Here is a 72089-nt window from a genome sequence, read left to right as displayed (position 1 = left end):
TTCTAAAAGGGAATACAGTTGTGAGGATACTACCTTTCTAGTATCTTTGACAGAAAAGGGAGATTAGAGATTGGTCTGTAATTTACTAAGTCTTTGGGATCAAGATGTGGTTTCTTAATGAGAGGTTTAACTACAGCCAGTTTAAAGGTTTTGGGAACATAACCTAATGACAATGATGAATTAATAATGTTCAAAATAGGATCTATGACTTCTGGAAGCAGATCTTTTAATAGTTTAGATGGAACAGGGTCTAACATACATGTTGCTGGTTTAGATGATTTAACAAGTTTGTACAAGTCTTCTTCTCCTATAATAGAGAAAGAGTGTAATTTTTCCTTAGGGGATCTAAAGCTCATTATCTGATGTGAAACTGTAGTTGACGGCTGCATATTTACAATTTTATCTCTGATGGTATCAATCTTAGAAGTAAAGAAATTCATAAACTCATTGCAGCTATACTCTTGGGGCATATTAGCACCTGTTGATGCTTTATTTTTTTTTGTTAATTTAGTCACTGTACTAAATAAATACCGGGGGTTGTGTTTGTTTTCTTCTAAAAGGGATGAAAAATAATCAGATCTTGCTATTTTTAATGCTTTTCTGTATGACAGCATACTCTCCCGCCAGGCAATACGAAATACTTCTAATTTGGTTTTTCTCCACCTGCGCTCCATTTTCCGGGCTGCTCTCTTTAGGGTGCGTGTGTTGTCATTATACCATGGAGTCAGATTGTTTTCTTTTATCTTTTTTAAGTGCAAAGGAGCAACTGTATCTAAAGTGCTAGAAAAAAGAGAGTGCATAGTTTCAGTTACATCATCAAGTTTTTGCATCGTATTGGATGAGCTAAGGAATTGAGATAAGTCAGGAAGGTTATTTAGAAATTACAGGAAGTCAAAGTATAGGAAGTCAAAGGGTTCTCTGGGGAAATTGTAGCCTGGCCAATATCCAAACCTCTGTCTGTAGAGGTAGCAGGTCAAAAGGTCATGCACCCTTTCCTATGCTCTGCCAGTGTGCCCTCTGCTCTGCTAGGACGAGACCTGTTAGTAAAATTGGGGGTGAAAATTCTGTGTAGCCCAGAGGGCATAATTTTAACTTTTCCAAATGGAAAAACACAAAACTGTTCCATTAAGGGTGGTCTAGTACCTGCAGCTGGTCAATGGGTATTAACTACAACAGGAAGAGTGGGAGTGGACATTTATTGGGTCAGAGTGCTGCATCCAGAACAAACCAACTTTAGGCAGCTGATAAACCAGAGACCAGACCTGTTGAGACACTTCCTGCCAGTTTCTGACCCATTACACTGTACTTTATACTATGACAAAAGTAATGATGAGGTTTATGCAACAGAGTTTAGCCAATATGTAGATCAAAGACATACCAACCTGAAAGGCTCAGTCATATACATTGGAAAGGAAGGGGTAGCTGTGGAAGTAAGGTTAAGTAAGGAACAATATGACTGGTTTGAAATGAAAACTGTCTCTGTACCACACATTTCGTTAATGATCAGTAAACACCATGGAGCCAAGGCCTTAGGCCCCATGGTAAAAAGACTAAAACAGGCAGCAGATTGGGAAGATGAGAGACAGGGTTGGGAAAGATCGCACATGACAGGAGGTCACAGACTACACATAGAGGAAATATGTGAGGGCAGGTACGAGAAGTTAAGGTCAAACAGAGAAAAGACTAATGCTGTAATGGATGGGCCAGGGGCAGAAGAGATGTTAGCCAAACTACCAGAAAAGTTATGGTCAACAGGAAGTGAGGATGTGGGTTATTGTGATATTCAGCCAGTGTCTTTTGAAATAGACAAAACAACAGTGGTAAAGGAGAGACAGTATAGACATAATTGTGAGGCCATGACTGGTATTGCCCCCACCATTCAGAGTCTATTGAACAAGGGAGTGCTGTGTGAGAGCACATCTGAATGGAACACCCCAATACTGCCTGTCATTAAACACTCCACAGGGAAATATAGAATGGTCCATGACCTGAGAAAAATAAATGAGAGGGTTCTGACAACACCACTGCCCACTCCAAATCCTTACACCATTTTAACCAGATTGACCCCAGAACACACCGACTTCTCCTGTATAGATCTGGCAAATGCATTTTTCTGTATACCTTTAGCAGAGAAGAGTAGGTACGTGTTTGCCTTGACATAGAACGGCCGGAAGTACACTTACACAAGATTACCACAAGGCTTCATTTTGAGCCCTGGCATTTTCAACCAAGAGCTACGAAAGCTGCTGGACAATCTGACAGTCGATACCAACACAATTGTGGTTCAATATGTAGATGATTTGCTAATTGCATGTACATCTGCTGCCACCTGTCTGACAGACACAGAGAGGGTGCTGTCACTTCTGGCTGAGGTAGGGTTGAAGGCAAGCAAACAAAAGTTGCAAGTCTGCAGGCCAGAGGTCACTTTTCTAGGACGATTAGTGGGTCGACAGGGAACCTCTATGACAAATGACACCAAACAAGCCATACTAAACCACCCAAAACCCAAAAATGTGAAAGATATGTTGTCTTTTTTGGGCCTTATAGGTTACAGCAGACAGTATATTGTGAATTACACTGAAAGAACAGCTTTTATGAGAACTTTAGTGATGGAAATTGGAATGAAAAACAGTAAGGGTGAATTGAATTGGACAACAGAGGCTGAACAGGCCTTCATTACCCTAAAAGGGGACATGGCAAAGGCTGCTGCTCTACAAACCCCAGACTATGGCCAACCTTTCCATTTAGATGTGACAACCACGGGCAAAACTGTGAGTGGAGTGCTGTACCAGAAACAGTTTCAACAAAGACGAGTGTTGAGTTATGTGAGTGCTCCATTGGACGTGGTTGAACAGAAACAAGCCCCTTGTGCTCAATTCGCTGCGGGCGTAGCTAAAATGATCGAAAAAACCAATCATGTGGTAATGGGACACCAATTGATAATTCTATCAAACCACTCACTGGTAGCATTCATTACCTCATCCTCGTTCACATTCTCTGCACAAAGGCAAAACAAATTGATAAAAATATTGACTGCACCAAACATTGTACATGAACACAAAGGCATAAATATGGCAGAATTAGTGGTGGATGGAGAGCCCCACATGTGTGAGGAAAGGGTAGAAAAAGACAGCAAGATCAGGGTGGGTATGAGTAGCAGGCCACTGTCATCACCAGACGTGACATTGTTTTGTGATGGATGTTGTTTCAGAAATGATAAGGGTACTCTTTCTGCTGGGTATGCAGTGGTGTCCAGTGTAGGCGAGGGAGATGACCTGACAGTAACAGTCCAACAGAAATTGTCAACTAAACCATCGGCTCAAAGAGCTGAATTATTAGCTTTAACATCAGCATTGCAAAGGGAAGTGGTAAAAGGGTGAACATATATTCAGATTCTGCCTATGCAGTAGGGGCAGCTACAGTTGAGCTGCAAGGGTGGGCCAAAGTGGGATTTGTGACATCAACAGGGAAACCAATCAAACATGCAGAAGAAGCCTCTCAACTGCTAGAAGCTATAGTACTACCAAAGGAGGTGGCCATAGTAAAGTGCTCAGCACACACTAATGGCAGAGATTTTGTATCTGTAGGAAATGCAGCCGCAGACAAAGCAGCAAAGCAGGCAGCTGGCTACGTGCCATTACAGATGATGGTCAGAGCACAAGATGAGGTGTTGAATTTAGACCCAGCCTTAACAGAACAGTTCATAATTAGAGAGCAAGCTGCATCCTCACCAGAAGAACAAACTACCTGGTTACAAAAAGGGGGAACAAAAACAGCCTCTGGACTGTGGAGAGGTCCAGAAGGAAGCCCTGTGTTGCCGGCAAGAGTAGCTGTCTCAGTGTTAGCAGAGGCCCACTCGCTAGCACATAGTAATTCAAAAGATATGACCAAAAGGTTAAAAGGGTGGTGGCATCTATTTCTACCACACATGATCAGTAACACTATTGCTGAATGTCAGACCTGCAATGAGTATAATGTCAAGCCCACCACACATCCGTTGCCTGGCCATTTTCCAACGGATAGAGGCCCTGGGTACATGACTGTGATTGACTTCACAGACATGATAAATCCTGTCCACAAAAAGAGATGCTTACTGGTCATGGTGGATAGTTTCACAGGATGGCCAGAAGCTTACCCATGTGTCAGGGAGGATGCAATGTCAGTGATAAAATGCCTCATCAATCACTACATACCTACACATGGATTCCCCAAAGTCATAAGGTCAGACAATGGTACACACTTTAAAAATGAGCATCTGAACCAAGTAGAATCAGCTCTAGGACTGAAGCACTCATTTGGAGCAGTCTACCATCCTCAAAGCCAAGGTAAAGTTGAACGACTGAACCTGACACTAAAAAACAAAATAGCCAAAATATGTGCAAGCACTTCTCTGAATTGGGTAGAAGCATTACCAATAGCTTTAATGTCTGTGAGATGTTCAATAAACAGAACCACTGGATTTACTCCTTTTGAATTAACCACTGGGCGCCAATTTCCTGGCCCCTGGGCCCCAATGCCTGGGGATGGGTACACTGATACACGAGAGGCCTACCAACAAAAAAAAGTAAGAGCTGTTATTAACACATTTTCCCCACAGAAGTTTTGGTCTGAAATAGAGCAACAGGAATTGGACACGAAAAGAGGACCTGACGAGCAGTGGGTGAGGCTGAAACAAATGAAACGAAAATGGTCTGCCCCCAGGTGGTCAGAGCCCATGAAAATAACTGCGCGAACCTCGCACTGCGTACAGTTGGCTGGAAAAGGTAACACATGGTTTCACTTGTCTGCTTGCTGTTTCTGTTCTGCCCCTAGCAGGTCTCTGACAACAGTTAGAGCTGACCTTCGGGAAGGTCAGAGAGAGGGAGAAGAGGGAGAAGAGACGGAAGACGGGGAAACAGCAACAGACCAACCCGAGGAGGGAGACAAACAAAAAGGAGATAATAATTCTGGTGCTAAATCATGAGGGATAATGTTAACAAGGTGGTCACATGTTGGGGGGTGGGAATTGTTGTAGTAATAATAATGTTGATACTGTGGAATGGAACAAGAGAGGGAGGGACTCAAGGCAGACACAAAAGAGATGTCATAAGGGGTGGGGGAGAAGCAAAACTAACTCTGGTAAGGGAAAAAGGAAAAGATGGCCAGTGGGAATTTGACTTATGCCAGGTGATTCACTGTGAGGGAGGAGGAATGGCCTGGAGAGGATATGATGTGTATGGATGTTTCTGGCCTAGCACTGAAAAAAGGCCAAATGGACCATGGTGCCACACATGGCATGATGTGTTCTGGATGACCAAACCAGGTTATACTAAAAATATGCTAGCAAAAAGCCCTATGGCCAAATCTGATTCACTATATAATCGACTGCGTATACATAGGGGACTGCAAACAGCATGGGGTAAAATGACAAATAAAATTATTATTACACTAAAAAATGGACCAGATAGGCCCGAGATATTCATAACTTTAGGAGTTGATGTGACAGGAAAAGACCCATTGGGACTCATACGAATAGTGGTGGAAAGCAAAAACACCACCTCAGCTCCACTGCCAGACAAAGATTTAACTAAGAAGGAAAAAATAATTAAAAGCATAGACTACGGTTCGTTAACCCCATTGGAATTAATGACATTAGAAACAGGATATCAAGATTCAAATCTGTGGTTAGAGTGGGTGTACAGTGCTGCCCAAGATGCAGGGTATGAAGGGTGTAGCATGTGCTGCTGGAAGACCAAAATTAATCACAGAACCAGCACCACTGCATTCAGAAGATGAGTGGGGTTACAAATGTATGTTAGCGCTGACCAAAGAAAAGAATCCAGTAAACTGCATAACCCTAAGTAAGTTGTACCCTGCTACTAATAATAACTCTAAAATAGGAGTCAATTTTCAACGTGCTGAGAATAACTATACCTGCTTTAACTTCACCACAACTGCCTCCCCAAAAATACTGACTGGAGCCTTTAAAACAGAATGGTGTGGAAAGATAGTGCAAAATTCCCACACTCAGATTGGCAACCTAGCAAGACAAGGCCTGTATTACGCATGTGGAAAAAGGTAATTATAGCTAGAATAGAACCCCAAATGGAAGGGTTGTGTGCCATGACAAGGTTAGCTGTACCAATGACCATAGTGGGGAATAGAGATCAAAATTGGACACCTGGAGCTAAAAAAGTGGCTGAGGCCGGGAGCAGAAGGAGAAGGGTAGTACCAACATCATTTGATTTGTCAAAAAACACCCCCACCTACACATATGCCATAGGAATACCCCGAGGGTGCCTAATGAACACAAATTAGTTAATCAGATAACAGCTGGATTTGAGAATTTACCAATATTTTCAGCAATATTTCCTATAACCCCAACAAAAATGTAGATAGAATCAATTTTGTGCATTATAATGTAATGAGACTCTCTAATTTAACAAGAGATGCAGTTGATGGTTTGAAGGAACAACTGGCTGCCACATCATTGATGACCATACAGAACAGACTGGCCCTGGACATGCTTCTGACAGAGAAGGGTGGAGTTTGTGCAATGATAGGGGAAACCTGTTGTACTGTAATACCCAACAACACAGCCCCTGATGGGTCAGTATCCAAAGCCCTTGATGGTTTAAAAGAACTATCTGATGAAATGGCTAGGAGCTCTGGTGTAGATAACAAGGTAACTAAATGGATGGATGATATGTTTGGAGCATGGAAAGGTGTGATAATTTCAATGTTGACCTCAATGGCAATATTTCTAGCAATATTAGTAACATGTGGCTGTTGTTGTATACCATGCATAAGAAGCCTGATGACTAGATTAATAACAACTGCAATTGAAAAGAAGGAGTCACCACCTCCTTACCAAATGCCATTATTAGCAGCAGTCGGTGACATGGAAGATGAGGAAGAAGTGGAGCAAAGGTTGTGATCTCTTTTAGAGAGATCAAGAGAGGGAATTGTGGGATTTATGTTTTAAAGGATTTATGTTTTACAGGTTTTACTCATTAGAAGCACTGTGCCCAGGCCTCATAAAGGCTCTGTGTTTTTCCATTTGATATTATGTGTTTTTCCATTTTGATATTATGTGTGTATGTGCTGTACAAAATGTCTTATCTACAGAAACAAGATATGGAGACTGCTGAGCTCAACTACTGGTCGAGAAGAAACAACTGCACCTGGTTCTGTGAAGGACACCCTGAATGGGAGGAAGACCCAAGCACAAGAATATAAATATTGTGTGAAATGTAGTGTGAGCATACAGGACTGCCCTGCATGCCTTGATGCTGTTGTTCTGTATCCTGAGCTCAGTCTCAATTATTCTGACTTTATTAAACTTAAGATTTTAAATTTAAGAGTAAGTCTCATCATTGACAGACCTGAACCTGGGAGAGAAACAACAAAGATTTTTCCCAACAACTGCCATCAATGAAGTGGGTGCTAACTGCTCTTACAGTCCTTCTACTGCGTCTCTTGTAAGATTGGCCAGTCTCATAACATTTTAATGCACATAGTTAATTCTATCAACATTCTTGTTTGGTGTAACTGGGAAAATAGCTGAAAATATAGGAAAGTTCTCAAATCCTGAGGCTATTTGATCAGACAATTTATACTCGTTTGGCACTCCTCTAGGGATTCCTATCGCATCAATATAAGTTGGGCTATTCCGTCTCAAATCAAAGTGTTCTTTTAAATCTCTTCTTCCTATAATATGTCTTCTTCTTTTTCTAGTTAATACTGCTCCTAGGTTTGCTTCTTTTCTCACTACAGTCTCCCCTATCATCATCAATAGTGCAGCTAATCTCACCATTGCACAAACCCCTTTTGCATTCTCACTCACTTTCACAAACAGTCTTCTGTCACCACAATACCAATACAAACCTGATCTTGCCCATGGGCCTATAACAGATATATCTGTAATCTGGGTCATGCTGGTACACCAAGTCACATCAATTTCACCTTTGTTGATAGTAGCTCCCTCTCTAGTAAAATTAAAACAGGTATAATTATTCTTTCTTACCTCCTCATGAAGGTCCTACTCTTGTCATGTTTGAAATAGGTGGAAAAATGGCTGCTATAATAGTACAGTTGGTAGGTGTGGCCATTCTAGTTAATCCTAACATACAATTATATCCCCATTTGTCCTCAGGAAATAGTGGGGCCGGTTCAATAAACAATCTGGGTCTTGCACTAGCACATCCAATACAGTTTTCCATTTTTGTTCTTCAGCTGTACTCACAATCCAATCTAACCATAGGTTGCTATCACCATAGCCTGTTGCCTTCTCTATTATGTCTTCAGGCCTCATTTTTGTATAGTCCATTTCAATAACTTCGTTGCCTGCCCATGTTTTCTTAGTATAATCCCTACTATCTCCCTCATCTGTCTTATTTAGTTTAGGTGTATCTATTATATTGATTTTCATCAGTTCTAGGGAATCTTTACCAGTCAGTTCTACTCCCACTACCAAGTAAAGTACTTTCTGATTACATCCATTACATCTACTACTGCCCCTTTTTGGGTATTCCCATAAATCTCCTATTGATACAGTGATTGGATTATCCCTGACTGAATAATCTCGCTGTATTTTTATTCTATGTTTCAAACTTGACTTCCAATAATCTTGGGGGTCCCAATCCCCAGTATATGCTACTACATCGTCCCAACCTCTGCACCACTTATGACCTAATTCTCCTTTATTATTACAACTATAATCAATTATAGTGTCGCTGCACAAATAAACGTTGTACCCTCTCCATGAACTATTTTTTCCCCCACACTTAATCACACTGCACAGGTCAAACGTGAATGATGTAGTACTGCCCTTTGTATAGTTCAGCTCTATTCCCCCATATCGCTTTAGGCATTTGTCCCTGGATGCGGTGCTTACACTCCTCCTGTGCCTGGTTCGGTTCTGGTCCTTATGGAATTCTATCCCATTGGTGATTCCCACTATTATTATACATATGGCAATGGCAGTACCTACGGCTAACACTTTCCAATTATCGTAAAGCTGCATTTCTCTTAAGTCACTTGAATTTCTTAACTTAAAATATTAATCTTAATGCAACAGTAAAATCTTAACACTTATATTTATCAGTAATATAGACTGGGAACACTTCTATTGTTGATTCAAGACAGTAATAATATAAAATATTTTCAACCTCTAAACAAAATGGAAAACATGAATAGAATATTAATTAACAATTGAACACTTCTATAATGGGGTGAAAATAAAACAAACATAAAAACACTTCTACTTGTAGAAATCAGTGAAAAACACATCTAGTAATGTAATAAAAATATGATAAATGTGATACGATAAGACTCAGATAGTATATATGGTAATAGTTATGTCCACGTCCGTGAACACTTCTTTCAGGATCTGTAAGACTCTCTCAAACTTCAGCTTGTCAAGTCCGCACCCCAGCCTGGGAACCGAAACACTGTTGTTATTAGTAATACACCAATCTCTCATGTAGGTTAAACTCTTCCTGAAATTGTCATATGTTGGTAATTCAGTAGCAACTTGTTTTGTGATTAGATGAAAAACAGTTCTATCTTCTTCTTTGGTCACTGCACACTCGCCAGGTTTTTTATTTTGGATTCTTACTTTGTATGTTCCATATCGTTCTTTGAACTGTTTTGCAATACCTGCTCCTTATGCACAGTCAGCACTCACACAATGGGCCAATGGTTCTCCTTCAGGAGCTGTGAATAAATCACCTGTTGTGTGGATAATCTGTAATGCTTGTACTGCTGTTGGTGTGTGCAATGTTTTTGTGTTACCAGTATCAATATCCCTCTCTTGGTCCTGACTTGTGCGAAGTTCTAGCAGTGACTTTCAGCGGAGTAGACCACCTAGGCTCCTTCCACTTTCTCCTAAATAGACGAAGTCTCACCCACTCTGTCGGCCTAGCCTGAGCAGTTCGCTCAGCACTGTCAGTGCGTGATGCTGCAACCTAAGTAGAAAAACAGTTAATCAATGCAGTTAGTTTGTCAAAATAAACTTTATGTGTCAAAGGTTCAATGGGCTCCAGACACAAAGCCGTTGCTGGTCCAGGAAATGATCGACCTGTCATCAGTTCAAAAGGTGTAAAACCCGTAACCCTGTTAACAGAAGATCGGACAGACATTAGTGCCAGTGGTAAAGCAGACAGCCAGTTAATCTTAAGTTGCGCGCATATTTTAGCAAGCTTGTGTTTCAGGGTTAGATTCATACGTTCGACTTTTCCTTGTGATTGGGGATGGAACACAGCACCAAATGAATGTGTCAAGCCTAAGGCTGTTTCTACAGTTCTTAAGTGCACATTTTTAAAATGACTTCCATTGTCAGACCTAATCCGTCTCGGAAAACCATAATGGGGTATATAATGATTTATCAAACATTTTATTACAGCGGTGCTGTCTTCCTTCCCCACAGGAAATGCTTCTGGCCATCCAGTGTAGGTGTCTACCATGACCAACAGGTACCTCTTACCATTTACTCTGTCTATCGTATCAGTAAAATCAATGACTACCTCATCACCTGGTCAACTAGCCAGTGGAAAATGACCAGCTGATAGGCGCATTGAAGGCTTAATGTTGTGTTCTTGACAAACTTCACATGAAACAATATGATGTGAAATCAAATGTGGCATGAAAGGGTGCCACCATGATTGTAATGCACGAGACATTTGTTTGTCTCCACAGTGAGATGGACTATGAATTTGTGTCAAAACAGAAACAGCTAATGATGAGGATAACACAGGACGACCATCTGGTGACGTCCACAAACCATCATGTGCCTTAATAGCTCCTTTGTGTAACCATTGAGTCTTTTCTGATGGGCTAGCTAGGTGTTGTTGTTCAATTATATAAGGTCTGGATAAATTAGGAAACAAATCAGACAGCTGACGCTGTGACATCATTAGGTATTGACTTGGCAGATATCCAGCTGCCTTTTTTGCCACTTCATCAGCCGCTGCATTTCCTAATGAAATGAATGTGTTAGAAGTTGCATGACCTTGACATTTCATGACAGCTACTGCAGCAGGCTTGGCCAATGCCTCTGACAGCTGTTCTGCTTCTTTAGCATGCGCGATGGGACGTCCCGTAGCAGTGATATAGTCAATTCTCTTCCACCTGGGAAGTTCAATGTGTACGGCAGTAACAACATATGCAGAGTCGCTGTAAATGTTAACCTTCTGTCCCTCTGCGAAGCGCAGGGCCTCTATCATTGCCAACAATTCAGCTCTCTGAGCAGACTGCTTTCCTGTCAACCTTCCTGCTTTCACTGTGCTAAACCTACCATTAACTTCTTTAACTACTGCAAATCCAGACTTCAGCTCTCCTACTTCATCCCTGAAGCAACAACCATCAGTAAACAATGTCATAACATCTTCATCTAATAGCGGCGTCGCAGACAGGTCAGGCCTAGCTTTTGAAGCTACATCAGTTAGCGGAGCACAGTCATGTGGTATACCATCAGTCACAAGGTCAGCCATATTAATTCCTTCATGTGTAAACGTCAGGTTAGGGGCGTCTAAAATTTTGGCCAGACGTCTTTGTCTCAGTGGTGAAAAGATAAATGAATTACTATTTACAAATGACATAACAGAGTGTGTGGTTAAAATAGTCAGTGGATGGGCCATAACAACATGTGATGTTTTGTCAATTATCTTTGCCAGACCAGCCACGAAGCGTGAGCAAGGAGGCTGACGTTGTTCTATCTGATCTAGTAATACGCTGGCATACATTAAAACCTTCCTCTGTCCTTTATCTTTCTGAAATAGCACGCCATGTGCACTTGTCTTCGTCTCTGAAACATCCAAGAAAAATGGTAAAGTGTAGTCAGGGCAGTTTAAATGGGAGGCATGTGACAGTTGCATTTTTAATTCAATGAATGCTTTTTCTGCCTCAGCTGTCCAGCTGAGGGTAGTAGTCAGATTTCTCATGCCAGCTTCCTTAACAAGCTGTCGTAATGGCATAGTTAAAGCCACATACATTGGAATGTATTGTCTGCTGAAACCTGTCAAACCTAGGAAAGAAAGCATGTCTTTCACAGTGATCGGTCTTGTATGGTTTAATATGTCTGTACGGTGTGAACCAGTCAGTCCAGATCCTTCTGCAGTCACTAATCTGCCCAGAAAACTAACTGTAGGACGACACAGTTGCAGTTTGTCTTTACTAACCTTGAATCCAGCTGTGTATAGTTTTATCAGTACTACTTTTGTGGCTGTCATACAATCTTGTGGTGTTGTAGCTGCAATCAGTAGATCGTCTACATATTGAATCAGTATTGTGTCCTCTGGCATTTCACACGGCTGCAGTATTTGTTTCAAAACCTGATTAAAAATGCCTGGTGATAAAATGAAGTCTTGTGGCAAACGGTTGTATGAATACTGTTGACCACGATAAGTGAAGGCTAAACAGTCTTTGCATTCCTCAGCAATAGGAATACAGAAAAAAGCATTTGCTAAATCTATACATGCAAACCATTTCTGTAGAGGTGTTAAGTTTGACAGGGCAGTGTAAGGATTAGGTACTGCTACTGTAGGTGTTGAAACTAGGGAATTTATCTTCCTTAGATCATGTACCATACGATATTTATCAGTACCTGGCTTAGGGACCGGAAAAATTGGTGTGTTCCATTCAGAGTCATGTTCTATCAGTACCCCAGATTTAAGTAATCCTTCTACAGTTGATGCTACCCCCTGTTCTGCCTCTCGCTTGTTTCTGTATTGTGGGACCCAAACAGCTTCATCAGTTTTCAGAGAGAAAGAGACTGGAGTAATATCACAAAATCCAACGTCCGTTGGACCTGCAGACCAAAGGTCTTTTGGCATTGATTCAATCAATTCACTTGCACCTTCACCATCTGTTTTCTCCCTTCCGTGACAGCGGTCGACCCATGTGTGTGTCATCGTGCCAGTGTCATTTGTGTAATGGCTGTATTTATATGCCTGTTGTGATGGTGAAAAATACATGCAATAAATATTGGTTGGTTCCCAATCAGTACTAGCTAATAGTCGTTTTGTCATACTTCCTAGTTCCCTAGCCTCATGATTAGGACTCAGTGCAAGAGAAATGTGTGGTGCTGCTGTATCAGACATCTTGTACCACTCCATTTGTTCAGTAGTCAAATTAACTGGTGAAACAACACCCTCTTTTCCAATCAAGAGGCCCATACCTCTTAAACACCATTTGGTGCCCTCATGTTGTTCAAAGAGTTCCTGATACAGCAGATCATCATTTCTGTCATAAAACAATGTGCAGTGTAATGGGTCTGGTGGTGGTAAGAAAATACCAAACTGTGTTATCCACTTCCGCCATTGGTTATATAGACACTGAACCCCATATTCTGATTCTGAGTCCGTGTCTAACTCTACCCAGTATATGTCAGCTGACTCATTCCTATCAGTTCCCCTAAGTAACCATTGATTGTGTGCTGTATGTCCATGTGTAGAGCAGTTATGTTCAGTGCCATTTGGTAGTGTGACAATTACCCCTTGCGAGGAACATAATATATTTGCCCCTAACTTAACCAGTAAATCTCTACCCATAAGAGGAATTGGTGCGTTGGAAGAGTAAAGAAATGAGTGTAAGAGCTGTTGACCAGCTACAGTCACAGTGAGAGGTTTAGTCAACGGCCAGCGTTCTAATTCTCCAGAGAAACCCATTACTCCAACAGTGTCTTTTGATAAATCAGTCTCTTCAATGGTGCCTTTAGTCACAGTGGAGTATGTTGCTCCTGTGTCCACAAGGAGCTGTAGTGGTGTTTTGTTAACCACTACAGTCATGAGAGGTTCGGCCCCTCCTCCCACTACAGGTCTCTGTGAGCCTCTTCATTCGTTTCCCCCTCCTGTTGCTCATGATGGCATCTGATGTTGTGCCATAGGGCTCAGGGTTTGACCTTGGCCTGCTGCGTAGCCACCTCCAGTCAGTTGTTGGCCTCTGCCTCGACCAAACGAATTGCCTCCACGGGGTCCCCAGCTAGATCCCCTTCGTAGTCTGTTTGGGCATTCATGTTGCCAGTGTCCATCCCCTCTGCCTCCAAACCTCTGTCTATTGTAATTTTGCCTGCCCCTATTGTTACCCACACCCCGTCTGTATGCAAAAGGTGGAGTAACATCTGGTGGTGATACATATGCTGGTGTTTGTGGTGTCCAGTCTGTCACGGCAGGTTCACGTTGTGGCATTTGTTTGGCCTTTTTCTGATTTAGGTTAGCTCTAGCTTCATCCAATTGTAATTTAAGAAGCTGATTCTTTAATTTATCAGTCTCTTCCGCATCTTTAGCTGATTTAGCTGTAGCCCTATCTACATGATGCACAAAATATCTTTCCCATACCTCATTTGTGCAACCTGGGATGGCAGGGTCGTCCTCCATCTTAGCTTTAACGCTTTCAGGTGCACCTTTTAGGACAGCTGCGTGAAATATATCTCTTGTAACTGGGTTGGCTGCATGGTTTTCATCTAACATTTGTTCCCATTCTCCCCCACATCTCATTATGTATGCTGCGCCAGACTCACCTGTTTTCATCTTAAAAGTAATGTTTTGATATGTCGTTGGTGGAATTGGATATTTCTGTCTCAGAGCCCTACTGAGTGGTGTCATGATACGTGTCAATGGTGTGTTGTGTGGTAGCCGGCTCAAGTCAGCATTCATTTCTATTTCTGCAATCTGTGCTGGAGTCATAAATTGACCAAACAGACATCTAATGTCACCCAATGAAAGTACTGTGCCGTGACATAAGGTAGTTAGTTTACTCAACCACCTGCTACCTCCTTGAGTAATAGGTGGCAGCTTACCTTCAATGGCTAGCATGTCACTGTGTGTCCATGGTTGGTACTGCACGTTACTACGCTGAGTCACTAATGGCATTTGGGGTACATATAACTGACTCTTATATGATTTGTCTGATTCATCTATGCTCTCATCATCACTGCTGTTTTCCCTGTGTGATTTGGCTGATGACCTAGTGCGACTAGCGATGGGCCTTTCTTTCTCCAGTTTCTTACCTTCTGTGATGTCCATAGTCCCTATAATGTTTACCTCATATATTTCCCTCAATAATCCCTTATCTTCCTTAACTACTACATCTAATCCTTTCTGCCCACAGTCCTCACTTCTCTCAATTTCAGATTGTCCCTCACAAAATGTAAGCTGCTGCCCTTCTCCTTCTCTATTCAGTTCGGCTAATCTTTCTTCTAGTTTTTCCATTATCTTTCCCACACTATTCATCATATCCGTGTAACCATCCTTTGCTTCTATAAAATCTTTACTTACTTGTTCAGCTATCTCAGTAAATGGCATGTCCATGTCTAACTGCCCTCCCTTCACTTCCATCAAAGGCATCTGTCTCTCTACATAAGTGGGAGGTGCTGTTGGTAAGGGCGGATACAGTGGGGCGGAAGCTAGTGATGCACTAGGCTGTGGGCTTCCTACTTTCACTTCCTTTCTCTGTTTAGCTGCTGCACTATCAACTTCCTTTTTCTTCTTTGGTACGCCCAATGCTGTTACAGTCACTGCCGTGCTGGTCCACTTTCTCAATTCATCATCTAACTTCTCTCCCTCTGTTTTATATGAACCCTTTTTGTACCACTGAACATCCTTCTTCTTATCTCTATGCTGCATAACTTTTACACGTGCCCTTCTTTCTAATTCTCTTATTTTCGGTCCTAAAGCGACCGTTTTCTGTCCAATATCTGGTCCAAATGCTACTACCATAGTTTCCCATTGTTCACCTAATTCCTTCTCTCTACCCTTTTTATCTTTTGGTGGTGTCTGTGCTATTTCCATATCTACTACATTCAGCCATTGCGTCAATACAGGGGGACATCCATACTCATCACATTCTTTCTCAAACTCTGCCATTTTACAATCTTCCTCTACACAATACTTCTTTGTTTATTTAAATATTCTACACAGTTCTACTATTTAGCAATTATCTCTTATACAGTTTTAAGCACAATAATGCAACATAAACACTTCCACTTATTTTTAGTAAAACAATGTATCAACAATAATGCAATAATTACTTAAAATATCCACATTAACAACCGGATTTAATGCACTGACATACACAAGCAAGGAATTATACTATATACATATAATTATATATATACAACGATCATATTATATTCGTTTCAATTGTTTAACCTTTCACTCGCACAAAAATTTACTAGTTCGACGACTAACGTGGTAATTTACCGGACTCTCACCGGAGGGACTCCAACCCAAACTTTCACCGGAGGGACTCACGGAGGGACCCAACCCAAACGTGTGGTAATTTACGGACTTTCACCTCCAACCCAAACTTTATGAACGTTCACTTACAAAAAACATACACGTATAATATGAATCTGTCTTTTAAAGTATTATTTTCAATGCATTTAATTTTACAAAACTGATATTTCACTAAAATTTACACATCCAGAAATTTTCCTCAGAATTAACACAGTTCTTTTAGAATATTCAATAGCAGAGCTTTAATTAAATAGGTGTCTGCTTACCTTTTGTTTTCAGAGGCGCCTCTCTGTGTTAATCTGAGTTCCTTTTCTGGATAATGAAACTTCCAATTCCTTCTAATCTCCTCAAACGATCACGTCGGACGTCACCAATTTGTTGCACTAATTATTTTTTGAATGCTTAAAAATCTCATCCAGGGTGGCGGGGGTTGTTGTACTAATTATTTTCTGCAATCCATGCGCATTCTTTTATCGAAGAGGAGACATAACTTTATATTCCAAATAATTTATTCGACAGATGCATATGATACAAACATCAGCTGCTGAGTTCATTCACACAAGCGAGTGTGTTCACACTCCAGCAGTTCTCAATATTTATCGTCGTCCCTCTTCAGTTCACACCCCCTCGCGTTATCTGACTCCATTGCCCATTCGGTGTTGTATCCTCTTTTCAAGAAAGCTGACCTCCTCATTCCATCTGTGACCTATAGAACCTGAAGAGAGACATACATGACCCCTGACCCTCTCAACTCCCAAGCATGCAATTTGCTTATCACTCCTCTGCACGCAGACATAGGCCAGGGACGTTAGCTGACAGTTCCCTGTTCAACTAACATTCTTTTGCACAATATATTGCTTGCACAAATACCATACTACTTAAAAGATATATTTGCTATTTTGTATTTAAATACCATAGCTGATTATAGTTGCTCAAAATAAACAGTGAATTAATACCAAACATTTGTATAAAAATATAAAAAATAAAACATCAGTAATATATATTCACAAAGGATAGAAAATATCCCACAGGGTCGAGTGAAAAAGTCGTCCTAAAAGTCGCACCTAAATCTGCCAATATCGGCTAGAAGAAGCGCCTGGATGTCTGAACTTAGGTTTTAAACGCTTTAAAATTTCCTCCAGGGTTACCATGGTCGAATGGGAAAGTGTCCGAGAAGAACCACTTAACTCGGCCGATATCATCTGGATGTGTGGGGTTAGGTTTTGAATGCTTAAAAATTGTTCCAGGTTTACCATGGTCGAGTGGGAAACCGTCCAAGAAGTCGAAATTAACCCGGCCAAGTTCGGCTGGATGAAGCGCCTGGATGTTTGGGGATTGGTTTTGAATGCTTAAAAATTTCATCCAGGGTGGCGGAAATCGAGTGAAAAATCATTCGAGAAGTCGCACCTAACTATGCCAATATTGGCTGGATAAAGCGTCTGGATGTCTGGACTAACATTTTAAACGCTTAAAAATTTCCTCCAGGGTTACCATGGTCGAGTGGGAAACCTTCAGAGAAGTCGCACTTAACCCTGCCAATATCGGCTAGAAGAAGCGCCTGTATGTCTGGACTTAGCTTTTGAATGCTTAAAAAATAGTTCCAGGTTTACCATGGTTGAGTGGTAAAACAACCAAGAAAGTCGCACTTAACCTGGCCAATATCGCCTGGATGAAGCGCATGGATGTCTGGACTTACATTTTAAACGCTTAAAAATTTCCTCCAGGGTTACCATGGTCGAGTGGGACAGTGTCCTAGAAGTCGCACTTAATCCGGCCATTATCGCCTGGATGAAGCGACTGGATGTGTGGACTCAAAAATTTCCTCCAGGGTTACAATGGTCGAAAGAAAAACCGTCCAAGAAGTCGCACCTAACTCGGCCAATATCGCCTGGATGCGTGGATTTAAAAATTTCCTCCAGGGTTACCATGGTCAAGTGGTAAAGCGTCCAACCTGGCCAATATCACCTGGATGAAGCGCTTGGATGTCTGGGCTTAGGTTTTGAATGCTTTACAATTTCCTCCAGGTTTACCATGGTCGAGTGGGAAAGTGTCTGAGAAGACGCACTTAAAACGGCCAATATCGCCTTATGTATGTGTGGGGTTAGGTTTTGAATGCTTTACAATTTCCTACAGGGTTACCATGGTCGAGTGGAAAAGTGTCTGAGAAGACACACTTAACCCGGCCAATATCGCCTGGATGAAGCGCCTGGATGTCTGGGGTTAGATTTTGAATGCTTAAAAATTTCATCCAGGGTGGCGGGGTTCGAGTGAAAAAGTCTTCCGAGAAGTAGCACCTAACTCTGCCAATATCGGCTGGATGAACTGGATTTCTGGAATTAGGTTTAAAACGCTTTACAATTTCCTCCAGGTTTACCATGGTCGAGTGGGAAAGTGTCCGAGTAAGTCACACTTAACCCGGCCAATATCGCCTGAATGGAGCGCATGGATGTCTGGATTTACATTTTAAATGCTTAAAATTTTCCTTCAGGGTTACCATGGCCGAGTGGGACAGTGTCCTAGAAGTCGCACTTAACCCGGACAATATCGGCTGGATGAAGCGCCTGGATGTGTGGACTTAAAAATTTCTTCCAGGGTTACCATGGTCGAATGGGAAAGCGTCCAAGAAAGTCACACTTAACCTGGCCAATATCGCCTGGATGAAGCGCCTCAATGTCTGGAATTAGGTTTTGAAATCTTAAAAAAAAGTTCCAGGTTTACCATGGTCGAGTGGGAAACCTTCAGAGAAGTCGCACTTAACCCTGCCAATATCGGCTAGATGAAGCGCCTGTATGTCTGGACTTAGGTTTTCAATGCTTAAAAATTTGTTCCAGGTTTACCATGTTCGAGTGGGAAACCGCCCAAGAAGTCGAGGTTAACCCAGCTAAGTTTGGCTGGACGAAGCGCCTGGATGTTTGGGCTTAGGTACTGAATCAAATCAAGCCCAGTAATGTGTTACTGTTATGGGTTTAGTCTGTGAGCCTGGATGTCTGGACTTTTGAACGCTTAAAAATTTCTTCCAGGGTTACCATGGTCGAGTGGAAAAGCGTCCCAGAAGTCGCATTTAACCCAGCCAATATCTCCTGGATGAAGCGCCTGTATGTTTGGGCTTAGGTTTTGAGCGCTTAAAAGTTTTCTCCAGGGTTACCATGGTCGAATGGGAAAGTGTCCGAGAAGTCGCACTTAACCCAGCCAATATCGGCTGGATGAAGCGCCTGGATGTCTGGACTTAAGTTTTGAGTGCTTAAAAATTTCCTCCAGGCTTACCACGGTCGAGTTGGAAAGTGTCCGAGAAGACCCACTTAACCCAGCCGATATCATCTGGATGAAGCGCCGGGATGTGTGGGGTTAGGTTTTGAATGCTTAAAAATTTCATCCAGGGTGGCGGGGATCGAGTGAAAAAGTCGTCCGAGAAGTCGCACCTAACTTAGCCAATATCGGCTGGATGAAGCGCCTGGATGTCTGGACTTAGGATTTGAACGCTTAAAAATTTCTTCCAGGGTTACCATGGTCGAGTGGGAAAGAGACCAGGAAGTAGCACCTATCACAGCCAAGATCGGCTGGATGAAGCGCCTGGATGTCTACACTTAGGTTTTGAATGCGTAAAAAAAAATTTCCTCCAGGCTTACCATGGTCGAGTGGGAAAGTGTCAGAGAAGACGCACTTAGCCCGGCCAATATTGCCTGGATGTGTGGATTTAAAAGTTTCCTCCAGGGATACCATGGTCGAGTGGAAAAGCGTCCGAGAAATCGCACTTAACCCGGCCAATATCGCCTGGATGAAGCGCCTGGATTTCTGGGGTTAGGTTTTGAATGCTTAAAAATTTCATCCAGGGAGGCGGGGTTCGAGTGAAAAAGTTGTCTGAGAGGTCACACCTAACTTGGCCAATATCGGCTGTGTCACGGGTGTGATAGGCACGAGAGCAGACAAAGACTAAAAAAGAAAATAAACTTATTTTAATCCACTTCAGGGATGAAATAAACAATATACATACAGGCGGGCAGGCAGATAGATGGAACAAAATCACACGCATATAAGGACGAGATCGGACAAACGGAACTGAAAACACAGGACTTAAATACACCAGGTGAATGACTACAATTAACAAGACACAGCTGAAGACGATAGACAATTAACATGAACTAAAGGCAGGGCACACAGAGCACATGGCACACGACAAAAACAATAACAAAAGTCCGGAGAACGTGACATTACCCCCCCCCTCCCGGAAGGTGCGTCCTCGCACCTAAAGAGTAACAAACAAAACAAAATGACTAGGAATTGGGGATACCGGATCTTGGGAGGAGGTTCTGGTGGAGGACGGCCCCCAGGAGGGAGTAAACAGACAGTCCAGGGAGGAACAGACGGAGGGAGGAACCAGGGAGAAGACAGGAGGAGTCTGAAGCAGGAGGAGATCCAGAGCCCAGCTATGGTGGTCCACGGTGGAGCTGACGGAGGGAGGAGCCATGGAGGAGGAGCGGCCATCGACTCCATGGGGCCGACCGACGGCGGCGGCGGCGGCAGGTGGTGGAGGAGACTGAGGTGGAGACGGAGAGCTGAAGAGCCGGGGTGACGTCGAGGCGCTGGAGGTCCAAGGCGACGCCACAGGCTTCGGCGACTGACACGGAGACGGGGGACGGGAAGGACGCGGCGGAGCCAGAGCGACTGAGGACTGAGGTGAAGCTGGAGGGAAGGAGGAGCCTGACAGAGCCGGTGGGATGGAGGGACGAGGCGAAGCCGGAGGAGAGGAATCCCGAGGCGACGGATGGTCGACGACAGACCAAGGCGGAGCCGGAGGGACGATGGAGCCTGGTGGAGCTGGTGGACTGACGGACCACGGTGTAGAGGAGGGAGCTAGGAGCCCAGGGGGAGCCGCCGGGTCTACGAGCCGAGGAGGAGTCTGGGTCTCGGAGGCAGGACGGCGAGGCGAGGGATCCTTCACCCTCGACGGCGATGGAGACCGGCAGACCCGTGGCGAGCTCCAGATGGTGAGCTGAGGGTGAGCACAGGGGCTGCTGGGATCCATCGGTGGCGTATGACCAGGGTGGGAGGAGGGAAAACTGGAAGCGCACGTGGCGCGGGCACTGGAGGAGCGCGACGTGGCGCGGCACTGGACGGAGCGCACGTGGCGCGGGCACTGGACGGAGCGCACGTGGCGCGGGCACGGGACGGAGCGCGACAGAGCCGTGGGCACTGGAGCACGAGCGGCACTGGAGGAGCGCGCGGGCACTGGAGGAGCGCACGTGGCGCGGGCACTGGAGGGAGCGCACGAGGCGCGGGCACTGGAGGGAGCGCACGTGGCGCGGGCAATGGAGGGAGTTTTGGGGGATCCAGCAGCCCTAGGTGGGAAATCAGCTCACCCTCAGCCGATGTGCAGTGGGCGGAGCTCCACTCCGCGCTCTCCTTGCAGTCGGCTTGCTCCACCGTGGTGAACTCTGTTGCTGGCTCGCGCACCTGGTCTGACGTATACGGCTCGGGTCCTGTTACGCTCCACGGCTCTGTCGCTCTCTGTGACGATGGGTCCGTGGTCGCGCTTGACTCCGCCTCCGTGTCAGCGGTGGGCTCAGGCTGGGGCTCGACCATGCGGTGAAGGGCTGAGCTGGGCTCTGGATCCTGAGTGGGGCTGGTGTCGGTGTCCTCCAGTGCAACAGTCATCGACGATTTGCACGACACCAGCACCCACTCGACGTAAGCGGCGATGCTCTCTCGAGGACCACTCCCGGACAGCTGTGCCTGATTGGAAATGTTTAGTGCGCGGAAGTAGATTCCGCACAGAAAGCTGTCCGGGTAACGAGAGTCGTTGGCCAGGTGGAGGAATAGCGCGGTATATTCCTCGAGAGGGCAATCCCCCTGCTCCAGCAGGAGGATGAGGAAATTCGGGTCTTGGTACGGGGAATACATGACAAACAAACAAACAAAAAAAATAAATAAAATAATCGCCGCTAAACTTGTACTTGTGTACGGTCCGATCTTCTGTCACGGGTGTGATAGGCACGAGAGCAGACAAAGACTATAAATGAAAATAAACTTATTTTAATCCACTTCAGGGATGAAATAAACAATATACATACAGGCGGGCAGGCAGATAGATGGAACAAAATCACACGCATATAAGGACGAGATCGGACAAACGGAACTGAAAACACAGGACTTAAATACACCAGGTGAATGACTACAATTAACAAGACACAGCTGAAGACGATAGACAATTAACATGAACTAAAGGCAGGGCACACAGAGCACATGGCACACGACAAAAACAATAAAAGTCCGGAGAACGTGACAGGCTGGATGAAGCACCTGGATTTCTGCACTTAGGTTTTAAACGCTTAAAAATTTCCTCCAGGCTTACCATGGTCGAGTGGGAAAGTGTCAGAGAAGATGCACTTAACCCGGCCAATATCGCCTGGGTGTGTGGAATTAAAAATATTTCTCCAGGGTTACCATGGTCGAGTGGTAAAGCATCCGAGAAATCACACTTAACCTGGCCAATAGCGCCTGGATATCTGGACTTAGGTTTTGAATGCTTTAGAATATGCTCCAGGTTTACCATGGTCGAGTGGGAAAGTGTCCGAGAAGACGCCCTTAAAATGGCCAATAACGCCTGGATGTGTGGACTTCAAAATTTCCTACAGGGTTACCATGGTCGAGTAGAAAAGTGTCTGAGAAGACACACTTAACCCGGCCAATATCGCCTGGATGAAGCGCCTGGATGTCTGGGGTTAGATTTTGAATGCTTAAAAATTTCATCCAGGGTGGCGGGGTTCGAGTGAAAAAGTCTTCCGAGAAGTAGCACCTAACTCTGCCAATATCGGCTGGATGAAGTGCCTGGATTTCTGGAATTAGGTTTAAAACGCTTAAAAATTTCTTCCAGGGTTACCATGGTTGAGTGGAAAAGCTTCCGAGAAGTCGCACTTAACCCGGCCAATGTCGCCTGGATGAAGCTCCTGGATGTGTGGAGTTAGGTATTGAACGTTTAAAGATTTCCTCCAGGGTTACCGTGGTGGAATGGGAAAGTGTCCGAGAAGTCGTTCTTAACCCGTCCAATATCGTCTGGATGAAGCGCCCAGATGTCTGGATTTAGGCTTTGAGTGCTTAAAAATTTGTTCCAGGTTTACCATGGTCGAGTGGGAAAGTGTCAGAGAAGACGCACTTAACCCGGCCAATATCGCCTGGATGTGTGGACTTAAAAATTTGTCTGGGGTTAGGTTTTAAACGCTTAAAAATTTCCTCCAGGTTTACCATGTTCGAGTGGGAAACCGTTCAAGAAGTCGAAATGAACCCGGCCAAGTTCGGCTGGATGAAGCGCCTGGATGTTTGGGCTTAGGTACTGAATCAAATCAAGCCCAGTAATGTGTTACTGTTATGGGGTTAGTCTGTGAGCCTGGATATCTGCACTTAGGTTTTGAACGCTCAAAAATTTCTTCCAGGGTTACCATGGTCGAGTGGAAAAGTGTTCCAGAAGTCGCATTTAACCCAGCCAATATCTTTTGGAGGAAGCGCCTGTATGTTTGGGCTTAGGTTTTGAGCCCTTAAAAGTTTCCTCCAGGGTTACCATGGTCGAATGGGAAACCGTCCAAGAAGTCCTACCTAACTCTGCCAATATCGGCTGGATGAAGCGCCTGTATGTCTGGACTTACAAATTTTCTCCAGGCTTGCCATGGTCGAGTGGGAAAAAGTCTGAGAAGTCGCATTTAAACCAGCCAATATCGCCTGGATGTGTGGACTTAAAAATTTCCTCCAGGGTTACCATGGTCGAGTGGAAAAGCGTCCGAGAAGTCACATTTAACCCAGCCATTATCTCCTGGATGAAGCACCTGGATGTTTGGGCTTAGGTTTTGAGTGCTTAAAAGTTTCCTCCAGGGTTACCATGGTCGAATGGGAAAGTATCCAAAAAGTCGCAATTAACCCGGCCAATATCGGCTGGGTGAAGTGCCTGGATGTCTGTACTTAGGCTTTAAATGCTTAAAAAATTCCTTCAGGATTATCATGGTCGAGTGGGAAAGTCTCCAAGAAGACCCACTTAACCCGGCTGATATCATCTGGATGAAGCGCCTGGATGTGTGGGGTTAGGTTTTGAATGCTTAAAAAGTTGTTCCAGGATTACCATGGTCGAGTGGGAAACCGTCCAAGAAGTCGAAATTAACCCGGCCAAGTTCGGCTGGATGAAGCGCCCGGATGTTTGGGCATAGGTTTTGAGCGCTTAAAAGTTTCCTCCAGGGTTACCATGGTCGAGTTGGAAAGTGTCCGAGAAGACCCACTTAACCCGGCCGATATCATCTGGATGAAGCGCCTGGATGTGTGGGGTTAGGTTTTGAATGCTCAAAAAATGTTTCTAGGTTTACCATGGTTGAGTTGGAAAATGTCCTAAAAGATGCACTTAACCCGGCCAATATTGCCTGGATGAAGCGCCTGGATGTCTGGGGTTAGGTTTTGAATGCTTAAAAATTTCATCCAGGGTGGCGGGGATAGAGTGAAGAAGTCGTCCGAGAAGTCGCACCTAATTTAGCCAATATCGGCTGGATGAAGCTCCTGGATGTCTGGACTTAGGTTTTTAACGCTTAAAATTTCCTCCAGGGTTACCATGGTTGAGTGGGAAAGTGTCCGAGAGGTCGCACTTAACCCTGCAAATATCGCTTGGATGAAGCGACTGGATGTGTGGACTTAGGTTTTGAATGCTTAAAAATTTGTTCCAGGTTTACGATGTTCGAGTGGGAAACCGCCCAAGAACTCAAGGTTAACCCGGCCAAGTTTGGCTGATCGAAGCGCCTGGATGTTTGGGCTTAGTTACTGAATCAAATCAAGCCCAGTAATGTGTTATTGTTATGGGGTTAGTCTGTGAGCCTGGATGTCTGGACTTAGGTTTTGAATGCTTAAAAATTTCTTCCAGGGTTACCATGGTCGAGTGGAAAAGCGTCCCTGAAGTCGCATTTAACCCAGCCAATATCTCCTGGATGAAGCGCCTGGATGTTTGGGCTTAGGTTTTGAGCGCTTAAAAGTTTCCTCCAGTTACCATCGTCGAATGGGAAAGTGTCTGAGAAGTCGCACTTAACCCGGCCAATATCGGCTGGATGAAGCGCCTTGATGTCTGGACTTAGATTTTGAATGCTTAAAAATTTCATCCAGGGTGGCGGGGGTCGAGTGAAAAAGTCGTTCTAGAAGTCGCACCTAAATCTGCCAATATCGGCTAGAAAAAGCGCCTGGATGTCTGGACTTAGGTTTTGAACGCTTAAAATTTTCTTCCAGGGTTACCATGGTCGAGTGGAAAAGCGTCCCAGAAGTCGCATTAATCCCAGCCAATATATCCTGGATGTTTGGGCTTAGCTTTTGAGTTCTTAAAAGTTTCCTCCAGGTTTACTATGGTCGAGTGGGAGACCGTCCAAGAAGTCAAACTTAACTCGGCCAAGGTTGGCTGGATGAAACGCTAGGATGTTTGGGGATAGGTTTTGAATGCTTAAAAATTTCATCCAGAGTGGTGGGGTTGAGTGAAAAAGTTGTCCTAGAAGTCGCACCTAACTCTGCCAATATCGGCTAGAAGAAGCGCCTGGATGTCTGAACTTAGGTTTTAAACACTTAAAATTTTCCTCGAGGGATACCATGGTCGAATGGGAAACCGTCCAAGAAGTCGCACCTAACTCGGCCAATATCGGCTGGATGAAGCGCCTGGATGTCTGGACTTAGGTTTTAAACGCTTAAAAATTTCCTCCAGGCTTACCATGGTCGAGTTGGGAAAGTGTCCGAGAAGATGCACTTAACTCGGCCAATATCGCCTGGATGTGTGGATTTAAAACATTTTTCCAGGGTTACCATGGTCGAGTGGGAAACTGTCCAAGAAGTCAAAATTAACCCGGCCAAGTTCGGCTGGATGAAGCGCTTGGATGTTTGGGGATTGGATTTGAATGCTTAAAAATTTCATACAGGGTGGTGGAAATCGAGTGAAAAAGTCGTCCTAGAAGTCGCACCTAACTCTGCCAATATCGCCTGGATGAAACGCATGGATGTCTGGACTTTCATTTTAAACGCTTAAAAATTTCCTCCAGCGCCTGGATGTCTGAACGTAGGTTTTAAATGCTTAAAAAAATAGTTCCAGGTTTACCATGGTCGAGTGGGAAAGCTTCAGAGAAGTCGCACTTAACCCGGCCAATATCGCCTGGATGTGTGGACTTAAAAAATTCCCCCAGGGTTACCATGGTAGAGTGGTAAAGCGTCCAAGAAAGTCGCGCTTAACCAGGCCAATATCGTCTGAATGAAGCACCTGGATGTGTGGACTTAAAAACGTCCTCCAGGGTTACCATGGTCGAATGGGAAACAGTCCAAGAAGTCCTACCTAACTCGGCCTATATTGGCTGGACGAAGCGCCTGGATGTTTGGGCTTAGGTTTTGAGCGTTTAAAAGTTTCCTCCAGGGTTAGCATGGTCTAATGGGAAAGTGTCCGAGAAGTCGCACTTAACCTGGCCAATATAGGCTGGATTAAGCGCCCTGATGTCTGGAATTAGGTTTTGAATGCTTAAAAAGTTCATCCAGGATGGCGGGGGTACAGTGAAAAAGTCGTCCTAGAAGTCGCACCTAAATCTGCCAATATCGGCTAGAAGAAGCGCCTGGATGTCTAACCTTAGGTTTTAAACGCTTAAAAATTTCCTCCAGGGTTACCATGGTCGAGTGGGAAAGTGTCCGAGAAGACCCACTTAATCCGGCCGATATCATCTGGATGAAGCGCCTGGATGTGTGGACTTAAAAATTTTCTCCAGGGTTACCATGGTCGATTGGTAAAGCGTCCAAGAAAGTCGCACTGAACCCGGCCAATGTCGGCTGGATGAAGCGCTTGGGTGTCTGGACTTAGGTTTTGAACGCTTCAAAATTTCCTCCAGGCTTACCATGGTCGAGTGGGAAAGTGTCCGAGAAGACGCACTTAACCCGGCCAATATCGGCTGGATGAAGCGCCTGGATATCTGGTCTTACATTTTAAACGCTTACAAATTTCCTCCAGGGTTACCATGGTCGAGTGGGACAGTCTCCTAGAAGTCGCACTTAACCCGGCCAATATCGGCTAGAAGAAGCGCCTGGATGTCTGAACTTAGGTTTTAAACGCTTAAAAATTTCCTCCAGGGTTACCATGGTCGAGTGGGAAAGTGTCCGAGAAGACCCACTTAATCCGGCCGATATCATCTGGATGAAGCGCCTGGATGTGTGGACTTAAAAATTTTCTCCAGGGTTACCATGGTCGATTGGTAAAGCGTCCAAGAAAGTCGCACTGAACCCGGCCAATGTCGGCTGGATGAAGCGCTTGGGTGTCTGGACTTAGGTTTTGAACGCTTCAAAATTTCCTCCAGGTTTACCATGGTCGAGTGGGAAAGTGTCCGAGAAGACGCACTTAACCCGGCCAATATCGCCTGGATGTGTGGATTTAAAGATTTCCTCCAGGCTTACCATGGTCGAGTGGGAAAGTGTCCGAGAAGACGCACTTAACCCGGCCAATATCGCCTGGATGAAGCGCATGGATGTCTGGACTTACATTTTAAATGCTTAAAAGTTTCCTCCAGGTTTACCATGGTCGAGTGGGACAGAGTCCTAGAAGTCGCACTTTACCCGGCCAATATCGCCTTAAAAATTTCCTCTAGGCTTACCATGGTCGAGTTGGAAAGTGTACAAGAAGTCGCACGTAACCCGGCCAATATCGCCTGAATGAAGCGCCTGGATGTCTGGACTTAGGTTTTTAATGCTTAAAAATTTCATCCAGGTTGGCGGCGGTCGAGTGAAAAAGTCGTCCTAGAAGTCACACCTAACTCTGCCAATATCGGCTAGAAGAAGCGCCTGGATGTCTGAACTTAGGTTTTAAACGCTTAAAAATTTCCTCCAGGGTTACCATGGTCGAGTGGGAAAGTGTCCGAGAAGACCCACTTAATCCGGCCGATATCATCTGGAAGAAGCGCCTGGATGTGTGGACTTAAAAATTTTCTCCAGGGTTACCATGGTCGATTGGTAAAGCGTCCAAGAAAGTCGCACTGAACCCGGCCAATGTTGGCTGGATGAAGCGCTTGGGTGTCTGGACTTAGGTTTTGAACGCTTCAAAATTTCCTCCAGGTTTACCATGGTCGAGTGGGAAAGTGTCCGAGAAGACGCACTTAACCCGGCCAATATCGCCTGGATGTGTGGATTTAAAGATTTCCTCCAGGCTTACCATGGTCGAGTGGTAAAGCGTCCAAGAAAGTTGCACTTAGCCCGGCCAATATCGTCTGGATGAAGCGCATGGATGTCTGGACATAAAAATTTCCTTCAGGGTTACCATGGTCGAGTGGGAAAGCCTCAGAGAAGTCACACTTAACCCGGCCAATATCGTCTGGATGAAGCGCCTGGATGTCTGGACTTAGGCGGTTTCCCACTCGAACATGGTAAACGTAGAACAAATTTTTAAGCATTCAAAACCTAAGAAGTCAAGGTTAACCTGGCCAAGTTCGGCAGGACAAAGCGCGTTGATGTTTGGGTTTAGGTACTGAATCAAATCAAGCCCAATAATGTGTTACTGTTATGGGGTTAGTCTGTGAGCCTGGATGTCTGGACTTAGGTTTTGAACGCTTAAAAATTTCTTCCAGGGTTACCATGGTTGAGTGGAAAAGCGTCCCAGAAGTCGCATTAACCCAGCCAATATCTCCTGGATGAAGCGCCTGGATGTCTGGACTTAGGTTTTGAATGCTTAAAAATGTTCTCCAGGTTTACCATGGTCGAGTTGGAAAGTGTCCGAGAAGACACACTTAACCCAATCAATATCGCCTGGACGAAGCACCTGGATGTCTGGGATTAGGTTTTGAATGCTTAAAAATTTTATCCAGGGTGGCGGGGATCGAGTGTAAAAGTCGTCAGAGAAGTCGCACCTAACTTAGCCAATATCGGCTGGATGAAGCGCCTGGATGCCTGGACTTAGGATTTGAACGCTTAAAAATTTCTTCCAGGTTTACCATGTTCGAGTTGGAAACCGCTCAAGAAGTCGAGGTTAAGCTGGCCAAGTTCGGTTGGACAAAACGCCTGAATGTTTGGGTTTAGGTACTGAATCAAATCAAGCCCAGTAATGTGTTATTGTTATGGGGTTAGTCTGTGAGCCTGGATATCACTTGGATGAAGCGCCTGGATGTTTGGGCTTAAGTTTTGGATGTTTTAAAATTAGTTTCAGGTTTACCATGGTCGAGTGAAAAACCGTCCGAGAAGTTGTACTTAACCCGGCCAAGATCATGCCCATAAAAATGTTGTAGTAGTGGGGTGAGTCTGTGGGCCCAGGCCTTAAAGGAAACTGTAATCCTCGGTATTTACTAAATAAAATCATGCCCAGTGATGTGTTACTGTTATGGGGATAGTCTGTGAGCCTGGATGTCTGGACTTAGGTTCTGAAGGCTTACAAATTTGTTCCAGGGTTACCATGGTCGATTGGGAAAGCCTCCGAGAAGTCGCACTTAACCCGGGCAAGATCGACTGGATGAAGCGCCTGGATGTTTGGACTTCGGTTTAAAACGCTTAAAAATTGGAGGTCGAGTGGGAAATAGTCCAAGAAGTACCAACTATCACGGCCAAGATCGGCTATATGATGCGCCTGGATGTCTGGATTTAAGTTTTGAATGCTTAAAAAATTAGTTCCGGGTTTACCTTGGACGAGGGGGAAACCGTCCAAGAAGTCGAACTTAACCCAGCCAAGTTCGGCTGGATGAAGCGCCTAGATGTTTGGGGTTAGGTTTTGAACTATTAAAAATTTCCTCCAGGGTGGAGAGGTTTGAGTGGGAAAACATCCAAGAAGTAGCACCTATCACGGCCAAGATCGGCTAGATGAAGTGCCTGGATGTCTGGACTTACGTTTTAAATGCTTAAAAATTTCTTCCAGGGTTACCATGGTCGAGTGGGAAAGCCTCCGAGAAATCACACTTAACTCGGCCAAAATCAGCTGGATGAAGCTCCTGGATGTCTGTATTTAGGTTTTGAACGTATAAAAATTTCTTCAAGGGCGGCAGGGCTCGAGTGGTAAAGCGTCCGAGAAAGTCTCTCTTAATCCGGCCAATATCATCTGGATGAAGCGTCTGGATGTCTGGATTTAGGTATTGAATGCTTAAAAATTTCCTTTCTTCCATTGTTACTGTGGTCGAGTGGAAAAGTGTATGAGATCTCGCACTTTTCCCGGCCAATATTGCATGGATGAAGCGCCTGGATGTCTGGGCTTAGGCTTTGAATGCTTAAAAATTTAATCCAGGGTGGCGGGGGTCGAGTCAAAAGGTTGTCACAGAATTTGCTCCTAACGTGGCCAATATCGGCTGGACGGAGCGCCTGGATGTTTGGACTTAGGTTTCAAATTCAAATTTTCAAATTCAAATTTTATTTGTCACATACACATACATACATGGTACGACATGCAGTGAAATGTTCTTTACAACCATCCAGCATCAAAATAGAAAACAAAATTTAAATGTATATATAAATATAAAATATAAAAATATGTATAAAAAAAGAAGTGTGCAAAGTAGAATATAAAGAATATAAAGAAATAAAATAAATAAAATAAAATAAAATAAGGTATAAAATATAAATATAAAGTATAAGATATAAAGTGTAAAGTGTAAAGTGGCTGTGCAATGTCCAGTGCAAGTGATTAGTGCAATTGTCCAAATGTAGTGGCGAGTATCTGGGGAAAGAGAGGGTGAACATGGGAATTCCGGTAATTACGTGCTGGGTGTTCTCTGGTTCAGACTCCAAATGGCCTGCGGGAAGAAGCTCCTCATCATTCTCTCTGTGTTTGCCTTCAGGGAACGAAAGCGCTTTCCTGAACGCAGCAGAGAAAAGAGTCCATTGTTGGGATGGCTGAGGTCTTCCATGATCTTCCTGGCCCTGGTACAGCACCACTTGTTGTAGATGTGCTGCAGCACAGGGAGCTCAGTGTGGATGGTGCGCTCAGCTGACCGCACCACCCTCTGAAGAGCTCGCCTGTCCTGCATGGTGCTGTTCCCGAACCAGGAGGTGATGTTTCCTGTCAGGACACTCTCGATGGTGCAGGTGTAAAAGTTCCTGAGCACCTGAGATGGGAGTCTGAAGTCCCTTAAGCGCCTCAGATGGTATAGACGCTGCCGGGCCTTCTTCACCAGGGTGTTGATGTGACAGGACCATGACAGGTCCTGCGTGATGTGAACACCCAGGTACCGAAAACTGTCCACTCTCTCCACTGGGGTTCCGTCGATCATGATGGGATGGTAAGAGCGCACCTGCTTTGTGCTGAAGTCCACTATTAACTCCTTTGTTTTGCTGACGTTCAGGAGAAGATTGTTCTCCTGACACCATCTCTCCAGGTTGTTGATCTCCTGAGGGTAGGCCATCTCATCGTTGTTCGAGATCAGGCCCACCACGACAGTGTCGTCAGCAAATAATAACGATGGTAGTGGAGTTTGTAGTGGCCACACAGTCATGTGTGTACAGCGAGTACAGCAGGGGGCTCAGAACACAACCCTGAGGGGCTCCAGTGCTGAGAGTGAGGGAGGATGAGGTGTGTTTTCCCATCCGCACGGCTTGTGGTCTGTCGGTCAGGAAGTTGGTGATCCAGTGACGCAGGGATGGGCTGAGTCCCAGGACCTCCAACTTCGAGGAGAGCGTGGAGGGAACTATGGTGTTGAACTCTGAACTATAGTCCACGAACAGCATTTTCACATAGTTTCCTTTCCTAAAATCCAGGTGGCTTGTGGTTGTGTGGAGGAGGTATGTGATGGCATCCTCCGTAGACCGGTTTTGGCGGTAAGCAAACTGTAGTGGGTCCAGTGTGTCCGGTAGTGATGCGGTGATGAAGTCTCTGACGAGTCTCTCAAAGCACTTCATCACTACAGACGTCAGAGCTACAGGGCGGTAATCATTAAGGCAAGATGGTTGAGGTTTCTTCGGCACAGGAACAATGATGGACTGTTTGAAACACGAGGGGACTGTAGACTGTTTCAGAGAGAGATTAAATATCTCAGTGAACACCGGTGCTAGCTGGTCAGCACAGGCTCTCAGGACCCGACTTGTGATGCCGTCAGGTCCTGCTGCCTTCCTGGTGTTCACTCTCCTGAATGCCCTCCTTACGTTGTGCTCCGAAATGGTGAACGTGATTTCCTCTCCGGCTCTCTCGGCATGCGTGCTGTTCATCATGCCGCTAGCGGCGCTAGCGTGATTAGCTGCAGCCTCGAAACGAGCATAGAAGTTATTTAGCTCGTCTGCCAGAGAAGCATCCGCGCTCTCCACTTTGGAGGTTGGCGTTTTATAGTCCGTGATGTTTCTCAGTCCCTGCCAAAGGCTCCTAGAGTCACTGTGTTGAAACTGTGACTCTAGTTTCCTCCCGTAGCGCCTCTTTGCCTCCTTTACCGCTCTGCACACGCTGTACGACGCAGCCTTGTATTCAGACATATCCCCGGTGACTATCCCCGTGTTATAGGCTGCAGAGCGGGATCTCAGAGAGTCGCGGATAGTTTTGTCTACCCACGGCTTCTGGTTGGGAAACGTCCTGATGACGGTTTTCTCTACCGTGTCATCCGCTAGTTTCCAGATGAATCCCACCACCGCTTCCCTGAACACGTTGACGTCTTCGGAGCTACACCTGAACATGGCCCAGTCTGCGTCATCCAAAGCGTCCTGCAGAGCGGCCACCGAATGGTCAGACCAGCGTGACACCTCCCTCTGTACCGGGGCTTCCTGTTTCAAAATCAAATCAAATTCAAATTCAAATTTTATTTGTCACATACACAGACATACGTAGTACGACATGTAGTGAAATGCTTTTGGGCCATCATCCCATTCACATACAGATACAACATTGGGGTAGACATGACGGGATGACAGAATAAAGAAGTACAGCATTACATGAGGAGAGGTGAGGCGAGAAAAAAAATAAGCCAAACCCAGACTGTGCTCCTAAGGGACCACAGTGTGGTAACTGGAAAAAAACACCTCAGCAATAGAAGCACATAGTTTAGACACTTTGACAACATGTAAGACAAGGTAAAATTTCTGGGTTATTGGGATCCTCCACTGGCGAGCAGTCATCCTTTTCTGGCAGCCGTCGATGCAGCGCTTGATCCAGACCCGTCTGTCAGGCAGGCGGAAAGGTGGGGGTGAGGAGTGCGAGAGCGTCTTCACTGCCGTGATCTACCGGGGGAGTTGTTTTTCCAGCAGTGGCCTTGGCTGAGGCCAGTGCATGGTACAGGGAGACAAAACCAGATAGGAATGGAATTTGTTTAGGCTTGGTGCGAGTAGTCATAGACAATTTACCCGAACTACTCTATTGTCCATCCTGGTCCCCAATTTGATCCATTTTCCAAAGCAGAGCCTCAAGCTTCCCCACGATGTTATCCAAAGTGCGGTTCACAACCACAGTCTGAGTCCCGACAACCTCGAGCTTCCCCATGATGTTATCCAAAGTGCAGTTCACAACCACAGTCTGAGTCCCGACAGCTCTGCCCACCGCTTCAATTAATCCAGGCAGCATTGTGGGGCTGTGGACAGCTGCCCTCGTTCTCTCAATTTGTCGATATACCAGGGCTATGCCCAATCCGATCAGCAATAGCCCCTTAATCAAAGTTCCGAAAAGAAAGATATCTTCAATATCCTCCACGGAAAGAGGCGCCAAGCACACGAGACGCCACTTCTCCCACACGTCCATCGAATACCCGGCCGCCAACGTCCCGGCAGGACAATCGGGTTCCCCCGAACCAATGCTTCTCTTCGAGAAGATGGTGTCAATTGCGTTGAGACACCAGTTGATCAAATCCATGTTTTTAGCTGGAGAGCAGGGCAGAGAGAGTCTCTCAAGTGGAGAAAAGTAGACACAAGACGAGACTAAGAAGCACAAGCAGGCAAGGTCATGGGTAGGGAGAGGGAGGAAAACACGTCCTACTCCGAGGACGGGCAGAGAAGATTTACCGATTTACCAAACGGTGGGCATGAGTTTGCCTTGTAGCTCTCTCTGAAGGGTGTGTAGCAGTGATCCAGTGTCCTTTCGCCCCTGGTGGGGCAGGTGATGTGCTGGTGAAAGTTCGGCAGTGCGCGCTTGAGGTTTGCACTGTTAAAATCCCCCAACACAATGAGTGCAGCGTCCCGGTGCTGTGACTGGTGTGTTGTGAGGTGGTCGTGTAAGTCCCATATTGCAGTGTCCGTGTCCGCTTGAGGTGGAATGTAAACGGCACTGACTATGACCGAGCTGATTTCCCGTGGAAGATAGAAAGGGCGACATTTGATGGTCAGAAGTTCCAGGTTTGGTGTACAGGAGCGTGAGAGAGGAACAACGCTCGCGCTGTCGCACCAGCGGTTGTTCACCATCAGACACACTCCACCTCCCTGTGTCTTCCCCGACTCCATTGTTCTGTCCATGCGGTAAACAGAGAAAAACTTGGCCGGTTGTATTACCACTGGGTTCAGCCATGTCTCGGTGAAGCAGAGGAGGTTGCAGTCCCGAATGTCTCTCTGGAACTTGATCCTTGCCCTGAGGTCATCGAGCTTGTTTTCCAGAGACTGGACGTTGGCTAACAGGACAGTAGGTAGGGGAGCGTGGTGTGAGCGTGCCCTCAACCTGTTCCTGACGCCGGCTCGTTTCCCTCGTGGACGTCGGTGCGGGTCGCATCCTTTTGTCTTCGTCAGGATCTCGCTCGGCCAACATGGGTCCGGGTTTAAAAACGGCGAAAGTTGGGTGCATTGTACACCAATAGATATAAGAGTGGCTCGGTCGTATGTAGTAATAGCCATCTTAGATATAGAAAACCGCGCAGACTATCCAAAATACTAACAATTAAAAGAAAAACAAAAAGTTTTGCAGGAGCGGTCGTGACGGCAGCCGAACTCAACGGCGCCATCTTGGTATGTAAGGTTTTAAACGCTTACAAATTTCTTCCAGGGTTACCATGGTCGAGTGGAAAACCGTCTAAGAAGTTGAACTTAACTCGGACAAGATCGCCTCGATGAAGCGCCTGGATGTCTGGTGTGGGGCCTTGATGAACAGACACGAACCATAAAAGGGGGAATCGCTCTAGAACCAGGTCGTAAAATCGCGCATCCTCCGCACCTCGGACCATAAAGGCAATCAAGATGGTCAGCTGAGCGATGCAGAGCGCCGCAAAGTCTGCCAGGTGTTCGCAAGGGACTGTTGCTGCAGTGAGCTCGACCAATCCGAGAGTACCCACGTCAAGATTGGGATGATTTAAACTGCAACATCTGGTCGACAGCCCGATAACCCGTTCGGTGCACTGACCTGGGACCAGTTCTACCAAGCCACCAAGTCAAAAGGTGATAAGACTCCCACGGTGAATCAACGTGGTCAGGACAGCCTCACACTTTCAACCCCCACCCAGGGAGGCTTGCTCTGTCCCAAGACACATTCCTCAAAAGCGCGCCTTTTCCTTTTCGCTACAACAAAGGAACTGCCAGGACACACATAAAACCACTAAACGAACAATCTAAATGCCTTCCTTTCAAACGAATAAAGGTTCATCTGTAAATAACTGCTTAATAAATGTTTTGGGATGTATGTAGGAACCGCTATATACTCTTTAAATAATCCTCTAACAGAGAGCGTTCCATAAGCGCTAGATAATGCATGTTTGATATCAAATTGAAGCTTACGATGTTTCCAATATCGTGATGAATGAATATATGTGTTAGTGCAATGCACAACAGTGTATTCCACTTATAAGCTTTTGATAGGGAACAGAAGTGCAGAATGTCAATTCTAACTGGGATAAAGTATGCACGAAACCGGAGTCGAAAGCAGGCGTGGACACGCCCCTTCGACCTCGGGATTGGACAACTGCCCAGGGCACGGCCCAAAACTTGCACCTCAAAATGCAGGAACAGAGCTCCCTCATCGAGTTGAGAAGAGTCGGAGTCGGAGTTGAGACGAGAAGAACTTCTTCGGAACCACCGGGAGTCGCAGGGGAATTCGGGTCGCTGCAGGAATTGCCACGGAAACGGAGAAACTTCGGAACTTGGAGAAGTTAGAAGACTCTGAACAAGAACGACCCGATACCCTCGACTCCGGCCCGCTCCGTCACATCACTCCACGGACACTCACTGCCCTTTCCATAACCAACTCGGTTCATCCAAAGCGAACCACCAAGCTAGAGAGAGACTCCAGTCAAACGGCCCGGGAAAGCCCGACCACGTCATCCCAAGGACGAGCCTGACCAATCAGCAAGCCGGGATTTCCCCAGACACGCCGAGTGGTAAAACTACATTTTCATCTCTACTGAATTGGCGCAGACACATATAAGCAAAGCTAAAACCTAACTTTGCTTTGTTGGTGCTCTTAGTGCGATCTCAGAACTAGCTAACAGACTTTGGACAGACAATTATCCATTTCCCTTCCAACCCGTGAATGTGTGTATGAATGTATGTGTATGTGTGTGTATGTTTAGTCTTCTCAGTGTAGTCGTGTCAATTAGTAGGTACTGTTTAATAAATTTTGTTTCATTATTACGAATTCTCGTTTGTGTGTTATGTAACTGGTAAGTCAAACTCATGCCCAGATCCGTTGTTACCTGCTCGAGGTAAAGCGAAGATCAGATAAACGAGTAAACAAGTCCAATTGATTTATTTTGCTGATCACAGAGTAAATTCATATTGGTAACATACATTTAAATTGCCCTAAAACGCTGGACGTATTAGGTGATTTAAAGGTATACTTGAATTGCATACCAACGTGAATCTTTTCAGATTCAATTCCCCAAACTTGAATTAAGAGCGAATTCAAGTGATAATCCATAATTATAATTAATAAAAGGTATAACCCTACACTGGTGTTAGGTTTTGAACGCTTAAAAATTTTATCCAGGATGGTGGTGGTCAAGTGAAAAAGTCATCCATGGATGCTTAAACGCTTAAAAGTTTCCTCCAGGGTTACCATGGTCAAGTGGGAAAGACACCAAGAAGTAGCACTTATCACGGCCAAGATCGGCTAGATGAAGTGCCTGGATGTCTGGACTTATGCTTTGAACACTTAAAAATTTCTTTCAGGGTGGCGGGGATCGAGTGGAAAAAGTCATCCGAGAAGTCGCACCTAACCCAGCGAAGCACCTGGATGTTTGGACTTAAGTTTTAAGCTCTTAATAATTTCCTCCAGGGTTACCATGGTCGAGTGGGAAAATGTCTGAGAAGACGCACTTAACCCAGCCAAAATCGCCTGGATGAAGCGCCTGGATGTGTGGATTTAAAATGTTCCTCCAGGGTTACCTTGGTCGAGTGGGAAAGTCTCCGAGAAGTCGCACTTAACCCGGCCAATATCGCCTGGATGAAGCACCTGGATGTCTAGACTTTGAATGGGTTTTGAATGCTAAAAAATTTGTTCCAGGTTTACCATGGTTGAGTGGGAAACCGTCCAAGAAGTCGAGCTTAACCTGGCCAAGTTCGGCTGGATGAAGCGCCTGGATGCTTGGGCTTAGGTACTGAATAAAATCAAGTCCAGTAATGTGTTACTGTTATGGGGTTAGTCTGTGAGCCCGGATGTCTGGATTTCTTCCTGGGTTACCAGGGTCAAGTGGAAAAGCATCTGAGAAGTCGCATTTAACCCGGCATCGATTGGCTAGATGAAGCGCCTGGATGTCTGGATTTAAGTTTTGAACGCTTAAAGATTTCTTTCAGGGTTACTATGGTCGAAAGGTAAAGCGTCCGAGAAGTCGCACTTAAACTGACCAAGATCGGCTGGAAGAAGCACCTGGATGTCTGGACTTAGATTTTGAATGCTTAAAAATTTCTTCCAGGGTTACCATGGTCGAGTGGTAAAGCATCTGAGAAGTCGCACTTAACCCAGCCAATATTGTCTGGATGAAGCGCCTGGATGTCTGGACTTAGATTTTGAACACTTAAAAATTTCTTCCAGGGTTATCATGGTTGAGTGGAAAAGCCTCAGAGAAGTCACACTGTATTTGTTTTAAGACAACAATATATTAATTAATACGATTTTAACAAATGCGCTTTGTTCTGTGTCCTTTGCTGTTCTTTATTTGGTTGTATCTCTTGTGTTAAAGAATGAATACTGCCAAATAAATGTTGTATCAAAATGAAGGAAGTGTCTTACAAACTATTTTATAGAATTTATTACATTTGGAAATATTTAAGCTTAACATTTTGTATAGCTGTCAACTTTGGTAAACAAAAGAAAACTATTTAGCATCTTTCTTTTCTCATTTACTCAAGATTGTTTTGGAAAGGTTTGGAATTGTGTATTAATAGAAAATTGGAGTTTATGAAAGAAATGTGTATCAACAGTATATGTACAGTTGTGGCCAAAGGTTTTGAGAATGACATAAATATTGGAAATTGGAAAAGTTGCTGCTTAAGTTTTTGTAATAGCAATTTGCATATACTCCAGAATGTTATGAAGAGTGATCAGATGGATTGCATAGTCCTTCTTTGCCATGAAAATGAACTTAAACCTGAAAAAAACTTTCCACTGCATTTCATTGCTGTCATTAAACGACCTGCTGAGATCATTTCAGTAAACGTCTTGTTAACTCAGGTGAGAATGTTGACGAGCACAAGGCTGGAGATCATTATGTCAGGCTGATTGGGTTAAAATGACAGACTTGACATGTTAAAAGGAGGGTGATGCTTGAAATCATCGTTCTTCCATCGTTAACCATGGTAACGCTGCGTGCAGCCATCATTGCGTTGCATAAAAATGGCTTCACAGGCAAGGATATTGTGGCTACTAAGATTGCACCTAAATCACCAATTTATAGACTCATCAAGAACTTCAAGGAAAGAGGTTCAATTCTTAGTAAGAAGGCTTCAGGGCGTCCAAGAAAGTCCAGCAAGCGCCAGGATCGTCTCCTAAAGAGGATTCAGCTGCAGGATCGGAGTGCCACCAGTGCAGAGCTTTCTCAGGAATGGCAGCAGGCAGGTGTGAGCGCATCTACACGCAAAAAGTGAGGCCAAGACTTTTGGAAGATGGCCTGGTGTCAAGAAGGACAGCAAAGAAGTCACTTCTCTCCAAAAAAACATCAGGAACAGACTGTTTTTTTGCAAAAAGTATGGTGAATGGACTGCTGAGGACTGGGGCAAAGTCATATTCTCCATTGAAGCCCCATTCCGATTGTTTGGGGCATCTGGAAAAAGGACTTGTCCGGAGAAGAAAAGGTGAGCGCTACCATCAGTCCTGTGTCATGCCAACAGTAAAGCATCCTGAGACCATTCATGTGAGAGGTTGCTTCTCATCCAAGGGAGTGGGCTCACTCACAATTTTGCCCAGAAATACAGCTATGAATAAAGAACGGTACCAAAACACCCTCCAACAGCAACTTCTTCCAACAATCCAACAACAGTTTGGTGAAGAACAATGCATTTTTCAGCACGATGGAGCACCGTGTTTTGCCAATAAGGCAAAAGTGATAACTAAGTGGCTCGGGGACCAAAACGTTGAAATTTTGGGTCCAAGGTCTGGAAACTCCCCAGATCTTAATCCCATTGAGAACTTGTGGTCAATCCTCAAGAGGCGGGTGGACAAACAAAAACCCACTACTTATGACAAACTCCAAGAAGTGATTATGAAAGAATGGGTTGCTATCAGTCAGGATTTGGCCCAGAAGTTGATTGAGAGCATGTTCAGTCGAATTGCAGAGGTCCTGAAAAAGAAGGGCCAACACAGCAAATAATGACTCTTTGCATAAATGTCATGTAATTGTCGATAAAAGCCTTTGAAACGTATGAAGTGCTTGTAATTACACTTCAGTACATCACAGAAACAACTGAAACAAAGATCTAAAAGCAGTTTAGCAGCAAACTTTGGGAAAACTAATATTTGTGTCATTCTCAAAACTTTTGGCCACAACTGTATAATTAATCAGGATTAAGTTCATCAGGGTCACCTATTTTTGAATGTCGTTTTGAGGATGTACTGAATCAATCATGTGACCCTGTATAAGGAGTCAACCATGTGTTTTTTAACCCTGGAAAAAAAATTCTACTAATATTATTCTTATTAAACAGTTTATTTGCCATTTATACAAACATACATAAAATAAAAATGTACGTTGTAGCAACCTGTGTGTGTTTGTGTGTGTGTGTGTGTGTGTGTGTGTGTGTGTGTGTGTGTGCATGCTGCTTCAAGATCAAACATATCAATCAATCAATCATTTTTATTTATATAGCGCTTTTAACAACACAGGTTGCATCAAAGCACTGTACAGTATAATGACAGGGATGTATAATGACGAGAGTGACCAATTTCTTATTAAATGCAGAGACGGTCTCTGTAGTCAATTCAACGATAGTCACTAGAAGTTAAGTGTCCCCAACCAAGCAAGCCAGAGGCGACAGCGGCAAGGAAACAAAACCCCATGCATACAGAATGGAGAAAAAAAAAACCTTGGGAGAAACCAGACTCAGTTGGGGTCAGTTCTCCTCTGACCGGACGCCCAGCACTTAACTTCCAGTTCAATTTTAAACGCAGCTGTGTCAGGTAGTGTAAATGACTTAGTGTGTGCGTGTGCGTGTGTGCATCAGGATCTGGTGATTGGTCCACGGGGCGCATCTAGGTGTTCTGGTCTCTGATGAACATAATCTCTGGGTGCTGATCCACCATCTAGTCTGGATACAAACTGAAAACAGATTGAGAAAGAGACAGGACTAATATTAGCGTAGATGCCATTCTTTTTACGATGTCACAAGTACATCATATTTTAGGAGTAGTGTTCCCGGTTCCAGCAAATCTAAGTAATGCAGCCTAAAAATTCTTTAACGGATTTGAATAATAAAAGGCGTGTTGGTGTGTTATGTGTAGGCTAAGTTAAAAAGATGTGTCTTTAATCTAGATTTAAACTGCCAGAGTGTGTCTGCTTCCCGAACAGAGTTAGGGAGATGGTTCCAGAGTTTAGGTGCTAGATAGGAAAATGATCTGCCGCCCGCAGTTGATTTTGATATTCTAGGTATTATCAAATGGCCAGAGTTTTGAGAACGCAGCGGACGTGCAGGACTATAATGTGATAAGAGCTCGCTCAAGTATTGAGGAGCTAAACCATTCAGGGCTTTATAGGTAATTAATAAGATTTTAAAATCTATTCGATGTTTGATAGGAGCCAGTGCAGTGTTGACAGAACCGGGCTAATATGATCATACTTCCTAGTTCTAGTAAGGACTCTGGCTGCTGCGTTTTGGACTAGCTGAAGTTTGTTTATTAAGCGTGCAGAACAACCACCCAATAAAGCATTGCAATAATCTAACCTTGAGGTCATAAACGCATGAATTAATATTTCTGCATTAGAGGTTGAAAGCATAGGTCGTAATTTAGATATATTTTTAAGATGGAATAACGCAGTTTTACAGATGCTAGAAACATGATTTTCAAAGGAAAGATTGCGGTCAAACAGCACACCTAGGTTCCTAACTGATGATGAAGAATTAACAGAGCAGCCATCAAGTGATAGGCTGTGTTCTAGATTATTATATGTGGGGTTTTAGGTCCAATTATTAGCACCTCTGTTTTTTCAGAATTTAACATTAAGAAGTTACTCATCATCCAGCTTTTTATATCGACTATGCATTCTGTTAGATTCTCAATTTGGTGTGTATCACTGCTGCGCTGAAATATAGAGCTGAGTACCATCAGCATAGCAGTGAAAACTAACACCATGACTCCTGATAATATCTCCCAGAGGTAACATGTACAGGTTGAAAAGTAACGGTCCTAGCACTGAGCCTTGAGGAACTCCATATTTCACTTTTGATCGATATGATACCTCCTCATTTAATGCCACAAACTGATAGCGGTCAGATAGATATGATTTAAACCATGCTAAGGCGCTTCCTCTAATGCCAACATAGTTTTCTAGTCTATCCAAGAGAATGTTGTGATCGATAGTATTGAATGCTGCGCTAAGATCTAATAGCACTAATAACGAGATAAAACCACGATCAGATGATAGAAGCAGGTCATTAGTAACTCTAATGAGAGCAGTCTCAGTACTATGGTACGGTCTAAAACCTGATTGGAAATCCTCACAGACACCATTTTTTTCTAAAAAGGAATACAGTTGTGAGGATACTACCTTTTCTAGTATCTTTGACAGAAAAGGGAGATTAGAGATTGGTCTGTAATTTACTAAGTCTTTGGGATCAAGATGTGGTTTCTTAATGAGAGGTTTAACTACAGCCAGTTTGAAGGTTTTGGGAACATAACCTAATGACAATGATGAATTAATAATGTTCAAAATAGGATCTATGACTTCTGGAAGCAGATCTTTTAATAGTTTAGATGGAACAGGGTCTAACATACATGTTGCTGGTTTAGATGATTTAATTCTATTCTATAATAGAGAAAGAGTGTAATTTTTCCTCAGGGTTCTAAAAGCTCACTATCTGATGTGAAACTGTAGTTGACGGCTGCATATTTACAATTTTATCTCTGATGGTATCAATCTTAGAAGTAAAGAAATTCATGAACTCATTGCAGCTATACTCTTGGGGCATATTAGCACCTGTTGATGCTTTATTTTTTGTTAATTTAGTTACTGTACTGAATAAATACCGGGGGTTGTGTTTGTTTTCTTCTAAAAGGGATCAGATCAAATCAGATCTTGCTATTTTTAATGCTTTTCTGTATGACAACATACTCTCCCGCCAGGCTATACGAAATACTTCTAATTTGGTTTTTCTCCACCTGCGCTCCATTTTCCGGGCTGCTCTCTTTAGGGTGCGTGTGTTGTCATTATACCATGGAGTCAGATTGTTTTCTTTTATCTTTTTTAAGTGCAAAGGAGCAACTGTATCTAAAGTGCTAGAAAAAAGAGAGTGCATAGTTTCTGTTACATCATCAAGTTTTTGCGTCGTATTGGACACATATACTTGTGTTGTCTTTCAGTTTTTTTTATATTCATTTGTTCTTAAATCATTCGTAATCATTTGACCTTTATATTATAGAGTGAAAACATGGGGCCAAGGATGACGGATGATTTAAATCAAGCATGATTTTATTCAAACTGAGCTAACATGTAAAATATGAAGCTAACGTATGAAAGTTATTCCTATATTTAAAAAATAAATGAGAAAAAAATCAAGGTGGATATTTCTGAGATGCTAAAACAGCATGAACTATCAATGATTCATCTAAATCAGCTTTAGTAGTACTCCATTAGGTTAATTTATTTACAGTGAAGCTCATTTTGATTGGTTGACTTTCCACTTCCTCTTCAGTGATCATGTGTGCACGGTTCTGGGCAGGAGATGAAACGCCTCTCTTCTCTGGACAGGTGACCATTGTCTGGAAATCCCTTCATCAGCGAGATCACGAGGGGCATGTGGCTCACCAAGAAGCTTCTGAAGACATGAACACTACGTGTCCTACACAGAGAAGCAGACACATCACAAGTTAAGAGACTCAGACACTGAAACATGGCACATACTGTACAATGAGAACAGAACAGGAAACAGTTTTTGTTGGGTTCAACATGAGAAGGTTGTGTTCTCCTCCATCTACAGGATGGAGATCTGTAGCTCTCGGGCCTCACACACACTGATACTGATAAACATACTAGTGAGTCAACAAACAACTGTTAGCTTGCTGGGATATAGGTGGTTTCATCGGGCACACACACCTGGCCTGAAGTTAACGTCGGGTTTTAATTTTTTTGTAGTTTTTTGTTGGAACAGTGAACACTGCCAGGGTATTTATTTTTAACTTATAAGAGGACAATAATGCAAGAGGAATACCAAATTCTTGTTTTCAATGTAAAAATACTGCAACATTTTCAAAAATTCAAAACAATGGACTTGTAAAAGCCCCCGAAATAATCATTTGTAATGATTAGTGAGGAGTGACCAAGAAAGCGTCTCAGAGCCAGTAAACGCTATGAGAAGAGTGACTGTACATCTTAAAATAGCACCATGCATGGTTGTTTGTCCGCACCCAAACTATCCACTGCGGCCAAAGCACAATAAACTCCTTTTCCAGACCCTTGGCTTAAGTAAGTGAGGGCTTCTGGGAATCCATGCTCTAGTCTCATGAGACCAAGTTAATCATTTCAGATCTGACAGCATCTAAAATGTTCTGGTGTCACAAGAGGAGGCATACAGTGAGAAGTTTCTGGTTTCCACAGTGAACTTCAGGGTAGTAAAGCTCTTCTGTAGGGACGTATGAGAGCTGAAGGTGTGAGAGAGTTAGGCTTTATCAACCACTGTGTGATATAATACAAAACCTTAACTCTCCCCAAACCAGAAACTCTCCCCATTAAAGACCAGGTCGTTTAAGAAGGAGTTAAACAGGACAGATGTAACAGTTTGTAATAAAATTTAACATTCAGTGCCAAGAAGCGTCAGAGCAGTACACTGCATACATAGAGTTATGGAGGACATATTAAGTACTAAAATATCACACCTTGTTGAATTAAATCTAGGTTGTACTCATTTCCGCAATCCTATATTGAAACAAAATGGGCTAATTTTACAGATATTAATAGCATATATTTCTCTGTTTTTATTAAGAATATGTTTAATACCTTAATACTTGCCATCTATTAACTAATAAGAGGTTATTAAACAGACAGTTTACTAAAACTCTAATGACATGTAGCTGAAAAGTTGCTTACTGATCGTGGAATGCCTAAAGTGGACTGTCAAATGTTGTCTAACTCAATGTTTGTAGGTATGTTAAAAGGAATATGAATCACTGATTATTATTTACTGAATAAATACTTTGTATTCAGCTTCTGGTCAACCAGAAAATTAGTTTTCTTTGAATCAGTGAGCCTGAAAAGACCGGGCACCTAAATGGGACACTAATTTATGTTGTTATGAATCCAAACTATAAATCAAGTATATTTCTGTTAAATAATATAAATAACTGTTAAAATATGTCTTTCTAGGCAGTTTGTATTCTACTATATGTGCAAAACCAGTTGCAGGACGTATTGAACTAAATATTTTAGTTTGTTTATTTCTATTTATTTGGTTAATTTCTTTACCCTGATAATTTGCACAGATGTTGTGCAGCCCACTGCCACAGTTAAAGCACCACGGTAAGGCAAACGAAAATATTACTGTTTAAAGGAATTTTACCCAACAAGTAAGATTTTGTTATAATTTACAAGTAGTTCCAAACTTGTATGAATTTCTTTGTTCTCCCGAACACAAAGGAGGATATTTTGAAAAAAGTATGGAACAATGGTTTTGGGTCACCATTATTTTTTTCCTTTAAGCATAAAAATGGCTTTATTTATATATTTGTTTTTGCAATTTACATTCTATGCATCCCCTTCTATTAATTTGAATGACTAAGAGATTTTTCTTCTGATTTCTTTCTTATTTTTGGTCCTTTTTCCTGTCCTGATTACAAAAAAGTAATACTACTGTGATACAGCGAGATGTACAACTCCTGTTATATACATATTTACACTTTATTGTGGAGAAGCTACACATATTGATCTGTGGGTGGTTTCAGCTGCTGCTGTGTGTTCAGACTCCTGCAGCATCCACACAGAGATCTTCACCGACTGGAGCAGAGGATCCGAACCCTTCACCATCAGCCCATGATCCTCTGCTCTTTCTGGAGGCGACCAGGAAGCCGTTCCCTGCACTTCCTGTGTCACTCCTGCTCACCCTATACAAACAATCAGAAGCATTAATCTAGTCTGATCCTAACGAGACAATCCAGCTGTGACTGCTGTGAGTCAGATAAGTATGTGTCTCTGGCCACCTGCTCAGTGTAACCAGGGGTGGCGCTCAATGTCCTCTAAAGTGGGCCGGTCTGACGCCGATGCACTGAGACACCAGCCAATCAGCTGACAGCACTCTGTTACACACAACACAGTGTTCAGGAAGACAGAAGCACACGCTTCACCTGGATCTGGACGTGACCTCTGTCTCTTGCCTGTGGACAGCTCTCTAGGGAAGCGCAGTCTGCTTCTGGAGGTGACCCTCAATGTGCCTCTGAAGGGGAAACAGCCGCACAAGATGTTGTAGAGCGTCACCCCGACCAACCAAACCGTAGCCGGTCCTGCGTGATAGCGCTGCCGCCGAAACCACTCAGGAGGGGCGTACTGAAGAGTGCCTGAGAGACACAACAAGACCCCAGACGTCACCTGAAGAGGCTCCACAAACAAACACAGCTCACCGCAGTGAGATCAAACCCACCTGCAAAGTGTCTGTAGGCCGAGTCTTTCAGCAGATCTCCACAGCCGAAGTCCAGCAGCTTGATGTCGTGTGACTCTGTGGAGATCAGCAGGTTCTCCGGTTTGACGTCCCGGTGCAGGACTCCGCGGCTCTCGCAGTGTTTCAGCGCGGTGACCAGCTGCAGCAGCACTTTCTTGGCCAGACTCTCCTCCAGGCGTCCGTTCTGCTTGCAGAAAGTGTCCAGATCTTGGCAAGGAACGGGGGCGCTCCAGGATCAAGGTGTAGCGTCTGGGAAAGTCTAACCACTCCAGCAGCTGCAGGACGTTGGGGCAGGCAGGAGCCGAATTGACCAGACTCATCAACGCCACCTCCAGCGGCAGCTGATCCTGACCTTCCTGCAGGACGAACGCTGCGTTATATCCAGCGCTCAATCAGAGCAAGCAGAGCAACAGATTCACTCTGAACTCACGACTCTCAGTCTCGGTGTTCCTCTTTTACAGACGTGCTTGATGGCAACCTGTAGACAGATGAAGACCACGCTGACCAATTATCACAGACCACGTTCACTGACGGCAACATTTCTAACGAGGAGGTGAGAGGAAGTCTTACTGGCAGTCCGTCAGACCTGCGGGTCCCAGCATACACCGAGCCGAATCCACCTCTCCCCAGCAATGGGCCCTTCACATACGCTTCTGCAACACACAAGATCACAAGAAACCTCTTTAAATGGGACCTTACTGTAACGTCTTCAGTGACGACTCGTTTAGTGAGTGGTGAGGTGTTTAATCTCAGTGCACTCTGACCTCTGCGGGAGCGTTTGGCAGCTCTTCTGTATGAGGGGGACGGACCCTCATCCTCCTGGCTGCCGCTCTGCGCTTCCTCTTCCCGTGAGACACGGACACAGAAACGGCCAACTCTGACGGCAGAGGAGCGATGTACCCAGGCAGCTCTTGGCTCAGAGGCAGGTTTGGGTTGGTCAGCGGTTCCTGAGCGTCGTCACCAGAGCCGCGTCTCCCAACCTCCTGAGCAGCCGCCTGAGAGACAGCAGCACTCCTGGATCTGGAGCGGCCCGAGACTGCAATATTTCACACATCAGACACTTACAGCCTCTATTAGCAACCTTTATCATAACCAAGCACCAATTGCTTTTATTTCTATTTGCTCTTGAATAGAAAATTAAAGGCATATCTTCACATTAATTCAGTACAACATCATACCATAACATAGCAATAACAAACAAAACACTCACCTTGTCTTTCACTCATAAGAGCGGCTGACAATCTCTCCAAACTCCAAGAAATACAGTAAATAAATAAAAAAAAATTAATTAGTTGAAGAAAGAAAGAAAGAAAGAAAGAAAGAGAGAAAGAATGAGAGAAATAAAAAGAAAGAAATAAGAAGAGAAATAAGAAGAGAATAAAAAAACTTCCTTCAAACTGTACTCAAAGGAAATATCCTCCGATGTCCTAAAATAAAAGTCTCCTCTCGCTCTGAACTGCGTCGAAAATCACAGTGTCAGGAAATAATCTCCGAAAGTCTCTGAAATCGCCTCATCTCTCAACAAACAGATATCGATGGGTTTGAGTGTTTATGTGTAGAATTCACGTCATAACACGCGTCGCCATAGAAACTATAGTTCACGTACATGGTGCGCGTGACGTCGCGTGAGTGAGTACAACAGCGCGAGCGTACGCTTTTATCGGAAGCTGTCATGGAATTTTCAACTCAGAATTATGTGAAGACTGAAAAATAAAGAGTCCAGCAAATTTGTCTTTGTCTTGCTTTTATTTCTCCGCGCAGAGAACAAAATGATCTGGTTTACACACAGTGAAGTCTGTGAGCAAAGAGATAACAGTGAGCTCACAGATTAGAGGTTTTATAGGCAAAAGTATACATTCCAAGGTCGCTCAAATTCATCTCTAACCAATTGAAATAGTCCAAAGTCACGCCACCCATCTGTGCTTACAGTGTCTGATTGTTCTCCAGTTTATCTCCCGTACCTAGCACAGATAGGGCATCCTGTACTCCCATGAGGTTGTTTAACATGGGTTTAACCTCTGTCACGCACACAGTGTATGTTTCCCATAACTCTAATATTCCAGGTCACTAATGTATGTTTCTGTGTTCGTGTGCCTAGTACCGTGATGTTACGAATATATATATAATCTATCTTTAAGTAAAGTTAGTTTAATAGTGAAGTTAATTCAATTCAGTGTTAAAAGTGAACAATAAACATTAAATGTAATTAATTAGAATAATTTCCATTACACTCTCCTTTTGATCATTCTTGATCACCTGTCAAATTAGAATATAATAAAATAAAATCCCTTAACGATAACATCAAGTGTGTAAATTCACATGGATTCAGAACACACCATCACACAATAAGGGTTTGAAAAACATAATAAACATCTTTAACATGTGATTAACTGGAGATTACATAAAACTCAATCTGAGGAAATCATCGCTTGACTATATAATCGGGTGAACGGGTATCTAGTGTTCCACCACGGCGTCCTGATCCATAGAGCCCTTGCTCTTCTATGGTGATGGGAAAAATCCTTTTCTTTTCGGGCATCCGTTGGCCTGTACTGACATCAGCTCACTCCCACACAGTGATGTTGCTGCGTGTTCAGCTCCCATACACCACTGTGTGTTCGTTTACCTTTGTCAGTCAGACGTCCCCCTTGGCACGGGCAGCGGGTCAATCACTGTTTATTGGGCTGCGTCTCCCTCTGGTGGTGCTGGGACCTTTTTGCAGTGGCTGGCGTGTATCCACGTAGCCCTCTCAGCCACCTTAACCGCAGTGTGCGTTATCAGCAGGACCTGGAACGGGCCGTTCCACCTCCTTGATTTCCAATGTTTCCTTCTGAAATCCTTGACCACCACAAAATCACCAGGTCTGATGTCATGCAGAAATCCTTCTGCTGGTTTAGGTAGAGCGTCCTTGACCTGTTGAGAGATCTGAGAGAGAGTCGAAGACAGATTTTTACAATAGTTCAACATGTCATCTTCACACAGAGCAGTAGAGGGCAATGGTCGGGGTTCCGGTCCCACCTGCGATGGAGGCCTGCCAAACAAGATTTCAAATGGGCTGAGATTAGACTTTGCTCTTTTCTCATTCTCATATACATCAACACAATGGGAAGTGCTTTGACCCAAGACAGACCTGTTTGCTCACAACACTTTGCCAGTTTATGTTTCAAAATTCCATTTTCTTTCAACACTACCCCGGACGCTGATGATAGGGAGGTATGTTTACGTATGTCAATTCCCAAGAATTTCCCAACCTGATCGATTGCCCATTAGCAAAAGGTGTTTATCACTACTAATCTTTTTGGTATTCCCATCTTGGGACGATCTAACACTAGTGCCTTTGCAACAGCCCCAGCATTTTGCTTAGATGTGGGAAGACTTCCACCATTTTGAGAACATATCAACCAAAACAAGGCAGAATTTTTATGGTTCACATGAAATCGTCAGTTCAAAGGTGAAAAAGGACCTGTTGTCCCTCTTCCCTACATTATTATGAAGATTGAATCAAGGTTTGTCTTCGGTGGTGCTCAGCCAAACGTTGTCCTCTTCCTAGCTCATACAAGATTGACAATATTTGTCTCAAAGGCCCAATTCATGTCAAACATTCCCATTTTGCTTATGTGATCTAACCCGCGGCACTAATTTGGCATAGTGTGGGAAAAGTGTTTTGGCAAACAAGGTTTGTCTTCGTGCTCAGCCAAACGTTGTCTTTCAGCTTGCACTCGGCCTTCACCCATTGTTTTTTCTCTTCTGGTGCCCTGCATAGCTGCAAGAGAACTAGAAGGGAAGGTTAGTTCGTCATCGTTAACAGTTACACATGTAAGAGAAGGTTCTGTTCCCTTTGTTGCGTTCTTCGCAGCGATATCAGCGCGTTTGTTTCCTAATGATACAAAATCGTTAAACTTGGAATGCGCGACGCACTTGCAAATAGCAATCGACCTTGGAAGCAAAATCGCTTCTAACAAGGCTGCTATTTTATCATGATTTTGGATGGGTTTTCCATCGGATTTTAGAAATTTCCTACATCGCCATAGAGCCGAAAAATCATGACAGGTCGAAAAAGCATAACGAGAATCTGTGTAGATGGTGACTGTTTTTCCTTCTGCGATTTTACAGGCTTCTGTTAATGCTACTAATTCGGCCGCTTGCGCAGAGTAATGCGCGGGGAGCGCTCCGCTTACTAATGTCGCATGCGCGGTGGTTACTGCGTAACCTACTCTGTTTTTACCGGTTTCTGGGTCTCGAGACGCTGAACCATCAACAAACAAAACCAAATCTGCATTGTCAAGGGGGGTTTCTTTTAAATCTGGTCGCGGTGTGCACACCTGTTCCAATGCGGCGATACAATTATGTTCCTCGCCATCCTGCTCGGTTGGGAGCAGTGTGGCAGGATTCAATACTGTACACCGTTTTACTGTGATGTTTGGCATTTCCAATAGAATGGTATTATATCTGAGCCATCTGGCTGTTGACAAATGAGATGTTTTCTGTTCCAACAGGATCATAGAGACAGCGTGTGGCACTAGTAATGTTACATCAGAATATCCCACAATTTCCCTTGAAGCTAAAATAGCTTTTCTGCTGCTGCTACAGCTCTCAGACAATTTGGTAGACCTGCTGCCACAGGGTCGAGTTTACTTGAAAAATATGCCACCGGTCTCAGCTTTCCCCCGTGATCCTGTAACAGAACAGAAGACATGAAACCATTTTTCTCATCAACTGTTTGTACAAAATTTCTCTCAGGGTCTGGAAGTCCCAGACTTGGGGATGTCTGTAACAACATTTTCAACCTTTCAAATGCTTTCTCTGCTTCAGGAGTCCAGGTCAGTTTGTCATGTGGCTGCAACCTTTTCCGTGAGCCAAAGCGCTCAAAGGTGACTCTTCAATGGCATAGTTGGGAATAAATGTTCTACAATATGAACACATTCCCAAAAATGACATGAGCTGTTTTTTTGTCAGAGGCTTTGGAATCTTTTGAATTGCCTCTATTCTCTTTTGTGTTAGAGATTTTCCTGCTTGTTGATAATGTGACCTAGAAACGTCACCTCCCTTTTGCAAACTGCAACTTTGACAAACTGACCTTGTGGCCTTCAACAGCCAAATGTTTCAACAGCTTTACAGTGTCCTGTGTACAAGTTTCTTCATCTCTGGCTGTTATTAAGAGATCATCGACATATTGAATTAAAGCTGACCCTGGTGCCAATTGTAATGTTTCCAAACTTCTCTTCAGTGCCTCGCTTGAACAATACAGGCGAATTTTTGAATCCTTGACAAAGTCGAGTAAAGTGTAAGGTTTGCCATTAAAATTGAAAGCAAACCAAAATTGGCTGTCTTTATGAACCGGCACAGAAAAGAAAGCATTGGAAAGATCAACAACCGAAAACCATTCAGCATCACCTGGTATTTGTGATAGGAGTGTGTACGGGTTGGGAACAATAGGAGCCTGTGTCTGAACTGCATCATTTACAGCCTGCAAGTCTTGCACAAACCTCCACTCAACCGGCTGGTCTGCGTCTCTTATCTTTTTGACAGGAAAGATGGGTGTACGCGCACAGGAGAGTTCTCACATTCCACAATCACTCCAGCCTTTTTCAATGCCTCAAAAACTGGCTTGATTCCCTCAATAGCTTCCTTTTCAAAGGATATTGAGGTTTGCATGGTCTGTAATCAGATTTTGGAATAATTTGAATAGGGTCACAATTCTTGATCAACCCCACGTCATATTTAGAAGAAGCCCAAACAGTCTTTGGAACTTCCTTGAGAGCTGGAATGCTTTCCATTTCAGTTTCTGTAAGGAAGCAGTGATTGGGCAATGCACTTTCACTCACATGAACTGTGCGTTCAGCCATCGCAGCAGGCTCAGTCAAATTCGTTCGATATGCAGACAGAGTTGGATTATATTCAACATTTTTCTCAGCAGTCCGCAACCAATTTTCATGAAAGATACACGTCTTTACAAAGGACCAATGTCTTCCCAACGATTGTCGCTCCTTTTGACAACGACACATGGGGAAAAGAATCCACAACATCAAAAAACACCTGCTGTTCATCGGTTAATGCAACAGCAGCAGCACATTTATTTTCTGTCCAAATTAGCCAATTCAATTGCAATATCTCAATACGTGGAAACCATTTCTGTTCAAACCACTCGTCTCTAGCCAGAGACACATGTGCTGAGCAATGTAAGTCTGAGAATGGCATAAAATCAGAATCAGGCGAAACTCTGTCTTTAGCGCCATTGACAAGACTTTCGCATAATTCATCATCTTGCAATTTCCATTGATAAACATATAGTGGTGTATGTTGGATTGCAGTCAGAGTTTGAATTTGGCACTGAACTGCTTTCACACCTTCTGGACCAGATATTAGAGAAATACCCAGTTTGCACAACAAATCTCTCCCAGCAGATTTTTGGACAGTGCTGTGAGAGGAGGAAGCTGTGTCTGAAACTTGCACCATTCTCATCTTTACACCTCAGAGGGACTGTATAATTCTCTTTAACAGTATGACCAGATGCAGAAATCGTCCATGCAAAATTTCCACTCAATTTGGGGACAGAGGCAAACTCATTTATCCTTAATACTGAACTCGTGGGCCCCATTATCAGCTAAAAACACCCTTTCAACTCCGTCTATCCATAAGCTAACCTCTGGCATTTGTTGATATGCTAAGTCATTCAAATGAGTATATGTGCCTAATTCTCTTTGTCTGAAAGATTTCTCATTTTCTAATTTAGCAATGCAATCGTGTATGACAGCAAGCATTTCTTCATTGCACTTCGCAGCAAGCATTTCTTCATTGCAATTCGCAGTGTCAGATGTGGGTGTGTGTGTGTCAAACTTATCTGTTACTGAAGTGTGGTCGCCGTAGACTTTGCTCTCAACTCCCCCCTCCTCTCTCGCACTCTGCCGTCAATCTGCTTTCGGTTTAGACTTTGCGCAGCAGCCGCCGTGTCTATTCAAAAGCGGGCACTCATTTTTCCAATGTCCGGGCTTTTTGCAATAAAAACAAACATCCGGATCAACTTGAGACAGTCTTTGCCCTCTTCCTCTCCCCGCCCTCGGCCTCGATAATTCGCTCCTCTGTACATTGTCAGGTTTGGCAGCTGGAGCTCCTTTTCAGCCTTTTTCGCACTTTTCTCCGCCAACATCTTTTCAGCATGTAACGCATGTTTTGAATCCTTCCAGTTCCTCGTCTTCCCACTGATGCAGGTTTGCTTGACGATAGTCGTTATTTCGGGTTTCAGTCCACTCAGGAAGCGGCTGCGTGAAATGAGCTTCCCACATCTTTGGAATTTCCTCTAATGTCCAGCTCTGGCATTCCACTATAAGTGTTGAAAGTCTCATACAGTCGCACAAAATAGTCGCCAACTGACTCGTCCTTCTTTGTGTGCAGTAGTTGATCTTGTCGGTGTTAATCCTAGCAGGAAAAAGGGCCTTGAATCGTCCGCCCAGAGCTTTTACTGCTGACCTGTATGGCTCGTTCTCAGCGTGTCCCCACTCTGCTTGAACTCTCCGCGTGTCCACCTGGGGGGAAATCTGGTCGGATCTTGTGCCAGTCCGCCGGCCCCATCTTGATCATCAGCAGACGTTTGAGTTCGAGCATCGTTGGGCTGAATTCTTGACAGAACGCATCCAGTTCCACTACAAACTTTTCTCCCGAGTCTCTGGGGTTTGGCAGATTTGTCATAACCTGCCTCAAGTCTGTCTCAGTCCATGGTCGAAAAACCATCGTGGTTCCTTGTGGGCCAGCCACCTGAATCATAGGGAAGATGTCGCGTTTCCTCACCGTCGTTCTCATCCACGCAGTCCGGTTCTAGTGCCAGTCTTTCAAGCGATCTGGATCTGGTTCTCGTGCCGGGTCACGGAGTATCTCATCTTTCGAACTCCGTCGCTGGATGTAGAAGGCTGAGATGGTGCAGGTGCCGTTGGAGCGGTAAGAGAGCGGGCAACTGTCCTCCTTTCCATAAGCCCACGGGTGTCGCCGCAGCAGGGTAGTAAGACGGCGGTTGTGGTGGTGGCGATTGCGTGGTGGTGCCAGCGGCTGGGGCATTTGTTGGTGGGGTAAGGCCAGGAGTCAAGATCAAAGTCCACCGACTTCTGACTGGTTTTTTTATGAGAGGAAGATTTCTGAGCAGTGTTCCTCTTTCTTTGTTTCTGACTCTACATTTTTTATGAGGCAGTTCTTTCAGGGCTCGCTCTTTTTCTCGGCGTTCTGCCTCTTCCAGCCAATAATTCAGATATTGTCTATGTTTCTGAAACAGATCTTTTTGTTTGTTTTTCAACTTTTTCTCATCCCTAAGCTTACTTTCACGCTTTTCCAAACTTTCCTTCACCCTGTTTAGAGTCGTCACACTAAACGTGCCCCTTTGGAAAATCATGATCTTCGATCCAAATCGGTATCACTTCCATAATTCTCTGTCCATATTTCTTTCTCATGTCAACATAAATTGGGCTGTTCAAATCGTCTAGATCGATTTTGGATTTGACATTGCTAGACCCCATATTCGCAATCCGAGACTTTACCTGTACCTGGGACGCGTCCTCTTTCCTCACACTCAGTCGTCACTGCCGTGTGGCTCTGCACTTACCCGCGCAGAGTCTTCTTACTCCTGTACTTACTCGCACGGAGTCCCTTACGCCTCTTTTTTTCTTGCTTACTTACTCGCAGACAATACCCTTTTTCACTAACCCGTGAAACCTATAGGGCGGCTCGCCATGCGTTCGTGAATCTAGGAATATCAAACCACTCGTTGTTTTGTCAGACCAAGATGAAAGAAAATTAATTTATTTATATATATATACCCGTTAATAATTTTTTAAGACAAAGACAAACTCGTGTCTCAAAAATCAGTCTCACCGTTTTCAGCACGCGTTTTCCTGGTTCTTTTAAGGAATCCAGCAGTGACGGTCCACTGGGCCCTCAGACGTCAGTTCCCTCTTCCCTGAAACCGTTTAGGGGTACAGGGCTAAGACCCTTTGTGGGCTTAGGGTGATCAGCCTACCAACGCCTTTCAAGTCCCGGACGATCAGCTGTCGGATCCCATCCTCGTCGCCAAGATTGTCATGGAATTTTCAACTCAGAATTATGTGAAGACTGAAAAATAAAGAGTCCAGCAAATTTGTCTTTGTCTTGCTTTTATTTCTCCGCGCAGAGAACAAAATGATCTGGTTTACACACAGTGAAGTCTGTGAGCAAAGAGATAACAGTGAGCTCACAGATTAGAGGTTTTATAGGCAAAAGTATACATTCCAAGGTCGCTCAAATTCATCTCGAACCAATTGAAATAGTCCAAAGTCACGCCACCCATCTGTGCTTACAGTGTCTGATTGTTCTCCAGTTTATCTCCCGTACCTAGCACAGATAGGGCATCCTGTACTCCCATGAGGTTGTTTAACATGGGTTTAACCTCTGTCACGCACACAGTGTATGTTTCCCATAACTCTAATATTCCAGGTCACTAATGTATGTTTCTGTGTTCGTGCCTAGTACCGTGATGTTACGAATATATATGTAATCTATCTTTAAGTAAAGTTAGTTTAATAGTGAAGTTAATTCAATTCAGTGTTAAAAGTGAACAATAAACATTAAATGTAATTAATTAGAATAATTTCCATTACAAAGCGTTGAATCTTATGCACTTTTCATTATTAAATAGCGAGATTTATTAATAAATGTATAAATTACTATATAAATCAGAGAAGTTACTATGATTTCTGACTAAACTGAACGCCGCTATTTTCCCGCCGTATTTAACCGATCACTGTCAGGAGGCCAATCAGCTTTCAGTATCTTCAAAAGGCCATCAAACCTGTGAGTAAACCTGCTTGAAAATGAATGTTTAAAGAAAAAATATAAGATATTACTGAAAATATCAAGCATTTGATACAGTGATTCATTAGTTTTATTTATTTTATTCATAATTTCTTATTAAAATCCTCAGAATGCCTTCCTAATGATATATTTAATTTTCTTGGAAGCATAGATTTTTATTGGAACATAATTTTTCTGTTGACAAAATTCCTGCTAAATTGGCCGGTTTTCACAGACAAGCTCTTTTCACCATTTTTCACCCCACAACTATTTCATATGAAATAAAAAGGGCAAATTATTTAAAAACAGATCTTTATTTTATCGTTGGCTCAAAGGAGGTATTCTTTTAGTAAGATGCAAGTAAATTAGTTCATTTCAATGGGTAATTGTTGTCGTATACAGGATTTCCTCAAAAAATCCAATCACCTGTGAAACCAGGAGAATTAGCATTTTTTCCAAAAGTGTACACATTTGAAAAACTGTATTTGTTTTGAGACAACAATATATTAATTAATACGATTTTAACAAATGCTCTTTGTTCTGTGTCCTTTGCTCTTCTTTATTTGGTTATATCTCTTGTGTTAAAGAATGAATACTGCCAAATAAATGTTGTATCAAAATGAAGGAAGTGTCTTACAAACTACTTTATAGAATTTATTACATTTGGAAATATTTAAGCTTAACATTTCATATAGCTGTCAACTTTGGTAAACAAAAGAAAACTATTTAGCAACTTTCTTTTCTCATTTACTCAAGATTGTTTTGGAAAGGTTTGGAATTGTGTATTAATAGAAAATTGGAGTTTATGAAAGAAATGTGTATCAACAGTATATGTACAGTTGTGGCCAAAGGTTTTGAGAATGACATAAATATTGGAAATTGGAAAAGTTGCTGCTTAAGTTTTTGTAATAGCAATTTGCATATACTCCAGAATGTTATGAAGAGTGATCAGATGGATTGCATAGTCCTTCTTTGCCATGAAAATGAACTTAAACCTGAAAAAAACTTTCCACTGCATTTCATTGCTGTCATTAAACGACCTGCTGAGATCATTTCAGTAAACGTCTTGTTAACTCAGGTGAGAATGTTGACGAGCACAAGGCTGGAGATCATTATGTCAGGCTGATTGGGTTAGAATGACAGACTTGACATGTTAAAAGGAGGGTGATGCTTGAAATCATCGTTCTTCCATCGTTAACCATGGTAACGCTGCAGCAGCCATCATTGCGTTGCATAAAAATGGCTTCACAGGCAAGGATATTGTGGCTACTAAGATTGCACCTAAATCACCAATTTATAGACTCATCAAGAACTTCAAGGAAAGAGGTTCAATTCTTATTAAGAAGGCTTCAGGGCATCCAAGAAAGTCCAGCAAGCGCCAGGATCGTCTCCTAAAGAGGATTCAGCTGCAGGATCGGAGTGCCACCAGTGCAGAGCTTTCTCAGGAATGGCAGCAGGCAGGTGTGAGCGCATCTACACGCACAGTGAGGCCAAGACTTTTGGAAGATGGCCTGGTGTCAAGAAGGACAGCAAAGAAGCCACTTTCTCAAAAAACATCAGGGACAGACCGATCTTTTGCAAAAGTATGGTGAATGGACTGCTGAGGACTGGGGCAAAGTCATATTCTCCGATGAAGCCCCTTTCCGATTGTTTGGGGCATCTGGAAAAGGCTTGTCCGGAGAAGAAAAGGTTTTAATGCTTAAAAATTTCATCCAGGGTGGCGGGATCGAGTGAAAAAGTCGTCGGAGAAGTTGCACCTAACTTAGCCAATATCGGCTGGATGAAGAGCCTGGATGTCTGGACTTAGGATTTGAACGCTTAAAAAGTTCTTCCAGGGTTACCATGGTCGAGTGGAAAAGCATCCAAGAAGTCACATTTAACCCAGCCAATATCTCCTGGATGTTTGGGCTTAGGTTTTGAGCGCTAAAAAAGTTTCTTCAGGTTTACCATGGTCCAGTGGGGAACCTTCCAAGAAGTCGAACTTAACTCGCCAAGTTCGGCTGGATGAAACGCATGGATGTTTGGGGATAGGTTTTGAATGCTTAAAAATTTCATCCAGGGTGACGGGGTCGAGTGAAAAGTCGTCCTAGAAGTCGCACCTAAATCAATCAATCAATCAATCATTTTTATTTATATAGCGCTTTTAACAACACAGGTTGCATCAAAGCACTGTACAGTATAATGACAGGGATGTATAATGACGAGAGTGACCAATTTCTTATTAAATGCAGAGACGGTCTCTGTAGTCAATTCAACGATAGTCACTAGAAGTTAAGTGTCCCCAACCAAGCAAGCCAGAGGCGACAGCGGCAAGGAAACAAAACCCCATGCATATAGAATGGAGAAAAAAACCTTGGGAGAAACCAGACTCAGTTGGGGTCAGTTCTCCTCTGACCGGACGCCCAGCACTTAACCTCCAGTTCAATTTTAAACGCAGCTGTGTCAGATAGTGTAAATGACTTAGTGTGTGCGTGTGTGTGTGTGCATCAGGATCTGGTGATCTGTCGACGGGGCGATCTAGGTTTTCTGGTCTCTGATGAACATAATCTCTGGGTGCTGATCCACCATCTAGTCTGGATACAAACTGTGAAAACAGATTGAGAAAGAAACAGGACTAATATTAGCGTAGATGCCATTCTTTTACGATGTCACAAGTACATCGTATTTTAGAGTAGTGTTCCCGGTTCCAGCAAATCTAAGTAATGCAGCCTAAAAATCCTTTAACGGATTTGAATAATAAAAGGTGTGTTGGTGTGTTATGTGTAGGCTAAGTTAAAAAGATGTGTCTTTAATCTAGATTTAAACTGGCAGAGTGTGTCTGCTTCCTAACAGAGTTAGGGAGATTAGATCTGCCAATATCGGCTAGAAGAAGCGCCTGGATGTCTGAACTTAGGTTTTAAACGCTTAAAAATTTCCTCCAGGGTTACCATGGTCGAGAGGGGAAAGTGTCCCGAGAAGACCCACTTAACCCGGCCGATATCATCTGGATGAAGTGCCTGGATGTGTGGGGTTAGGTTTTGAATGCTTAAAAGTTCATCCAGGGTGGCGGGATCGAGTGAAAAAGTCGTCCGAGAAGTCGCACTTAACCCGGCCAATATCGCCTAGATGAAGCGCCTGGATGTCTGCACTTAAAAATTTCCTCCAGGCTTACCATGGTCGAGTGGGAAAGTGTCCGAGAAGACGCACTTAACCCAGTCAATATCGCCTGGATGAAGCGCCTGGATATCTGGGGTTAGGTTTTGAATGCTTAAAATTTTCCTCCAGGCTTAACATGGTCGAGTTGGAAAGTGTCCGAGAAGACCCACTTAACTCCAGCCAATATCTTCTGGATGAAGTGCCTGGATGTCTAGGGTTAGTTTTTGAATGTTTAAAAATTTGTTCCAGGTTTACCATGGTCGAGTGGGAAACCGTCCAAGAAGTCGAAATTAACCTGGCCAAGTTCGGCTGGATGAAGCGCCTGGATGTTTGGGGATACGTTTTGAATGCTTAAAAATTTTATCCAGGGTGGCGGGGGTCGAGTGAAAAAGTCGTTCGAGAAGTCGCATCTAACTCTGCCAATATCGGCTGGATAAAGCGCCTGGATGTCTGGACTTACATTTTAAACGCTTAAAAATTTCCTCCAGGGTTACCATGGTCGAGTGGGAAAGTGTCCGAGAAGTCGCACTTAACTCTGCCAATATCTCCTGGATGAAGAGCTTGGATGTCTGGACTTAGATTTTGTATGCTTAAAAATTTGTTCTAGGTTTACCATGTTCGAGTGGGAAACCGCCTAAGAAGTTGAGGTTAACCCGGCCAAGTTCGGCAGGAAAAAGCGCCAGGATGTTTGGGCTTACATACTGAATCAAATCAAGCCCAGCAATTTGTTACTTTTATGGGGTTAGTCTGTGAGTCGAAATTAACCCGGCCAAGTTCGGCTGGAGGAAGCGCCTGGATGTTTGGGGATTGGTTTTGAATGCTTAAAAAGTTCATCCTGGGTGGCGGAAATCAAGCGAAAAAGTCGTTCGAGAAGTCGCACCTAACTCTGCCAATATCGGCTGCATAAAGCGCCTGGATTTCTGGACTTACATTTTAAACGCTTAAAAATTTCCTCCAGGGTTACCATGGTCGAGTGGGAAAGTGTCCGAGAAGTCGCACTTAACCCTGCCAATATCGCTTGGATGAAGCGCCTGGATGTCTGGACTTAGGTTTTGAATGCTTAAAAATTTGTTCCAGGTTTACCATGTTCAAGTGGGAAATCGCCCAAGAAGTCGAGGTTAACCCGGCCAAGTTGGGCTGGACGAAGCGCCTGGATGTTAGGGCTTAGATACTGAATCAAATCAAGCCCAGTAATGTGTTACTGTTATGGGGTTAGTCTGTGAGGCTGGATGTCTGGATGCTTAAAAATTTCTTCCAGGGTTACCATGGTCGAATGGAAAAGCGTCCGAGAAGTCGCATTTAACCCAGCCAATATCTCCTGGATGAAGCGCCTGGATGGGCTTAGGTTTTGAGTGCTTAAAAGTTTCCTCCAGGGTTACCATGGTCGAATGGGAAGGTGTCCAAGAAGTCGAACTTAACCCGGCCAATTTCGGCTGGATGAAGCGCCTGGATGTCTAGACTTAGGTTTTGAACGCTTAAAAATTTCTTCTAGGGTTACCATGGTCGAGTGGGAAAGCGTCCAAGAAGTTGAATTTAACCCGGCCATGATCAGCTAGATGAAGCACCTGGATGTCTTTACTTACGTTTTAAACGCTTAAAAATTTCCTCCAGGGTTACCATGGTTGAGTGGAAAAGCGTCCGAGAAAGCGCACCTATCCCGGCCAAGATCGGCAGGATGAAGCGCCAGAATGTTAGGACTAAGGTATTGAATGCTTAAAAAATTCTTTCAGGGTTACCATGGTCAAGTGGGAAAGCGTCTGAGAAAACGCACCTATCCTTGGCAAGATCGGCTGAATGAAGCGCCTGGATGTTTGGGCTTAGATCTGAATATTTAAGAATTTCCTCCTGGGTTACCATGGTCGAGTGGGAAAGTGTCCGAAAAGTCGAACTTAACCGCCAAGTTCGGCTGGATAAAGCGCCTGGATGTTTGGGGTTAGGTTTTGAAGAATTAAACATTTCCTCCAGGGTTACCATGGTGGAGTGGAGTGGGAAAGTGTCCAAGAAGTCGCATTTAACCCGGCCAATATCGCCTGGACGAAGCGCCTGGATATCTGGACTTAGCTTTTGAACGTTTAAAAATTTATTTCAGGGGCACCATGTTCGAGTGCAAAAGCGCACTTAACTCGGAAAGTATCGCCTGGATGTCTGGCCTTACGTTTTGAGCGATTGGAAATTGAAAAACTTCAACCAGGGTTACCATGGTCGAGTGGGAAAGTGTCAGAGAAGTCGCACTTAACCCGGCCAATAACGCCTGGAAGAAGTGCCTGGATGTCTGGACTTAGGTTTTGAACGCTTAAAAATTTGTTCCAGGGTTACCGTGGTCGAGTGGAAAAGCGCATGAAAAGTCGCACTTATCCCGGCCAATGTTGCCTGGATGAAGCGCCTGGATGTTTGGACTTAGATTTTGAATATTTAAAAATTTTCTCCAGGGTTACCATGGTCGAGTGGGAAACCGCTCCAAGAAGTCAAATTTAATTTGGGCAAAATCGGCTGGATGAAGCACACAGATGTTTGGGCTTAGTTTTGGAACGTTTATAAATTTCTTCCAGGGTTACCATGGTAGAGTGGGAAAGCGTCCGAGAAAATGCACCTATCCTGGCCAAGATCGGCTGGATGAAGCTCCTGGATGTTTGGACTTAGGTTTTGAATGATTGAAAATTTCCTCCAGGGTTACCATGGTCGAGTGGGAAAGTGTCCGAGAAGTCGCACTTATCCCGGCCAATATCACCTGGATGAAGCGTCTGGATGTCTGGTGGACTTAGGTTTTAAACGCTTAAAAATTTCTTCTTCCAGGCATACCGTGGTCGAGTGGAAAAGCGTATGAGAAGTCAAACTTAACTCGGGCAAGATCGGCTGGATGAAGCGCCTAGATGTTTGGGCTTAGTTTTGGAACGTTTAAAAATTTCTTCCAGGGTGGCGGGGGTCGAGTGAAAAAGTCGTCCAAGAAGTCGCACCTAACTCGGCCAATATCGGCTGGATGAAGCGCCTGGATGTCTGGTTTTAGGTTTTAAACGCTTAAAAATTTCCTCCAAGGTTACCATGGTCAAGTGGGAATGTGTCCGAGAAGTTGCATTTAACCCGGCCAATATCGCCTGGATGTCTGGACTTACATTTTGAACGATTTAAAATTTCCTCCAAGGTGGCAGGGTCGAGTTAAAAAGTCGTCCGAGAAGTCAAACCTATTATGGCCAAGATTGGTTAGATGTAGCGCCTGGATGTCTGTACTTACGTTTTAAACGCTTACAAATTTCCTCCAGGGTAACCATGGTTTAGTGGGAAAGTGTCCGAGACGTCGCACTTAACCCGGCCAATATCGCCTGGATGAACGCCTGGATGTCTGGACTTAGGTTTAGAAGGATTAAAAATTTCCTCCAGGGTTACCATGGTGGAGTGGGAAAGTGTCGAGAAGTCGCACTTAACCCGGCCAATATCGCCTGGATGTCTGGACTTAACTTTTGAACGCTTAAAAATTTCTTCAAGGGTAACCATGGTCTAGTGGGAAAGTGTCCGAGACGTCGCACTTAACCCGGCCAATATCGCCTGGATGAACGCCTGGATGTCTGGACTTAGGTTTTGAATGCTTAAAAATTTGTTCCAGGTTTACCATGGTCAAGTGGGAAACCGTCCAAGAAGTCGCACCTAACTCGGCCAATATCGGCTGGATGAAGCGCCTTGATGTCTGGACTTAGGTTTTAAACGCTTAAAAAATTCCTGCAGGGTTACCATGGTCGAGTGGGAAAGCCTCCGAGAAGTCGCACTTTACCCGGCAAAGATCATGCCCATAAAAGTGATATAGTAATGGGGTGAGCCTGTGGGCCCAGGCCTTAAGGAAAACTGTAATCCTGGGCTTTTACTAAAATCACGCCCAGTGATGTGTTACTGTTATGGGGTTATTCTGTGAGCCTGGATCTCTGGACTTAGGTTTTGAATGCTTAAAAATTTCTTCCAGGGTTACCATGGTCGAGTGAGAAAGCGTCCGAGAAATCGCACCTATCCCGGCAAAGATCGGCAGGATGAATCGCCTGGATGTTTGGACTTAGGTTTTGAACGTTTTAAAATTTCCTTCAGCCTTCGTTACCCAAGCCTGCTTAAATGCTGTGGGGAAGGTGCCTGTGAAGAGAGATGTGTTGATGATGTGCGTGAGTGCTGGCAAGACTGTGGCCAGCAAAAAAAACAGATTGCTTGCAGAAGATGAGAGGGTATGGGGTCTTGCTCTTGTTTGTAAAAGAAGAATGTGGCAAAATCGTCAGGTTTTATTGAGGTGGTGGGAGGTGGTGGAGGGGGATAGAGCAGAGAATCTGAAGAGCTTACGTGTGTCTGAAGTGTTGTTAATCTTGTTTTGGAGGTATGATGATTTGGCAGTGAGGATTTCAGCAGAGAAGGAAGAAAGCAGAGTCTGATACCTGCTCAGGTCTGACAGATCTTTAGATTTGCGCCACTTTCTCTCCGCTGCCCTGAGTTTGACCCGATGCTCACGGAGAACATCAGACAACCAGGGGCTAGAGGAGGCAGTCCGTGCTGGCCTGGAGGAGAGAGGGCAGATGTCGTCTAGACAGGAGGTTAGAGTACTGAACAAAGTATCTGTAGCTGCATTCACATCCAGAGAAGAGAATTGGGTAGGTGAGGAAGGGAGGAGGACACAGCAGAGGAGAGATGGGAGGAGAGAGGGCGAAGGTTACGTCTGAGAAAGCAACCAGTATAGGGGTTGGTTGCTCAGAGATTAAATGTTTAAATGTAAGAAGGCTAGATGAAGCGCCTGGATGTCTAGGACTTAGTGGGAAAGCATCTGAGAAGTAGCACCTATCCCGGCCAATATCGCCTCGATGAAGCGCCTGGATATTTGGACTTAGATTTTGAACTTTTAAAAATTTCCTCCAGGATGGTGGGGTCGAGTGGGAAAGCTTCTGAGAAGTCACACCTATCCCGGCCAATATCGCCTCGATGAAGCGCCTGGATGTTTGGACTTAAGGTTTTGAACGCTAAAAATTTTCTTCCAGGGTTACCAACGGTCGAGCAGAGAAACCGTCGAAATTAGTCGAGACTTAATTCCGGACAAGAATCGGCTGGATGTATGCCTGAATGTTCGGTAATTGTGGTTTTAAACGCTTAAAAATGTCCTCCAGGGTTACCATGGTTAGAGAGTGAAAAGCGTCTAGGACCCGCACTTCACCCGGCCAAGATCGAGTCTGATGAAGCGCCTGGATGTCCTGGACATAGGTTTTGAACGCTAGAAGATTCTTCCAGGGGTTCCTATGGTCAAGCGGGAGTGCTGCGTCTGAGATGTAAGCACTTAACCGCCAATATCGCCTTCCGGATGTCTGGACTTGAGTTTTGAAATGGCAAAGGTGAACTTGTTCCAGGTTTACCATGGTCAAGTGGAAAAAGCGCCCTGAGTATCAAAAATTTACCCGAACAATGATCACCCGGATGTCTGATGGTGGACTTCAGCGGCAAAATGTCATTTAGGATTACCGCCCAATTAAGTGGAAAGCCGTACCAAGAAGTCAAACTTATCTCGGGCAAGATAGGCTGGATGAAGGGCCTGGATCGTCTGGACTTAGGTTCAAAAGCGCCTAAAAAAATTCTCCGGTATTACCATGGTGGTAGTGGGAACCATCCTGCCAGTCAGATCTAACCCAGGCAAGATTTGGCTGGATGAAGCGCCTGGATATTTGAGGCATACTTTTCAAATGCTTAAAAATTTCATCCAGGGTGGCGGGGGTCAGTGGGAAAGCTTGTCTGAAAAATCGCACCTGTCCTGGCCAATATACCCTCGATGAAGTGCCTGGATGTTTGTATTTAGATTTTGAACCATGAAAATTTCTTCAGGGTTACCATGGTGAGTGGAAACCGTCAAAGATGTCGAACAACTAGGGCAAGATTCAAGTTCAAATTCAAATTCAAATTTTATTTGTCACATACACATACATACATGAGTGCGACATGCAGTGAAATGTTCTTTACAACGTCCAGCATCAAATAGAAAACAAAATTTAAATATATATATATATAAATATAAAATATGTATAAAAAGTAATGCAAAGTAAAGTACTTAAAAAATAAAATAAAATATAGAATATAAAATATAAAAAGTATAGATATAAAGTGTAAGTGTAAGTGGCTGTGCCTGAATGTCCAATGCAAGTGACATGCAGTGTCCAAATGTAAGTGGCCCAGTATCTGGAAGAGGGTGAACATGGGAATCCCGGTGATTAGGTACAAGTGTTCTCTGGTTCAGACTCTGAATGGCCTGCAGGAAAGAAGCTCCTCCTCATTCTCTCTGTGTTTGCCTTCAGGAACAGCGCTTTCCTGAACGCAGCAGAGAAAAGAGTCCATTGTTGGGATGGCTGAGGTCTTCCACGATCTTCCTGGCCCTGGTACAGCACCGCTTGTTGTAGATGTGCTGCAGCACAGGGAGCTCAGTGCGGATGGTGCGCTCAGCTGACCAGTTTCAGCTGATGTTTCAGGCTCTCAGAACCCGACCTGTGATGCCGTCCAGGTCCTGTGTTCACTCTTCTTGAATGCCCTCTCTTACGTCGTGCTCCGAAATGGGCGCTCCAGATCCAGGAGCGCTGGTATCTCTCAGACGGCTGCTCAGGAGGATGGGAGACGAGGCTCTGGTGATCGTTACCCAGAGCAGCCCCTTAGCCAAGAGCTACCGGGATACATCGCACCTCTGCCTTCTGACCTGGCTGTTTCTGTGTCCACAGATCAGCCTCACAGGAAGAGGCGGCAGAGCGGTGACCGGGAGGATGAAAGGCCGTCCACCTCCAACACAAGACCAGCCAAACGCTCCCGCAGAGGTCAGGATTATCAAAGATGTCGCCGACTCAGTTATTAATAGAAAATGTTCCGTTTATACATTTCTTTATGTGCGTTTCAGAAGCATATGCCAAGGGCCCATTGCTGGGCCGAGGTGGAGTCGGCTCGGTGCATGCCAGTAAGACGTTTCTTTCGTGCCTCATCCAAACAGCTTTTAGAGTTGGCAATATCAGTGAACGCGTGATTTCGATTTATCTGTTCACAGGTTGCCATCAAGTACGTTTGCAAAAGCAGGATGCCTGAGAAGCTGGAAAGTGGTGAGTTGAAGCTGAATCTGTTGTGAATCTGCATTCAGCTCTGGATGTAACGGATCTTTGGTCTCTGCAGAAGGTCAGGGTCTGCTGCCGCTGGAGGTGGCGTTGATGACCCTGGTCAATTCGCTCCTGCCTGCCCAAACGTCCTGCAGCTGCTGGAGTGGTTCGACCATCGCAGCACGCTACACCATGATCCTGGGCGTCCCGTTCCTTGCCAAGATCTCCAGAGTTTCTGCGAGGAGAACGGATGTCTGGAGGAGACTCTGGCCAAGGAAGTCCTGTTGCAGCTGATCACGGCGCTAAAACACTGCGAGAGCCGCGGATCTCCACCGAGTCACACGACATCAAGCTGCTGGACTTCGGCTGTGGAGATCTGCTGCAAGACTCGCCTACCGTAAACTTTGCAGGTTGCTTTGATCTCACTGCAGTGATGTGTTTGTAATCACCAAAGGGAAGATTTTGATCGGACGTTTGTGGTCTTGTTGTGTCTCTCAGGCACTCTTTAATACGCCCCTCCTGAGTGGTTTCGGCAGCACCGCTATCACGCAGGACTGGCTACGGTTTGGTCGGTCGGGTGACACTCTCTACAGCATCCTGTGCGGCTGTTTGCCTTCAGGGGAGCATGGAAGGTCACCTCCAGAAGCAGACTGCGCTTTCAGAGAGCTGTCTACAGGCAAGAGACAGACGTCACGCCCAGATCCAGGTGAAGCGTGTGCTTTTGTGTTGCTGAAGACTGTGTTGTGTGTAACAGAGCACACGTCAGCTGATTCACTGGTGTCTCCAGTGCATCGGCATCAGACCGGACCAGTTTAGAGGGACATTGAGAGCCACCCCTGGTTAAACTGAACAGGTGTAAGGCCAGTGACAGACACTTTCTGAATCACAGCAGTCATGGCTGGATTGTGTTGTTGGGATCAGTCTAGATCAATGCTTTCGACTGTTTGTATAGGGAGAGCAGGAGTGACACAGGAAGTGCGGAGAACTGCTTCCTGGTCACCTTCAGTCCGTGAGGGCTCTGTGTTGATCATGGAGGAGCTGGAACTCACAGAACCAGCAGAAACCAGAGTCTGAGATCAAATAGAGATTGGGGTTTTTTTAGCTAAAGCGTGTTTTTTTCAGAATGTGAGAAAAGGAGAAATGGAACATTGTTGTAAATAAAGAGGAACAGACCAAGGCACTAGACACTAAATTGTACATATAATTCATATTTATTCATGTTTAGATGTAATAGATTTATAGTTGGTTTGCAAAAGGAGTCTGTGCTGTCTAAAACCAGCTTGTGGTTTTATAAATTAATTTTGGTCATATAATGAAATGTAATTTCAATGATACATTTAGTGTAAATATATTTGAATAAAGCCTGTACGTTTGCAGATGATTGCAGTGTATTTAAGTGGACAGAGGGTTAATGTGTGCATTTGTTTGTTATGTTACACTTTAAGTGATACATTCTGCTATTTCTAAGGATCATGACAGGAACACAGTGAATTATGATAATACTGTATATGTAAACTTTTAGTGCAAATACACTCTTATAAATAAAGGTACAAAAGCTGTCACTGGGGCGGTAGATTTTAAAAGGGACATGTTTGTACCTAAAGGGTTCATTTTGGTAGCAAAGGTACATATTAGTTCTTAAAGGTACATATTTGAACCTATGTCATGGTGTGGTTTGCGAGAAGGAGCACTGAATGAGAAAAATGAACTAAAACAGTTTTAATCCTCTAAAAACGAACAAAATAGCAATATAGTTGCAAGCAGGCAGGACAAAAAAGACCACACGCATTAAAGACGAGAACTGACGATTAAACAGAAGTAAACTGGAACTTACATACACACAGGAATTGACTAAATGAACAAGACACAGCTGAAGACAATCAGACAATTAATAGAAAGTAGGTGACACTGAACACATGGGAGAAGACAAAACAACAATAAAAGAGTCCACATGTGTGATAAACCTAATAGGTACAAAAAGTGTATTTTTTAAGAACGCATCACCCAGTGACAGCTTTTGTACCTTTATTTCTGATTGTGTATGAAATACAAATAGAAAAAGACAGCAGGTTTGAAATGATCTGACATTATTTGCTCATTTAGCAGTAAACTGTGTAACTCCTGAAGTGTTAAGGTTTCTTTAAAACACTTCATTAATAAATGTGACGATGCTGGCCTCACAAAGAAGGTCAGAAAGGCAACCTTATCCCTGACTTGTTAAACCCTCATTAAACCTATGTAATTGTTAAAACCCTTTACAGCGAATCCCATTCCAGAGCTGAAGAAATTACTAAATTCCTCTGAATTCTGATATTTTATTAATATCAGGCAATTGTTTTGGAGTTTATCACAATTCTGTTTTTGATGCATCTGTGGGTGTTGTGAGGAAGAAGTTATGGAGAATATTATGTAAGCAACATGTCTCTCGCTCTTTAAGTACGGTCAGTTTAATTCTGTCAGTTTCCCTGAAGAAAGAAAAGAGGAAGAAAGGAATAAAGAAGGACAGAAAGAGAGAGAAAGAGAGAAGAGAGAATCTGCAGCTAATGGATACATATATTTATAGATGTATATTGCCTTCCAGGTATTTATAAACAAAATTAGGCATGAATAATGTTTTCTAAATCATTAAAATGTGAAAATAGAGGAAAATAGAATATTGTATTTATAATTTTTAATTGAAGTAATACAAGACTTCTTTGTCGTACAAATAATTGTCAAAAGCAAAGAAACATTAGAAGTAGAAAAGTCTGACGTGAAGGAAAAACTATTTTGGAATGAGCAATTTTTGAGGTGGATTCTGGTTGAGAAACACTTCACTAAAATGTACCATATCTGTAGATATGGTAGCAGTGCCACCTACTGACAGTTCATTCTTACTGTATTTATATAGCGCCTTTAACAATACAGATTGTGTCCAGCATGCATTATCAAACAGGAGAATAGAGTGTCAGTAAAGTAAAATCTGAAATATCTGTGCAGTCAAATGACAATACTGAGGTAAAATGAATGTAAATGTTTGTATATTGTCTGGCTTTCTGAAAGGAAGCTGACGGATGTGAAGACACCTCTGAGATGGTGAAGGAGGCCTTTGCAACAGGCTGGCGCCCAGAGTTGTGACGAGGCTCTGAAACAGGCCAGCGCTGACAACAGGGAATGCAAGACCTGCTGGTCTCCGTAAGTCTACATTTCTAGCCATTTTATTTCAAAGAGGACCGTTTTAGCCATTCTTTGATGTTAGTAATTTTGGAATTGATCTTTGAAACGGTGCGACTCTTTTGTTTAAAATGCGCTGGACTTGGAGCTAAAACTGAGTAACACCACAAGAAGGCTGCTGAAGTTGGAAAGCGATGTAGCTTTGCTGAAAGAAAGGCACTCAACACCTCCACCAGCGCCAGCAGCACAAAGAAGAGTGATCTGGCATATCAAGCTTTTTGCTAAGTGTAAGCTAAGTGTAATCACCTTTGAATAATAATCTAATATCTTGCTAAGAAGTGTTGTGGGTTCGTAGCCTATACTATACATGACTGTTTATGCAGGATCTGGATTCGAGCTGAAGGACAAGTACGGTAGTGTCGAGAGGTGATCACACAGAAAGCAGGAAAGTGGCAGAGCCAAGAAAAAGAGCAGAGAAACTCCAACAGGGGAGGCCAAAACTCTGCTGCTCCAGGCCAGCGACAAACTCAGCTGCTAAAGAAATATGTCAATAACGCATCTCTAATTAAAGCATTAGAAAGAACCATCCTGAAAACATTAACTTTTAAATGTTCTCACTTAAAAGAACAACGTGTCTGTGCTTTTCAGATCTTGAGAAGACTATGATGAAGATCAGAAGCTGGAGGACAAGGCCAATGAACTGGTGGATCTGGAGAAGGTTGTGAAAGAACTGCTTCAGGAGATCAGTCACAGAGTCACTAGTCTACAGCACCTGACTGTTTTAACACTACTACTGTGCTGGAAACATTGTTTATTAAATTACCTTCCTCGTCAAATCCCTGAGAAAGTTTGTGAATTTACCCATACTTTATGATCACTGTATGGAAAGGTGTTACACACTTTTATGAACACGAGAATGTGATTTGGATTTTTAAAACATAGCAGACCAAAGAGTGAATGTAGAGATACCCAACATAACTATGAGACTGCAATTACATTAACCACATTGTTTCAATTTTAGATTAGAGTTAAAAAGTAAAATAATATAAATGTGATTTTTAAAAATGTTTCTGTTTACAGATACTTGGACCAACTTGTGGTCATGAAGTTCAATCATAATATAAACTCAAGTGTAAACGTGTTATTGTGTGTAAATTTCTCGTCAGAAAATCAATCAGAAAAAGACCAAGAAAACCTTAAAATATGCAAACAACACTGAAGACTTGTATGTGTGAAAAAAATTTATTCCAAAACATTTTTACATTGTTTATTTTCAGTTATTTAGTTTTATTGCTGGAAAATGACGACAATGATATGGACCAGGATCATGGCTGTAGACTGGAGCTGGACCTGTCTGAATCAATAGAGGCTCACAGACTGATGATATGAGCCGACTGATCTAAATGATCAGATAAAGATCTGTTACCTATTCTCAATTACTCTGGCGCTCATCAGTCTTGGGCTACAGCTCTGACATTTGTTCTTGTGCTCTTGTGGATTTGCCTTCTGAATCAGACACCAGTCGGTGTTGTGTTTATTCTACTACGTTACAGCTCACGTTATTTAAGCTAACACCAGAAGTGTTCAGCTGGGGATCAGGCACATGAAGAACAGTCAAGTTCTTCCCACACTGACTCAATAAATCATTTTCTTATTTAAACTTGCCTTATACACAGAGGCATTGTCATGTTAGAGTCCTGTCGATAAATCTGTATCCACAATTCCCTAGAACATCATTGTATGCTTTAACATTACGATTTGTACTTGGATATTATAATAATAAATACATAATGGAATTTAGTAATAAAATTAATAATGAAAAGTAGTTCAACCTGTTTATTGGAGAGTGGGTGACCCAAACCTTTGTCAATATAGTGTATAAAAAATGTCATTTACATTTGTTTACATGCATTCTTCAGTCTTTTATCTGTCTTTATCTCTTTAGACATATTTAGACACATTAAATATGATTTTTTGTGTATTACTGTTGCAATAAGTGGTGCAGGACTTTACCTGTACTCTACAGAACTTGCCTATACTCCTTCAACACTAACCTGTGCTCAACAAACATTACCTGTACTCTACAACACTTACCTTTATTCAAAAAACTTAACCTGTACTCACTGAAACACATTGCCAATCAGCAGGGCCTATTCTGTACTCTAAAACACTTACCTTTAGTCAACAAACCTTACCTGTATTCTACAGGACTTGCAACTTTAGTCAAGAAATCTTACCTTTATTCTGGGGCTTTCATCTTTAGTACCCAAAAAAGTGTTATTGTAATGAGGTTGGCGTCTGTTGAGCACGGGCCTGTGTAAATCTGACATCCGGGGCCTTTGAATAAATCATAGTAAAAGTATTTACTGTGATGGGTTAGTTTGCGAGCCCAGAGGCTCTTTTGGAAAAATTAGAATTCAGACAAGGGGTTCATAAATGTGTGTCCCCAAAAGGCACCCATACAGGCCGAGATCCAGCTCCAGAAGAAGGACCTGGATGCCTGGACTTAGGTTTTGAAGCGGCAAGAAATTTCCTCCAGAATTGAAATTAGTGGGAAAGCGTCCGAGAAATCGCAAATATCCAGTCGGCCGTA

Source organism: Puntigrus tetrazona, chromosome 9 (assembly GCF_018831695.1).
Source record: "Puntigrus tetrazona isolate hp1 chromosome 9, ASM1883169v1, whole genome shotgun sequence".
Classification (NCBI taxonomy): domain Eukaryota; kingdom Metazoa; phylum Chordata; class Actinopteri; order Cypriniformes; family Cyprinidae; genus Puntigrus; species Puntigrus tetrazona.
The sequence above is the reverse complement of the archived record's forward strand: the minus strand, read 5'-3'. Positions refer to the sequence as shown.